This window comes from Gordionus sp. m RMFG-2023, chromosome 5 (assembly GCF_954871325.1).
Source record: "Gordionus sp. m RMFG-2023 chromosome 5, tfGorSpeb1-WG-v2, whole genome shotgun sequence".
NCBI lineage: Eukaryota > Metazoa > Nematomorpha > Gordioida > Chordodea > Parachordodidae > Gordionus > Gordionus sp. m RMFG-2023.
In genome coordinates this window covers 13,145,793-13,217,881 of record NC_088779.1, presented here as the reverse complement: position 1 = coordinate 13,217,881, position 72,089 = coordinate 13,145,793, and the positions used below count along the sequence as shown (strand labels likewise).

The 72,089-nt window shown below is 27.4% G+C and overlaps 2 protein-coding genes across 3 annotated transcripts in view; one reads left to right on the top strand and one right to left on the bottom strand.

The window, feature by feature from the left end:
• Positions 1-20,465, top strand: part of LOC135930538 (probable 26S proteasome non-ATPase regulatory subunit 3) — a 32,139-nt gene extending 11,674 nt beyond the window's left edge. The window contains exons 5-10 of the mRNA XM_065467345.1: positions 10,441-10,631; positions 13,310-13,413; positions 13,620-13,734; positions 13,898-14,385; positions 19,493-19,540; positions 20,255-20,465. Of these exons, the coding sequence (XP_065323417.1) occupies positions 10,441-10,631; positions 13,310-13,413; positions 13,620-13,734; positions 13,898-14,385; positions 19,493-19,540; positions 20,255-20,332 (1,024 nt within the window). The 3' untranslated portion in view covers positions 20,333-20,465. The remainder of the gene's footprint in view (positions 1-10,440; positions 10,632-13,309; positions 13,414-13,619; positions 13,735-13,897; positions 14,386-19,492; positions 19,541-20,254) is intronic.
• A 35,103-nt stretch (positions 20,466-55,568) lies between these two features.
• LOC135929971 (ribonucleoside-diphosphate reductase subunit M2 B-like) lies at positions 55,569-70,967 on the bottom strand. 2 transcript variants are annotated; one of them, XM_065466729.1, is made up of 10 exons: positions 70,940-70,967; positions 57,396-57,450; positions 57,303-57,353; positions 57,229-57,255; positions 56,756-57,184; positions 56,594-56,711; positions 56,325-56,483; positions 56,187-56,272; positions 55,917-56,135; positions 55,569-55,868 (listed from the first exon to the last, which is right to left on the bottom strand). In XM_065466729.1, exons 5-10 carry the CDS (start codon positions 57,113-57,115, stop codon positions 55,689-55,691), a joined length of 1,122 nt encoding a protein of 373 aa, XP_065322801.1. In that variant the 5' UTR covers positions 57,116-57,184; positions 57,229-57,255; positions 57,303-57,353; positions 57,396-57,450; positions 70,940-70,967; the 3' UTR covers positions 55,569-55,688. The 2 variants fall into 2 exon arrangements, with proteins under 2 accessions (XP_065322801.1, XP_065322800.1); XM_065466728.1 differs by lacking the exon at positions 70,940-70,967 and having other exon boundaries at positions 57,396-57,543.
• Between the last annotated feature and the right edge of the window lie 1,122 nt (positions 70,968-72,089).

Here is a 72,089-nt window from a genome sequence, read left to right as displayed (position 1 = left end):
TCACATTATAATTATAGTATTTAATAAATTTTTTGTATAATATTGTATTTGATAAGAAGTTATAAAAATTCAGTATTTTATACACACTACAATTAGTATTTTCAATAAAAAAATTTTATTCTACTTATATTGGTCTAGTTTTTATATTTAATAGAATAGCTCAAACTATGACCCAGCTGAAGGTCGGAAAAAATCTAGCCGGAGGCCAGCTAAGGGGGGTGAAGTCTCCATAAAAATCCCCCCCCTATAGGAAAATCTGGATATGCTGTTATGGTTTTTAATATAAATTTTACTCTTATTTCTTAATATAGTTTCTACACCGTTTTAATTCATATAATATATTTTACTCTTATTTTATTTTGCACTGGTTTATTTTTATGATGTTTCTCTTAATGTTTTATTTCTTTTATTTTATCGACAAGTTTTCCTTTTTTTAAAAAATTTTTTTATTTTCCAAAATTTCTTTTAATATATTTTTAATTTAAAAAAAAAAATTAATGCACGATGAAAAAAAATTTTTTTCTACAAAAATTATTGATCGATCATCATAATAATAAATAAAAATAAGATCTATTACAAAATCGATAATGCAAAATATCATAATATACAGGATATCCCCAAAAAAATGAACGATGGGAAAAATTAACATTAATCATTACCATACTATTCACCTCTAAGAAATTCATCCATTTCTGTGTCTGTCATATTCAGGCCTGTCAATAATCCACCGTCATTTTCAGGCGGGCCTGTTTCCGTCAAGGAGGCGCTCCTTGTTCTCCTTCTAACGTCGATCGAGCCTGCTCCATTGGTCTTACAACTGTTTCCAGTCTCACCGGTATGGGCCGCATGACTGTATTATTTATCCATGCAGGTCTGGCATATCCCATAGCTTGTCTTCGCGGTGCTCTGGGACATCGATCTTGGAGATGGTCCCGGGATTGAGAAAAGTACACGTACGCACCGGATTTCGCCCTCTTTTAGCTGGATGAGATTGTACTGAGGCAATTCCGACATCTGTTCATTATTCCCTTGGACATATACACTGATTCGGTTAAATTAATCCCGGCATATAAATGTATTTGTGTATAACCATTACGTATGAAATTACTTAAATTCTATAATAATAAATTTTTTTTAAAAAAAAACAATATTTTCCAAAAATTTCCAAATTTCTATGCAATTTAAAAATTTTTTAATAATTACAAAAACTTTTATTTAAATTTTAAAAAAAATTATACTTTTCACTAAATTTTCATCTCTTTTATATATACTTTAGTATTTTTCATACTCATCTTCTAAAATATTGAACAACTAATTTTTCTTTAAATAACTCGAGATAATCCTATCACCAATGAAATGATTAATTTTTTGACATAATACATTTTTAGAATAACCTTTAATCATCACTTTTTATCAAATTTTATAATTTACGATCCTGACTGCACCGTGACATCAATGTGTAATTCTTGGGTTAGTATGCTCATAGGGATAAAGAAAGTGTTTGGCCTGAGGGTACTCAACCGTGGGACAGGATCCATATAGATTTCTTTGATTTTGAAAATAAAATATATATACTTGTGGACGCTTATTCAAAGTGGGTAGAATATGAAGAAGTGAGAGTGTTAACAACCAAAGTGGTGTTAGAAACATTAAGAAATCTATGGGTCAGGTTTGGAGTTGCAAGAATAATCGTGTCCGACGGTGGACATAAGCGGAAGTTTTAAAGCCTTTTGTGTTAAAACAGGGGCGAAGCATATATTAGCTCCACCTTATCATCCGAGTTCGATGGGCAAGCAGAGAGAATGGTAGCAGTGGTAAAGAGTTGGTTACGAAAATCTAAATATGGAGGTGGTGAAATATGGATAGCAGTGGCTTATTATAATAATAGCAAAAAGTGCAATGAAAAATCCCCGGCGGAGGAATTTTTAGGACGTCGGACTCGCATGCTTTTGGATTTATTAAAACCCATGTCGAATGAAGTGAAATTGACTGAGAGCATTAATGGAAAGGTGATGAATGAAGCCTGCGAATTTGTAATAGGTCAAAATGTATGGATCATAAATATAAGGGCATAAAGAAGTGGGAGTTGGGAATAATAGTGGAAAGAATGGGGAGAAAACTATATAGGGTTAAATTTGGGGATGGAAGAGGTGGCGTAAGACATTCAGATCAAATTAGGAGGGGAATTGAATCGGGACGACTGAGATCTGGATGTGGAGCGCTGCAAAAGAAGTGAAATATGAGGATTGTAAAAAAAAAAGTAGGAGACCATGCGAAAGTTATATTATTAAATTTTAATATATAAGGACAAAAGAGGCTTATTAATATACTCAGAGTTGTAATAAATCTTATTGGTATTTAATTTGTAATTCATAAGGGCAGAAGAGCTGGAAGACAAGATCATATGTATACTCAGAGTGGTAATTCTTTAGGTAATTAAAAATTGTTATAAAATTGATTTTGATGATTAAATAATCGTTGTAAAATAAAAGAGATGGGAACAAGGTCATGGGAATTTTGTTTGTAATTGAACATTAGAGAAAAATGTAAAAATTGGGAAATTCCTGGTAAGGAAATTAAAAGAGTTGCAATAGATTTTACGAGCGTTGAAATTTTTTTAAAAAGAATGATTATGAGATGTCACGGTGTAGTCAGGATCGTAAATTATAAAATTTGATAAAAAGTGATGATTAAAGGTTATTCTAAAAATGTATTATGTCAAAAAATTAATCATTTCATTGGTGATAGGATGATCCCGAGTTATTTAAAGAAAAATTAGTTGTTCAATACTTTATGGGATGAGTATGAAAAATACTATAGAATTCCAAAATTATATATCCTTAGGGCGTATGATAATTTTGGCCCAGATACATTGGCCTTTATGGCTTTTGTACCTGGATGCTTTATTCAATAATTCGAATTTTAGGGATAAGAGTATAAGATCACAATATATAAAAATGGTGGATCAAATATATATCAGAAAATAAATCAAAAAGAAAACAACAATGAAGTAATAGTGTTAAAACGCGATATATATATAAAATAATATCGTGGGGATGATTCGTTCTAATGAATGGTTGTTTTAATGTTCGAATAGATCTTCTGAGTTGATGGAAATGTTCTCCATAATAGCGGTGGTTGTAGACGGTTCAGAGAGTCCTGAGATAAGAGATGGTGTTTGAATTGTTTCAGATCCAAATAACGAAGCTTGCTGTTCTACTTATCCCATAGCAGTATTAACGGCGTCTTCATCGATAGCAGGTCCGGTAAAGAGCTCCATATGGCCTCTTTCGCCGATCCAGACCCTGGAGGGCTCATCTGCTGGGTTTTCCTCTGTCGGAGTCCATTAAATATTTTGGGCAACTGCAGTGAAGATAGGGAGACCGAGCTTGACCAGGACTTGGGTGATAACGATTTCGATAGAGGGCGATAGATCCTCCTTTTCTATATACATAGTAAGCCACTGTAGAGTCTGTAAATATCATAGGTGGGATTCCATATCTGTCCATAGCAAACAGCGATCCTACACCTATTGCGAGTATTTCCCTAGCGTTGATATGCGTTATAGCGTGCATAGGAATACCAAAGAGAAGTGAGGCTTCTTGGAAGGTAACTGACATGTTATCGAAACCTCAAAATGATATTCCAATAAACGAATCCGAAGCGTAGACATTGACCGGGTTGCTGACGTGATATCGGAGACTCAGGGGTTTTTCTAGGGCATCGATAATTATCTGGGCCCTCTAGGCTAGGTATGTATCTACTACTGGAACGAGGGAAGAGTTATGCATAGTGGTATAATAAGGTGAGAATAATCGGGACATACCTGTGATAGTATAGGTAAAGTGGTTGACCACTCCTAGTACGCGAGCAGTTAATATCCTTCCTATCTGGAGATGTTGATAGGAGTGACGTCTAAAGATTTCTAAGCATCTGGTCTTGTATTAGTATCGGCAGAGACGGTTTTTGCTTGAAGATCGATAGGGACTTCAAGGCAGGTTATTTTGGGGGTGGGGTCGAGGACCGACTTGTTTATAGCTATAGTGAGACCCCATCCTTCTAGGGTACAAACGATCTGGTTGACTATTTAACGTCGAATTCGCTATCTCCATATATAAGAATGTCGTCAAGGGACTGTTTTGGCGCATGCGTCCAATATTATACTTTGGAGACAGAAAGGGCTAGATGCTCCCATGGGTAATACCTTGTATCTGTATTTGCGACCTTGGAATTTAACACCAAAGAATTTCCTAACTTGCACGGTCAAAGGGATGGAAAAGAAGGCGGATTTAATATCAATTTTACAAGCGAATTTGGCTTTCTCCAAGTTAATGGACATCAGTGTATATAGATTTTAGGCGGAAAGGATAATGTAGGAAATTTTTGGAGACTTGGAAAAGTCACCGATGACTGGAGAGCCATCGGATTTGTGAATTGTATACAGAGGAGAGCATATATGGTCGTGCTCTGCTGCTTGAATTACTCCGGCTGCCAAGAGTTGCTGGATAATTGGTTCGAAACTTGTCTTGTTCCCTTCTGTTGGTAGGGCGAAAGTACCTTCCTTCATTTGCCCTTATTCGTAGATGGTCTAGTCTGGGCCTGAAATCCCTTCTGGCCACAGCCTTGGTGAAGTTTGACATCAAAGGTCCTATTGTGAGCTTGGCCTCAGCAATATTCAGGGTAGTTCCTTCGTTGAAGCCGAAATCTGCTGGGAATACGCGGGTCCTAGTATTGGCGATACCGTTGAAAATATCGTTAATTGCTAGGATGTCCACGGATCCTGCTTGAGGCGCACCAAAATCTTCATTCCCTCCGGAAAGCACGCTTTCAAGAGAGCTGATTATAGATTCAGCTTCTTCCAATGCTTTAGAATGTGGAGAGATCCAAGAAGCAGTTGAAGGGTTATCAATCCTCCATTCTTGGATACCAGAATCTTCCGATAAAAGGGAGACCACATCGGAGTAGGTGCCGGAGACGGTTGACTGCTGCTTACTTCTGATGCCCCTGTATCCTGGTCGTCTGGCGAGAAAAGAAGGCGCCTCAATTCCTTCAAATATTTATTGAAATTCTTGAGCCAGTCTGGGAATTGCACTTTTCCCTTCCGTGTCGGTGGTCCGTTATCCGGGTTATGGTTGTCTCCATTTTCCATATGTGGCCCTAAAAGGGGCCGTTGGGTATTGTTTGTACGAGATAGTAACAGTGATAGGTGGAGAATGAGAAATAGTGGAAGGGACGGGATTAACTAGAGAGCTTCTATTTTCTCTTCTTACCCCTGGTGGCGGTCGCCTCCTTCTTTGGCCTGCGGAAAATCGAGGTCTTCTCGTTTTGGCCCTGTCTCGAAAGGGCTTGTCAGCAATTATCTTGATCTCCTCATCGTCCATGTAACTTTGTTGGAAGGAGAGGTCATTAGTTCTGACAGTGGCCCAGTTCCAGTATATGGCCATAGTGATAATACCTACCCTATCTATCAGTGCATCACAGATTCTCATGTCCGATAGGGGATTCATACAATCGACTATTCGTTTAAGATGTTGATTTCATGTCTATCCCTATCGTTAGCTTTACATTTAGGTTCTTTAAGGTTTGAACGTAGTCCTTTCCATAACCTAGCTAGCTTGGCCACTTTTTCCACTGGAGTAAGCGCAGGGCGAAGGACGACTGTTCTAATACGAGATACCGTGCTTCGTCTTTCATCATTATCGCTGGAAGATGACGTGTCTCTCATTTCAATCATCGTAGATCTGGTTCTTATAGATGATCTTCTTCCCGGGGTTCTTCGTGAACAAAGGTGGATAGAGCCCTCATTTCTGTGGTCAATTGTGCAATCGCTGCGGCCATGGTCTCGAGGGCATTTGCATTCACTGGTGGTTGGTTGCCACAGACATTACCAAGCGGTTCCACCGAAAAGGGTGCTTGTTTTCGTGTGGTGGATTTTCCTATTAGTATAAATTTTAGGGATAAGAGTATAAGATCACAATATATAAAAATGGTGGGTCTAATATATATCAGAAAATAAATCAAAAAGAAAACAACAAAGAAGTAATAGTGTTAAAACGCGATATATATATAAAATAATATCGTGGGGAAAGAATTTAAGTAATTTCTTAAGTAATGGTTTTATAAAAATACATTTATATGCCGGGATTAATTGTCCGAATCAGTGTATATGTCCAAGGGAATAATGAACAGATGTCGGAATTGCCTCAGCCATCAGTACAATCTCATCCAGCTAGAAAAGGGCGGAATCCGGTGCGTACGTGTTACTTCTGTCAATCCCGGGACCATCTCCAAGATGGATGTCCCAGAGCACCGCGAAGACAAGCCATGGGATATGCCAGACCTGCATGGATAAATAATACAGTGATGCGGCCCATACCGGAGAGACTGGAAACAGTTGTAAGACGAATGGAGCAGGCTCGATCGACGTTAGAAGGAGAACAAGGAGCTCCTCCTTGGCGGAAACAAGCCCGCCTGAAAATGACGGTGGATTATTGACAGACACAGAAATGGATGAATTTCTTAGAGGTGAATAGTATGGTAATAATTAATGTTAATTTTTCCATCGTTCATTTTTTTGGGGATATCCTGAATACTATGATATTTTGCATTATCGATTTTGTAATAGATCTTATTTTTATTTATTATTATGATGATCGATCAATAATTTTTATAGAAAAAAAATTTTTTTTCATCGTTCATTATTCATTTTTTTTTTAAATTAAAATAAAAATAAACCAGTGCAGAATAAAATAAGAGTAAAATATATTATATGTATTAAAACGGTGTAGAAACTATATTAAGAAATAAGAGTAAAATTTATATTAATAACCATAAGATACGCCACTGAAGTAATTTCAGAAATTATTGATTCAAAAAAAATATATTAACGTTATTTATTTTATTTTGATAACATGATATAATATTTTAAATTAGATTTTAAAGTAAATATTCTTTCTTTATCCAACCGCATCTATGATGCAAATATACATATATATATTTCATAATTAATTGAACATCTTTTAACTATATATTTTCCTAAGATATTATCCGAAACACAAATATTCTTCTGTAAGTAACTTGCCAATCTGATATATATATTAGTATTTATACCACAATTTCTTATGTTTTACCTCATAAATGATCTCTCCTTGATTATATATCTATATTTAATTTATTAAAAGAGTAGATGATAGGGTAAATGATTTCGAAAGACAAATTAATTAATCTACAAAGGCTCCTTTTTTAAATTAACAAACTTTTTCAGTTCATAACTCTATCTACAATTCAAATAAAGGGAAATGTTGTAGTAAAAACTTAGACACATATACCACTATCAAGGTACCTTGGATATCCATTGGACCTTGACACTATTGCTACATACTTTTTATCTACAACCTCAATATCCAACCACCCTTATGCCTTTGGGTAAAAATGCATCATTGATAGAAAAATTACTGCATATACATTTTTGACACATCAAATGCTAATTACCCAATAATCATCAGCTGCCACCACTGAAACGAAACAATGAAGTGCAATAAATATGCCTTTTTGAAAATATATAATAATTTTTTATAACTTTCGTTACAACCATTTAGGGGTGAAGAAACAATTCCTTTTTAACATTAATAAATGGAAAACTAATTGCATTCACCCCAAAAGAAAATTTATATCTAAGGCAAAAAGTATCATTCGAGGATTCAGATATGCAGATCAAATACACATTTCAGCTAATTTACAGCCAATTAAAAAATTATATTTAGGTCTCAATACTAGTAAGAGGCTAGATGTTTTAACTTAATTCCTCAGAAAAGGTGTATCCCTCTTGCTTAAGATTACCTTGTATAGACATATTCGCCGAATCGAGCTATCTTCAAAACTCTTTTGGTAGCTAAACTCAGCAAAACAAAAGAAATATTAACAGTTAAATGACATTAAATTCGTTCCTGTTGTTACATCAACTCTTGAAAACTTCGGCCAAATAGGCACTTACTTTTCTAAAGAAATAAAAAAATTACCTAACTTATTAGCCATCCTAAAGAGTACTTTTACTTTCTTCGGAACAGGGGTTTAGAAATTTGCTATTCAAACTTTTTTTATCTACTCAGTTTTTTGTAGCCTATTATCCTATGTTTTATCTTATCTATTTTATTTGTTCTTTATTTAGGCTACTTTTTACATTGGTTTATCGTTTATACCCTGATTTATCCTTATTTTACATGGGTTAGGTCAAGAATTAATAAAATCATTTTTATATATCATACAGAGATTATATAAATCTTAAATTTTTAATGAAAAAATGTAAATATAATGCACTTGCTAATCTCAACTCTTATATATATATATATATATGTAACTGAACTCGATATTTATTTAATCACATTCAATGCCAATCAAAGTTAACATTTTTTTAAAATTCTATATTATATATTTTTTATTATAATATTACTATATTCCAATCCAATCATAAACTATAATATAATAAAAATAAATACGCTCATTCTATATATAAACGTAATTGTGACTATAAATTCCCCCAAAACACGAATAATTATATCTTAAAATAGTAATTTGAATATTTTGTTTTAAAAAATAAAATTCCTTAGATTCGCATATAAGGGATCTTATTTTTTCTCCTATATTTTTTAAAAATATTAAAGTTCTGCTTGATAACAGGCCTCCGAATTGGATGTAACATGGTTCAACCACTTTCAATCGATAAAATGTAAAATATCGGTTGATACCTAAAAGGAGACACAGTTTTAATTATATATATACATAGATAAAGAAACATGCAAGGCAGGCAGCGATTAATTCAGTTATTAGCAGTTCTCCTGCGAGGATCCGAATACCAATGCTGGAGCCTGCTGATTTATTATCAGATGATGCCCTAAAGCTACATGGTTTAACTTCTGCATTTTGATCTTTATGTAAATCCTTAATTTAGGAGTTCATATGCGTCTTCATTTCTAAAAAATGTAAATTCGAATCCGGTCTATATAGCCGAGAAAAAAAAATCTAAATTTACACCATGCTTTTTGTACCAATCGTTATCTCTTCCCTTGGACATATGTCAAACGGAATTTCAAAGTTTTTTAATAATATAGGCTGTAAAATAAGTGCCCTTACTAAGGAATTTTATTTCTTAAAACTTAATATTCAAATTATTATTTTAAATTAAATTATTCCTGTTTTTTTGGGATACTTGTAGTCCCAATTCCGTTTTTATAGATTGAGCGTTTTTATTTTTATTATATTGTATTAATATTAAGTATAAACAGCATATAGAAAAATTTCACGTCCTTAGCCTGATGTAATTTTTGTTCTGAATTCTATTTTGAATAGCAGACTGAAGCCTGCCCACCATTTTGGGGATTTTTTTAGATGATAGATTTTTGATATCCAGTTTGGAAATCTTTAAAATACACTTTAAAATGTACTTATTCCTATTTTTTTAAATCCAAAATTACCATTTAGAACAGGTGGTAAATTCTTAAAATAAATATAATAATTTGGATGCAGCCTTAGAGCTTCTCTGAAAATAAATTTCTTGATGAGGACTATTAATTAGAGATCTGCAAATCACTCATTTGAGATCGGGCCTAGCCAAAAAAAATTTGGGTCGGGCTGCACAAATTTTTCGGGCCAAGTCGGGCTTGCTTGAAAAATAGGCCCGATGCAGATCACTACTATCAATATCTCTACAGCGCTAGAAACTGATACACGGGAAAATTATTTGCTGAAGGTGCCTTAAAGTGCTTCGGTTTTGACATCTTGTATAAATTATTCTATAAAGATTCACAGTAGATTATCAATATTTGATGCTGTTTTATCAAGTTTATAGATATCTTTCTTTATTAATAAATATATTTAAGAGACTTGCAGAGGTACCATTTGCACGTCTTAGCATAGGTTTTTTTAATGCCTGCCCCGGCCAGAATTTTTTTTTTTTAATTTTCAGGTCCAGCCAGGATTTTATAAAAAATATTGTATTTATTATTAATTGTTATAGCTAATAATGGCCATTTAAAATATACTAAAAAAAATTTTAAACCCAACCTGGGTATATTTAAAAAATTAAAATACGTCCCGGCCCGTGTACCCGGGCTTGCAGGTCTCTGATATATTTATTGGGTTCACGATCAAATTTAATTTTATATAAATATCCATCTTACTAATTTTATCTATTTTACTTGAAATTTTATTTATAATACTTAATAAAAAAATTAAGTTTCCTCAATATATCCTAATGTTATAAAACTCTTATTATTATAATCGGCATCTGATAGGCTTAATGTATATCGACACTAATCCAATATTACCATTATGAATATAGTCTAGCTTTAAAATGGATAAATTTGATTATAAAATTTTTAGAACAAATAAATACATGAATATTAGTAAATAAATGCAGAATAAATTTTAATTATTTTTATATAGATTTCTATTAGCACGATTTAGAACATGCACCCTGAGGAAAGACAATGATGGTCTGGCAGTTTTAATTAATCTGATTCTTAGGAACTACTTATTATATAAACTTTACAATCAAGCTGACATTTTTGCAGCAAAAACGAATTTTCCGGAAACTGCAAATAATAATGAATGGGCAAGATATTATTATTACATAGGTAATTAAATTTAACAAATTATTAAAAATAGACAAATTAAATTCTTCTTCTTCTTCTCCGTTTTATGGCGATTTCCAGGTTTACCCGGGTAAGCCAGTTTTCCCTCTGATTTTTCTTTTCCATTTTTGACGGTCCTGAGCATCAATACTTGTAAGATTCAAGCTTCTCATATCCGCCGCTATCACATTTGTCCACGTCATCTTGGGTCTTCCTCTAGGTCTTGATCCTCCTACTTCCATCATTGTGCATCTCTTTACCCAGTCATATCTTGTCATACGTTCCACATGCCCAAACCATCTTAGTCTATTTCGTCGCATTACCATACCAATCATTTCTATACCTAATCTTGCTCGCAATTCCTTGCTAGTTTTTCTCTCTCTCAGAGATACCCCACACATCCATCTAACCATCCTCATCTCTGTTCTTTCTAATTTGGCTTCGTGAATTGCTTTCATTGCCCATGTTTCACCGCCATAAACTAAACAACTCCTCACGCAGCTTACGTAAACTTTCCCCTTTAACTTCAGAGAAACTTTTTTATTTGTAAGAATAGATGACATCTCTCTGAACTTCTTCCAAGCTTGTCTGACCCTTGCAACAACAGCAGAATCTACACCACCATCTGCGTTTAGCATATCACCTAAATAACAAAACTTATCCACTTTTTCTAGGGTTAACCCATTGCCAATATCCAGACCACCATTTTTTAGGTTATCATTATTATGTATCCCTTTCATGCATGTTTTACAAATAAAGGTCATTCTTTCTAACATCAAATTGCCTTTTTTCCCACTACATCTTTTATGTACCCATATAGGACAAATTCAATATTTTTATCATTTCAAAATATATAACATCATGTTTAACAAAATTATTCTTATATTTTATTGATGGTAAGTTAGAATTTATTAGTATCTCTTTATTAATGCAAATTATTATATTTTAAAATTATTAAACTAAACTTAAAGTTATTGCTGATAGTGATGTCTCATTTTTACTTGTATTTCTTCTAACTATATTTGTTTTTCCAATGATCCGAACCATAACGAATATCGGTTGAGGCTTAGGTTCACACGTAAGAATTAATGATATTGGTTCGGTTGTGAACATTTAAAACCTGGTTTAAATGTTTTCACATATAACCTTATAAGAGTTATGTTAATTAAACATCTTAAAATTTTGTCCCTATTCCCAAAAAATAATATTGAGTGATATTACAATTAAAATATTTTCAATATTCCCTTATATCAAATTATATTTATAAAGAGAAGGAATAAATGTTGAGAACATTTCTATACAATAACTTGGATCGTTGGCCTGTCAAATAGCATACAAAATAGCTAAAAATACTTACTGATACTATCAATTGTAGTCCTATATTCCTCGATAAGTCGTTTTATTACTTTCATTAGTCTTTAAAAATGATTACCCACAATTTGAATATAAAAACAACTCTTTAAATTTAGTAAAAACGAAATAATAAATTCTTCTGATAAAATATATATATTCATAATAATATCATTATGTCCAATCAAAACTTTATTGACATATAATGTGTATAAATAAAATTATTCAAAATCGACACTATCAATCAAATCGATTATTTATGTACTTTAAAAGAGTTTGGATACCAAAAGGTTCAAACCGGTTCATATACATTTTTAAAGGTTCGGACAAAATTTTTACCTTTCAGTTTTGGTTTAGGCTCTGTAAATAATAAAGGTAAAACCGGTTTAAAAGTTCGGTTTTGGATCCCTGATTTTATCTGCAATGAAAATGCAATTATGTGAAGAAACATTATTTGCCTATGTTTTTAATAAAGTTGAGAATGTAAAAGAAAGTATTCTTTTTATCCTGCAATATCCATAAAAATTAGTAGCTAATCATCATTTACTTCTTCAAAGTAGATAAAATTCGCCTTCCCTGTCATATTTTTTTTACTTGTTCCTCATCCTTCATTTTTAGTATAATCTTTGCTTACTCCAACAATAAATTTTAAAAAATTGAGATATTATTAGAGCGAAAAATTGACCTGACACTGTTTCGGCAAATTTTTTAATATTGCTTTGCGAAGATATAGCTTTATTTTTAAAGAAAGGCTTATAGTTTAAAAAAACTAGCGACTCCATTGATACGAAACTATGGATGCATTAAAATGAAATTTTAAACAAAAAAATAGATATTATTTTTTCATATAATAAATTGAGGGCAATAAGAGTTACTTTTACTCGTGGTTGCGGTTACTCAGGATTGTTTGAAAAAAGGTTTATAGACTAAATAATTATTTATACGAATTATTCGAAATATTGGCATCGTATTATATCAATAAAACATATATTATTTGATTCGTTTTTTTTCAGGGTTCTGGACTCGATAAAATTTTAGCTGGGATACGGGACCAGGAAAATATTAAAATGAGATTTGTCAATACAAGCCCTAACCCCACGATCCGACAAGATTTAACAGCTGATCGATTTTTTATTTATGATTCTAAGAATTCTTGATTTTGATTAAGAAAAATTGATCTCATTAAAAGATGTTAAATCGTGTGGGACGAATTCCACTATCAATCTATCCTATATCTCAATACCCATCACTCCAATCGAGTTGTTAAAAATAAATTAGAATTTATATTCTATGTAAATATCACATTATGCTTTATATAAATTTTATTTTAGGACATATAAAAGCAATTCATTTGGAATATTCCGTAGCTCAAAAAAATTTGTTACAAGCCTCTAGAAAAGGACCACAATTATTAGCTATAGGATTTAAGCAAGCTGTACGATATTTTTTTATAACTAAATACAATTATAACCCGTTTCTAACATTTTTCTAAGACCCAGAAATTTAGAACGTTATCAAAAGCTTAAAAAATTGTGTAAATATCGACTTTTAGGATCGATATAAAAAAAATGTTGCAGGGTTTATACAATTTTTTTCTGTCTTTGAATATTTATTTTTAAGGTTTCTTTTTATTTTTACAAGATAAATAAATTAGCAATCGTGGTTCAATTGCTTCTGGGCGAAATACCCGAGAGAAATCTTTTTAAAGATCCTTCATTGAAGAAATCACTTTTACCCTACTTCCAGTTAACGCAAGGTCAAAGGATATTGAATTTTTAAAATATTATTTTAATTCTTATATTGCCTACCACCTAATCTTAATAATTAATTTAAATCCTAAATTTTTTAAAAATTTATTACCTTAGCACACATATTTTTTATACACTTCACGTCATTAATTCATTCATAACACCTTAAAGCTGTCAGGTTAGGCGACATAGAGTTTTTTTCCAACGTTCTACAAAAGTACGAATCCAAATTTCTGGCCGATTCAACCTATACCCTCATCATTAGATTGAGACGAAACGTGCTCAAGACTGGCATTAAGAAAATAAATTGCGCATATTCTCGCGTCTCTCTTCCAGATATAGCGGCAAAATTGAATTTGAAAACGGCCAAAAATAGTGTAGGGGATTGTGAATATATTCTCGCTAAGGCTATAAGAGACAAGGTCATAGAGGCCTCCGTACAGCACAACGATAACGGTAAAGAAAAAACCGGTGGAGTATACCTGGTTAACGGAAAATACGCTGCTTTGGGTGATCAAGCTGGAAAAGAAGCTATGGATAGAAAGGATTATTTTAATGACACCTACGGTACCCTGGGAGAGGGTGCAGAGGAAGAGCCTTGCAAGATTTTTCACGAGAGGATCAATTTTTGCTTGGATATTCACGAGCGATGTGTCAAGGTTTACCGCCATCATAATTTTGATAAATTTTATAGAAATAAATGTTATTATATTATTAAAGTTGGGATGCTATTTTGAGATATATTCTTTTTAGTTAGGTATAAACAAATATTTTTAAATATTGTGATTTGCAGATCCGCTATTTTAAAATGGCGGAATTATCATACAATATTAAACTCTTGAATCAAAATTCGGAAAAAAATGCATTGACATGCTAACATATATATATATTATATTTATTTATTAAAATGATTACGATGTAGTTGAAAAGCTAAGTGAGCAGAAAAATATTTGTATATTTCAGGCGATACTTTTGTTAACAGTTGATACTTTTTTGCAATAATTACAATATTGTTATAATTTGCTTTTTTCCCCAGTAAATATTCTACATTATTCTTTTTTGTTTGGTATCGGTAGAGATTGGCGCTGATGAAATAAGCGGCAGCCAACCAGATGTAAGAATAAATCAAATCGACGGCCATCGCTTTTTAGCTGTCGTCAAAGACGTCGATAATTAGCGCAATGACATTTTTTCATATAATATATACAACTAAGATATACATGCTAATACTATATTTTATTTTAAATAACTAGGGTTTCTGAATTTTTGAGATTCCAAGAATCCTAAATCTAAAATTAATGACTCAGTCAAAATAAATTTATATTTTCAAATTATTTATTTAATTTTGTTAACATATTTTTTTCATTAACATTTTTATATTTTGATTCAATAATTTAATTTTTTATTTTTTTTCCGCTTAAATAATAATATTTTTTAAAAAAATCAATGAATAATGATTCTTGAATAATTAGATCCTTTTTTGGTGCAGCATGCACCGAGAAGGTTTTTTTTCAGAATCCTGCTGTAATGGATTTTAGTCTGAAGATTTTCATACGCTTTCCAGTATTCTTAAACAAAGTAAACTCTTGTTTAAATTTGCTAAGATCACGTGTTCTCTGTGGCTCATACCTTTCATTGTTTAATTCTTCTTCCATAGTTAGTTCTCATTCTTCGTTTACTAAAATTTGGGAAACACTAATCATATTTATTAGCAATGAATTGATGATTAAATTAATCCCTATCCAGATAAAAGTATTTGACTTGCAAAAAATATTAAAAGAAAAACACAGTTGCAATTTATTAAAAAAATGTGTTTTTGACAGATATTTTTATAAAGTAAGTTTTTATCTATAAACTGGAAGACTTTTTGAATGAGTTTAAGAAATACACAATTTCTTTTTGATATTCTGGAGCTTGTATCATTAATTATGATAATTTTTACTATTATTTCATTGTTTATTTTCTATTAATTTTTTTTTTAATATTTAATTCTCTTCATTTATATTAAAAAACAGCATGATATATAAATATATTAAAATACATGGGAGGGAGGAGGGGCAAAAAATGGACACTTTTTGAGGAAACTAAGATGCCTCGAAATACAGCGATTTGAGATTATAACATTTTAAAAGCTAATCCATGATCAACATTAGTTTGAGAAATTAAATTTTTTTACCTAAAATCTTAATAAGATAGCCTAGGGGCCCATTGGTAGAAATAACTAGGATTGAAAATCAGAAAGTCATGATACTTTCTAATTTTTGATCTTTCAGCTGTAATAATCGGATCAATGTTTGGATTAGAAGAAAATTGGGAGACACAAGTGAAGTCCAAAATTATGTGTTTTCCTCGAAACCAAGGAATGCTTGTGAGCCCATCTGATCCATCCGACAATGGTAAGTGGACCTGTACAGAAATTTAGGATAGTTAGAGCCAACCCTAATTTATCCGAGATTATAGTTAATAGCCCTATGTCCACCAAACCGGCCTTTAGAACATAAACAGCTTAGACAATGTCTGTGCATAAAATCAGAGTCTCTCCTACTCCCATAGCATATATGAGGTTGACATATGTCACAGCCAAGTCTATATCTTATTTCCACCCTTAGCTCCTCGCCGGGTAGCAAAAGACCTAGATTGGCACTTGGGACAGCTTCGAGCCATTCATGGCCTGAGTTTTGTCTCAAGTATTTGAGAAGTCTCCAAGGGAGGGGTAAATTCTCACCAATTTTTTATAAGCCAGAAAGGGATTTAGAAAGTCTCTTTGCCGAGGACTGTGAAAGAGATAAAAGGCATAAATTTTTCTTCCATACTATTAAATTTTCGTTTTTTATATTATAGTTTTGAGAAATCTTCATTTAATGATGTATATTTATTTTTCTATTTGTATTGCACATAATATGAAAGTACTAAATATATTTATTTTTTAATAATATAACTAAAATATATATCTAAGTTGTATAATAATCTAGTGTAATTATCTGTTAAATTAGTCGTTCAAAGTAATAGATCGGATTCTATCTACGATATATCGTTACGTATATGGTAGAAGGCTCTTAAATCATAATTGATTAAATTAAGCAAAAGGCTGGTAATTGTCTCTATTATATGGATTCTGTTATTTGTTGGTTTGGCTTTGGTTTTTATAGATCGATATTGATTATTTAAAACGCCAAAAATATTTTCAATGGGGTTTAGTGTACGGGGAATAAGGTGGAAGATATGTTATATTTTGATAATGAGTTTTATATGGGCACGATTAATAGGCGCATTATCCATAAATAGATTAAAAGGCAAAATTGATGATAATTCATCCAGGTAAGTTCTAAATTTTATTGCTGTAAATTCCCCCGTTTATAATCTTGTTTTTTTGAGACCATTAATTCCTATGGTACACAAAACCGATCTGTTTTTCCCCTTTGAAGGAGGGATTTTGACGGGTGGCCTCTTACCCAGAGGTGCCCATCCATAGTGGGAATTGAAGCCTGTTTTATCTAAATGGAATATATTTTGAAATGGCACTTTCATCATTTTTAGTAAATATTCTTTACGAATATTGATAATATCTGGGGTTTATTGGGTTCATTTCCCAACCCTTTCCTGCTTTATCCCAGTAATTTAACGCATCTAGATATTCCCGAATCACTCATTTTGAGATAAGGTGGTAAATTTTCCAATATATTTTTTATCGTCAATCCATTATTATGTTCTAGTAGATGTATAATTTTTTATTTCAATTCGGAGTCATCCTTTTTGTTCCTCCCACTTTGATTGATTAATCGGCCAAGAGGTCATCGTATTATTCAGGGAAGATAATCCTTTTGAATCGGTATTCCAAGGCAATCGGTAAATTGAGGTCTTGCTCCATTGTTTTTTCCCTCCAGTTCATGCAGGTTCACTGAGTTATTTTTTGACTTTTGGCTTCTAGATTATTATATAATATAAATATATCTTTTCGTTAGATTATTATAATCGTACAATAAAAATGTAAAAATAAATATACATTAAATAAAGATTTTTCAGGTCATATCGATTATGATATAAAAAAAGAAAATTTAATAGAAAATAAACATTGAAAAAATAAGTTAAAAAATTATCATAATTTGAATAATTAATGGTACATTCTCCAGAATATACCTTAAATTTTACCCAAGAGAAATGTTGCAATATTTAACTCATTTGAAAAGTCTTCCTTCCAGTTTATAGATAAAAACTTATTTTATAAAAAAAAAACTCTGTCACAATACCAATTTTTTTTAATAAATTGCAAATATAAAATAATTTTTGCAAGCAAAATACTTTTATCTGGGTGGGGATTAATTTATTAATAGTCAACATTCATAAAATCATCATAATATGTAAATATTTTTTAAATAAACTAATTTAAAACGAAATCACTAAGTGTTCTAGTTGCTAGAGCACAAATAATTTTTTGGCATGCAGAATTTTGATCCACTTGCCTTTTCAAAAATTTATAACATTTTAGTGGATGACGTTATCCAATAGGAATAGGGTTCTAATTAGGAGTGTGCCGATGCACAAATTTTTCGCCAATCAGATCCGAAATTATTAAAATAACAAATCCTATATTTATATTGATTTTTATTTACCATCTATAAACAGCTCCATTTTGCCTATTTTTGACAAAATAAATATTTTTTAATCCTCGAAATTTCGCCAATAGAAGCACAAATCTTTCTGCCATATGTGGTGAGTATTTATTTTATGCAAAAATCTTGAGTTAACCGTTTTTAAAAATTTTCGAAATCGAGCCGTTTAACAATTTTAGCTGAATGTGAATCATTAGATATTTTAAATACCTTTCTTATTGCAGAGTATATAACAAAAAATAGTATAATAAATTTTTAAACATTTTAACAAATAAATTATTTTGCTTCTTTCATTTATTTTATTATTATAAAATAAAAAAAATTATATAATTTAATTATAATCTAATAACCAAAAACAATATTAAAAAATATCGGCCTTATCCGATATTTTTTGAAAACACTAAATATCGGTGCCGATCCTATATTTAATATTGGCACAGCCTTAGTTCTAATTCATTTATAGAATCATAATTTATGTTTGTCACTGAATGTTTTCTTGCTAACTTTGTTAATGTAATGATAATGATGTGTTTGTTAAGATCAGAATTTGCAACTTTGACGAAAAATGGTTTCATTTCTGCTTCCTAAAAAAAATGGGTCACGCACGACATTTTAACAAATATATATAAATTGCTTGCACTTTTATTAAAACCTTTTCTTGAAAATTTTAAAATGGGCTGGTTTCTAAAAATGTTAAAAGGGGTTCGGTTCCAATTCCGGTTTCCAACTCTGATTAGATTAGAATCGAAATATTTAAAATTATTACCTTCTATTTATTTAAATTTTATTGTTATTAATATAATATTTTGGTAATAGTTTTAAAAAATATATTAAAAAATTTTTCCGTTGGCCGTGCTCCGATATGAAAATCGGTGGCGTCCTAGCGTGATATAAATATTCGGTGATGAATTCTAGGAAGTGTAAAATGACGACCTTTCGGTGCGTCGCCCTAAGTAGGCCAATACCATGTTGGCATCGATATCGGTTAAAAAAGTGTTATCGTTGCATCGCGGGATATCTAAAGAACAAATGGTGGAAATATTATTATTCGATTAACTTTTTATATAAAATATCTAATTTGTGGCAATAATTATAGTAACTATACTATATACATTTTTTGTTAAATTTTTTTTAAAAAAATGTTATTTTATTGTAGTCATTGCGATATCCACCAAAAAATTACGATGATAATGAAACTAATGAAGTATACTTCACATTACATGTTTTTCTTGCTCTAATTTTGAATTATATTTTACTTTCGATTATAAATAATGAATATTCTAATTTCAAATTATTTTGTTCGCTAGAAATTTAATTATTCCTTTTAAAAGTGTGGCAGCTTATCTTCATTATTTTATTTTGTGTTTGACATTCGAGTTATCACGTTAGAATTTCTATCCTATCGAAAAGTTGCCACACGTTTGAATACAACTTAGCACATTTGGATTTTGTTAATATTTTTGTAGATATATTAGTAGAGCTTTTTACACGAAAATGTCAAATCTGACTGAACTCGGGTTAACTGGACACGACCAGACATTCTCTCATTTTAATCTGGGGTATTTGAACCTTGTCGAAATTTTAAATTATTTTTATTTTGCTACCCTAAATTTGTATAATATTCTTTTCAAGAATAACAAGAAAAAACTTATTTTGCTTTCTCGAACTATAATTTTTTTCGCTTTCCTTTTTTCATAATTTTTCAATAGTTAAAAACATCTTTGATATTTTTTCGGATAGGCCCTATTTCTAAGATAAAATCTGATTCTTGAAAAAATAATAATATTCGGATTGGATAGGTCGAATAAAAAAATTCCCCTAATTTGACTGGACTTGGAATATAGTTTCTGTAAAGCTCTAAGTATATACAAATAGTTTTTATCATACATTCATTTTCAAAACTGATACTTTTTATTAGGGTCGTCGAGAAAAAGAACAAATGGATATAGAAATAGCTAAACAATTAGCGGAAACAGATGACGATGATTTTTTTTGATTTTATTATTTATATTTAAAAAAAATTACAATTTATAATATTTTTTAGTTATTTTTTTTGTAATAAATAAACTAAATATAATTATCCTTGTCAATTTTGTTTTATTTTACAATATATCAGAGTTGTTATACCAAAATGTGTTATCTGTATCTGGATACACTTTTATTAAATCAGACAAATTTTATTTTAACGCAATGGATAACAACATTGTAATTTTCATATTATAATTTATTTTAATTACATCAATTTTTAGATCAATATTTATGACAATCTCCAAAAAGAAATCAAGTAATTTAATATTATTTTTGGGGGCACTACTTAGATAATAAATATTTTGACAATCATAAATTTTATATCATTTTTTTTGATGAGTTTTAGGATTTTAATATATTTAATGATAATACAGATAAACGGGGGTGCCTTAATAACAAAAATTTTGAGAATGTTTTATTATTAAAATATAACAATTATTTATAACATTTAATTCTATATTTTGTATTATAATTATTAAATTCTAACAAAAATTATTTTTATTATATATTTGTTTACAGATGTGATATTTGCTCAATGAATTTTTTTTAACTCACTTTGAATTTAACAATAGAATCCTAAATTAAAAATTGTATATGTAATCTAGAAACATTTGTAAAAATGTATATCTATATCTAGATACGATATTCAAATTTAACATTTTTTAAAAAATCGATTCTTTTGTGAAAATTTACGGAATTTAAAAATATGATTATTATGAATTTTGTGAATCTGATTACTGAAAACTGCAATCTCCTCTCCCTTTGATAAAAACTAAGTTAACACATTTTAATTCCAATCAATTTTATATTTGAGATAATTTGCTAGATTCTGATCTTTAGGGAAATCAGGATCAAAATTATCTTAAAAAAAGAATCGCGATCTTTTTACATTGTCATAATATTAAAAATTTAACAAAACAAAACAAAAATGATTTTGAAAAATTGAAGTTATTATATGCCAAATCGATCTAATTCAGCTGACTCCTGTCTATTTTTATGGAATTTTGGATGCAAATAATTTATTGTAATCTATATTTGGGCAAAATTTCACCCTCCTTACCTAGATAATTTTTGAGATATCAGGGGTGAAATGATTATTTTAGAAATTATTATCCATCTTCATAAATTATTGATCTAAAAAAATCTACACATATATATATAATAAATTTAGTATTAAATTAAATTGCATTTTTCCCCCATTAATATTTAAAACCTCTTATACAGAAAATGGACCTCTTCAATTTTAATAAAATTTAAATAAACATTATCATTATATATATTATGTTACAATGTCTTAGGTAAAATGGATAGAAATTAATAAAAAAAATTATCAATTATTTTAATACTATAGATGGTCCCTTATTCGGGTTGCCTCAGCTTTCAAGAAGAGTTTTTCATGAATTTCGAACAAAGCATAAAACTGTATCTTAAATAAAACTTTATATGATTTCAGGGACGTTCTGCAATTTAGGAATATTCCTTATGGCAAATTATTTATAAATTTATTGGAACTCATCAAGAGCTGACTGGCCAGTAAGTCTAGTGGGAATCCCACGGGGCCTCGAGATTTTCCAAATTTGGAGGCAAAGAAAAAAGATTTTTTTTTAAAAAAAATTGGCATAAAATCTAAATATGTTTTAATACAATTTTTTTAATTTAAATAATTATTAATTTAATTATCTGGAATTATAAGCACTATAAAATAATTCATTCATTTTAAAATAAAACCATTTAATGTGTTGAAATAAATAGCCGCAAGAAAATATTAAAATTATTTTATACAATATTTATAGTTTATATATTGAAATTTAAACAACACAAGCAAAACTAAACCCCATAAAAATAATTATATTAATATTAAATATATATGTTTATGTACAGGGTTGCCAGGTCAAAATTTTCAAATTGTGGGAGAAATTAGGTATTTTGTGGGAAATATATAAAAATTGTGGGAGAAATTGCTAAAAAAAATTTTTTTGCGTTTAGAATTGACTTAGTTATAGGCTTATTATTTTTTATAAATATAAAATCTAAAATAAAATAGGTAATTATTTTTCAAAATAAAATAGCCAACTATTTAAAATAAAATAGCTAACTTTTTCCAAAATAAAATAGCCAACTATTTTTCAAAATAAAATAGCCAACTATTTTTCAAAATAAAATAGCCAACTATTTTTCAAAATAAAATAGCCAACTATTTTTCAAAATAAAATAGCCAACTATTTTTCAAAATAAAATAGCCAACTATTTTTCAAAATAAAATAGCCAACTATTTTTCAAAATAAAAGAGCCAACTATTTTTCAAAATAAAATAGCCAACTATTTTTCAAAATAAAATTTCCAACTCTTTTTCAAAATAAAATAGGTAACTCTTTAAAATAAAATAGCCAACTATTTTTCAAAATAAAATAGCCAACTATTTTTCAAAATAAAATAGCCAACTATTTTTCAAAATAAAATATCCAACTCTTTTTCAAAATAAAATAGGTAACTATTTTCCAAAATAAAATACGCAACTATTTTTCAAAATAGGTAATTACTGTACGACACAAAATTTCTTAGAGTACTATCTTTATTATTAAAATAACATTGATTTATTATAATATATTAATTTTGTTTAAAAATAATAACCAACGATCTTTTTTAATTACAAAAGAATGTAAACAAGATAAAATTTTATAAAAAAATTGTAATTTTACAATGTAAAAAAATAAATGTATAAATAAGATTTTATAAAAAAACAAACAATTTTAAATTTACAATGTAAAAAATATTTATAATCAGTGCGGGGAAGTTGTTCTACAGTATTTAGTTAATACAATGGGGGAAGGGAATATGATATTTTGAGGTATCAAAAATCTTCAAAGCATAAATCAGTACAGGGCATTCTATCAACATCTATTGCAAAACAAAAATATTCTTCAAAAATTAGAATTAATATAGATGCAACTACAGTTGCGGAAATGGTAAATACCTATCATGCAGTACAACATTCAGAGAGTTGCTCAACATCTCAATGTTGGTAGAATCTTTCCCCATAATATTTAACGACTAATATAAATGAAAAGTATACTTTGTAGAACACAAAATGAGCAAGACTATCAACAATGTTTTAGGATATAAATCCAGAAGGTCAATTCTTGACGATTTGAAAGATGTGCAAACATATGCAATTCTAACAGATGCATCTAATAAGGAGATATCAAAACATTTCCCTTGATCCTCCCCTATTTCAACAAAATTAATGTCATTTCAATAAAACTATTAAAAAAATTTTCTCCAGATATGAAATATCCAAAGACATAGCTAACCATATATAATGGTAAATATGGCAGATTTGGCATTACCAATGAATTGATGTCAACTTTCTGATCTGATAATTCCTCAGTAAATTTGGCAAAAACCATAGTGTATTTACAGAATTGAGTCAGCATAATGTTGGTTGACAGGTTCCTCCTAATACGCGCCACCGTAGAATTTTAAAATTTTACAAACCTTTAAAAAATAAATAGATTATAAAAGCTGTCCTATTTGAAAAAAAATTTCAAAAATAAATGGCAGAAGTATATTTAGGAATTTTACATATAGGAAATCTACTATATGCTGTTAATATGCAGTTGCAATCAGAAGAATATAATTTAATAAAGGCTCACTAAATTATGCTGCAGAAATACCAAAGTAATCCACTTCTAAAAGTTCTATTCTTATATGAAAATGTTGAGTGGAGCACTGCAATTATAGAATCTAGAAATTTAAAATATATTTATAATAATTATACATACTATTCTAACTTCAAATTTTGAAAATGTCGAATGGATTGGATTGGATGGAGAATTTAAAATTAGCGGAAAAATAAAATAAAAGAACAAGACATATTTTTCGAATAAATATTTAAAATTTATTTTAAAAATATAAAAATAATCAAATACTGTTTCTCAAAATTATTATTTATATATTAAAAACATTAAAATGCTAAAAAAAAATTTGTGGGAGAAATTAAAAAATTGTGGGAGATTTCGAATTGTGGAAGTGAGATGTATGTGGGTAAACTAAAAAATTGTGGGAGACTCCCACTGATGGGGGGAGGCATGGCAACCCTGTTTATGTATGATTTATATAAAATAAGATGAATTTTTAAAAATGAAGTTCCTTTCATATTCATTTTATTTGTTTATCTTAAGTTAAAATAAAATTAACTATTCTAACCTAGAACTAAGTATAAGTAGATCTGAGCGCCGCCTATATTTTTATTCACGCCGGAAAAGCCGCGATTGAGATCATCGGCGCGAGCCGGCTCGCCGATTTTTATTATGGCGGCGGCGCGGCGTGTGTAATTTTTAGAAAGCATATTAATTATATTTATATATTAAATTATTTTAATTTGAATACTAACATTAATAAAATTAAAATATGAATTGTATTCTTTTGCTATTTATAATAGACTGGTGCATTTACATTCATTCATAATCATATTTCCACAAACAATTCATATTAATTATTGACTTGCACGTTTTAAACCACCCTATATACAAATATGAAATAACAACTTTCTCTACTAATCATAAATAGTGTTGTTAATCGGCTTAGCCGAGTCGGCTCGAACGCAGCTCACCCAAATTTTGGGTCGTTTTTTTCGACTCTAACTCAAAGTTTTGGTTGTTTTTTACGACTTCGACCCGAGTTCAAGCCGAAAAAAACGACTTCGACCCAAAATATGGGTCGTTTTTTTCGACTCCGACCCAAGTCCAAGCCGAAAAAAACGACCTCGACCCAAAATATGGGTCGTTTTTTACGACTCCGACTCAAAATTTGGGTTGTATTTTTCGACTCAAACTTGAAATTTGGGTCGTATTTTTCGACTCAAACTTGAAGTTTGGGTCATATTTTTCTACTCAAACTTGAAGTTTGGGTCGTATTTTTCGATTCAAACTTGAAGTTTGGGTCGTATTTTTTGACTCATACTTGAAGTTTAGATCGTATTTTTTGACTCAAACTTGAAGTTTAGATCGTATTTTTCGACTCCAACTCAAAGTTTGGGTCGTTTTTCTGACTCAGACTCAAACATCGGGTCGTTTTATTCAACCGACTCAAAATATGGATCTTTTTTTTTAAAGATGACTTAAAGTTAGGGTTGCTTTTTTTCACCCTTAACCCAATATCTAGATCATTTTTTTTGACCAAAAGTCAAATAACATTTAGTATATATTAATATTATAGGTGGGAAAGTTACTTAAAGCTTCTTTAAATTATAATGCTCTGGATTAACTATTCATCATAGTTATTTTTTAAAATTTTTAAGTGAAGATGCACCATAGAAAAGAGCCATTTGTTATGATGGTTATTTTTGAACTTTTTTAAATGAAATAGATGAAAATATATATTGTAGACATGTTAAATCAAAATTTCAGTGAAGATGTACCATATATAGGTGACAATTGTCATAATCGCCATTTTTGAACTTTTTTGAGTTTTTTTAAAGCAAATTGCTAAAAATATATATTCTAAACATGTTGAATTAAAAATTCAGTGAGGATGTATCATAGATAGGTGACAATTGTCATAATCGTTATTTTTGAACTTTTTTCAAATTTTTAAAGCAAATAGCTAAAAATATATATTCTAAACATGTTAAATTTAAAATTTGTGAGGATGTATCATAGATAGGTGACAATTGTCATATCGCTATTTTTGAACTTTTTCAAATTTTTTTAAAGGAAATAGCTAAAAATATATATTCTAAACATGTTAAATTAAAAATTCAGTGAGGATGTATCATAGACAATTGTCATAATCGTTATTTTTGAACTTTTTTCAATTTTTTTAAAGGAAATAGCTAAAAATATATATTCTAAACATGTTAAATTAAAAATTCAGTGAGGATGTATCATATATAGGTGACAATTGTCATAATCGCTATTTTTGAACTTTTTCAAATTTTTTTAAAGGAAATAGCTAAAAATATATATTCTAAACATGTTAAATTAAAAATTCAGTGAGGATGTATCATATATAGGTGACAATTGTCATAATCGCTATTTTTGAACTTTTTCAAATTTTTTTAAAGGAAATATCTAAAAATATATATTCTAAACATGTTAAATTAAAAATTCAGTGATGATGTATCATAGATAGGTGACAATTGTCATAATCGCTATTTTTGAACTTTTTCAAATTTTTTTAAAGGAAATAGCTAAAATTATATATTTTAAACATGTTAAATTAAAAATTCAGTGATGATGTATCATAGATAGGTGACAATTGTCATAATCGCTATTTTTGAATTTTTTCAAATTTTTTTAAAGGAAATAGCTAAAAATATATATTCTAAACATGTTAAATTAAAAATTCAGTGATGATGTATCATAGATAGGTGACAATTGTCATAATCGCTATTTTTGAACTTTTTCAAATTTTTTTAAAGGAAATAGCTAAAATTATATATTTTAAACATGTTAAATTAAAAATTCAGTGATGATGTATCATAGATAGGTGACAATTGTCATAATCGCTATTTTTGAATTTTTTCAAATATTTTTAAAGGAAATAGCTAAAAATATATATTCTAAACATGTTAAATTAAAAATTCAGTGAGGATATGTCATATATAGGTGACAATTGTCATAATCGCTATTTTTGAACTTTTTCAAATTTTTTTAAAGGAAATATCTAAAAATATATATTCTAAACATGTTAAATTAAAAATTCAGTGAAGATATATCATAGATAGGTGACAATTGTCATAATCGCTATTTTTGAACTTTTTTAATTTTTTTTAAAGGAAATATCTGAAAATATATATACTAAACATGTTAAATTAAAAATTCAGTGATGATGTATCATAGATAGGTGACAATTGTCATAATCGCTATTTTTGAACTTTTTCAAATTTTTTTAAAGGAAATAGCTAAAATTATATATTCTAAACATGTTAAATTAAAAATTCAGTGAGGATGTATCATAGATAGGTGACAATTGTCATAATCGTTATTTTTGAACTTTTTTCAATTTTTTTAAAGTAAATAGCTAAAAATATATATTCTAAACATATTAAATTAAAAATTCAGTGATGATGTATCATAGATAGGTGACAATTGTCATAATCCCTATTTTTGAACTTTTTCAAATTTTTTTAAAGGAAATAGCTAAAATTATATATTTTAAACATGTTAAATTAAAAATTCAGTGATGATGTATCATAGATAGGTGACAATTGTCATAATCGCTATTTTTGAATTTTTTCAAATATTTTTAAAGGAAATAGCTAAAAATATATATTCTAAACATGTTAAATTAAAAATTCAGTGAGGATGTATCATATATAGGTGACAATTGTCATAATCGCTATTTTTGAACTTTTTCAAATTTTTTTAAAGGAAATATCTAAAAATATATATTCTAAACATGTTAAATTAAAAATTCAGTGAAGATATATCATAGATAGGTGACAATTGTCATAATTGCTATTTTTGAACTTTTTCAAATTTTTTTAAAGGAAATAGCTAAAATTATATATTCTAAACATGTTAAATTAAAAATTCAGTGAGGATGTATCATAGATAGGTGACAATTGTCATAATCGTTATTTTTGAACTTTTTTCAAATTTTTTAAAGTAAATAGCTAAAAATATATATTCTAAACATATTAAATTAAAAATTCAGTGATGATGTATCATAGATAGGTGACAATTGTCATAATCGCTATTTTTGAATTTTTTCAAATTTTTTTAAAGGAAATAGCTAAAAATATATATTCTAAACATGTTAAATTAAAAATTCAGTGAGGATGTATCATATAGGTGACAATTGTCATAATCGCTATTTTTGAACTTTTTTTAAAGGAAATAGCTAAAAATATATATTCTAAACATGTTAAATTAAAAATTTAAGAGGATGTATCATAGATAGGTGACAATTGTCATAATCGTTATTTTTAAACTTTTTCCAATTTTTTTAAAGCAAATAACTAAAGATATATATCCTAAAAATGTTAAATTAAAATATCAGTGAGGATGTATCATAGATAAGGGACAAAAAATGTTATTATATATACGAGTAGTAAGGTACATAATAATTTTTGAGTGATAAAATGAGATGCTAATATATTTCTTGTAATTTTAATTTATAAAAAAATTCTTAAATATGTTATTGTCATAGACTGGGTCAGAAAATCAACTATCACATAAACTCATCTATGTTTTATTCATATTATATTTTTAAGTTTAAGGATATTAAAATATTTCCTCTTTGAAGTTTCTAGTTAGGATAAAATTTACTTGGCACATCTTACAATGATATTTATACCTTGTTTTTTTTTCGAGAATAAATTTTATGCGATATCTCATGAAGGAAATTACATATCATTGTACAGAGAAATAACTTTGTATATATTATCTGCACCAATATCTTTTATATCAATCTCTATCGATGACATTTTAAATTATATTGGAAACTAGATTGTGTAGATTTCTAAATATTAATTTAAAGGATTAAGATTTTAGAATTAATTATAAATATATCTTAATAATTTTTATATTGCATTTATTATTTAAAATCTCTCGTTTTAAGCCTATTTAGCAAGAAAAATATTGACTAATCCTGAAATTACGATAATAGATATCTATACCTTTATATAATCTATGAGAAAAATTGCTCTCATAATATTCTTCTTAATAAAATAGTGAATAATTAACGCCTGAAAAAAAGTATAGCGCTTTATAACATGGTTCAAAGTTAATCCCAGTATCAATTTTAATGTGTAATTTTTCTCAAGTGTTCAAAATTCTAAATCTTAATATCAAAAACTATTTTAGTTATCAATTTAAAGTCAAATAATATTAAAACACTAATATTCTACAGTATTCATAAAAAACAACAGCCTGAAACAAGAATACTAAGCTCAAAACATCTTAAATATTTGATACATTTATAGTTTAAATATTTTTATTTAAATTATATATATTTATTAATGTACAAAAAATTTAATTTAACAATATATATAGATATAAAAATTATGTATAAAATTTATTATTCATGATATTGATATCCCATGAATTTAAACATAAACACTGTTTAAGTGTTTCGGAGGCCATGCGATTTCTTTTCTTTGTTACGGTGTCCACCCCTCTTGAGAAGACACGCTCGCTCTCAACGGATGTACTTTGCTGCGACAAAAAATCTTTAGCCATCATGCAAAGGTACGGAAAACGCTCAGAATTACAGCTCCACCAATCCAACACTGTAGTCGTTGCTGAGACTACTGGATCAGCTAGGTATTCGGCGATCTCGTTCACCATTGGAACTAACGAGGCTTTCCTAAAAATATAAAATAAATTATTAAAATTAAATATATCAACTTTGAGAAAATTTAAAATAGTTATAGAATATTAAATATATACCTTCTCAGACTATTTAAGATAGTTATTGACATCATTTCACAATTATCGTCTTTTTCTGATATTTCTCACGATATATTACACCGGTATTTACCATATAAAGCAATCAATTTTTCATAATAACATTCTTTGTTCATCCATAAAGGTATGAATGTTTTCTTGATACGTGGATCAAGAAAACTACACACATATATTTCGAAATTGTCCATAATATTGATATATTTTTGGCATTTAGCCAACATAGATCTAGACGATTCTACTATAACATTATTATTACTGGTTTCAATACTTGTTACCAGTAATATTTGAATCGTATCTAAATATAGTGCATACATCCCTATTGTAGATGTATTCGTGCTTATCTCGCACGTTATTTTATAAAAAGGATATAAAAAATCCTCTATATCTTTTAACATTCTACTCTCATCTGTATTAATGTAAAAATTTTCATTGATACATCTTTTCCCCATTTTAACAATAGTTTCTAAATTCTATAAATCAAACAGTAAAAAAATTAAATATTAATATTAATACCTTATTAATTTTACTAAGCATGAGATACTTTGAATTCCACCTAGTTGACACATCTAATGGAATTTTGCAATTACAAATATCAACAAAATCCTGCATCAAGGAAGGACTTTTATGAATTTTTTTCACCAACATCTCAACTTTTTCTAAATCTGTTGAGATTGTTGGCAGTCCTTCTTGTACAATCAAATTAATAATGTGGGCAAGACATCTAATTGTGTTAAAATTTTGGTTATATGTCTCACGAATTAAAGGAATTATGAGCTTTCCCGCCGAAAGCATGTTCGATCCATTATCATGGGTAATGGATGATATTTTATCTATTATTTTGTACTCTGTCATTATTGATAATAATAATTCTTTAATATCTTCACCCGTGTGAGGGTGGGCAAATTCCGTAATTGATAATAAGGCATTAGTTATATTCCATTTATCATTTATATAATGGACCGTTATGGCGCAATAACTTATTAAATTATTGCTGGTCCATATGTCTGTTGTTATTGCCATCTTATTTTTATAATTATGGAAGGAATTCATAATATTTGTTTTAGCCTCGTTATATATATTGTTTAAATATTTCATAGCAGTTTGCCTGCACCAAACTTTGGAGGTTTTGTTTAAATATGTAAAGATGTCTTTAAAATTTTTACTATCATACGTTCTAAATGAAATATTTTCATTGATGATATATTTGAGTATTAATTTATTTAAATGAAAATTATCGTCTGTTGTAAGTTTTCTTGCCCTATAATAGAATCAGGCAAAGGTGGCGAATCATTGATTACTTCAGGATGTTTGGTTAAAAGATGTTTGCGCAAATTGGCTAAAATAAATTATATATATTATTAAATAAATTATATATATTATATATGTCGTATTTGGGATATGGAATCATGTGAGATTCGGAATCCCAACGTTGGGATTCAAGATCTTGAATCCCCACATTTTATTCGGGATCTTTTTGTTTAAATATTTTTATAAAAATATTTAAAAAATTTTCCGAATCCCCATGCATAAAAAATAAAATAATATAATTACCTTTTCTTCTCTTTTTTACGGCTGGCACCACATAATTAAAAGGCCAAAATAAGGGATTTAAAAAGGGAATTTAAAAAAAAGTAAATAGTATAAAATTAAGGCATATAATGAATGAAAAGGGATGAGGTTAAGACATTTTTGTTTTAGAAAATATTAAAAAATATATTTATAAAAAATCCGAATTATTGCAACAATTATTCAATGCAATATGGCATTTCATTGAACATTTAAGCAGGGATCCAAACATTTATAACGGTTCAGTATATAAAAAATTATAATGGTTTATTTTTCTGGATGTAATATTGAGTTAGCCGTTCTAAAATATCAAATATGAATAAGGAAAAATACTATGTATCTTTAGGTTGAGACAAATAAGGTCAGACTCATTTAGAGATTGTTAAAACTTAATTATTTATAACAACGAACAAATTTTAAGTTGAGATTATCAAAATGTTTTTTTTTAAAAAAAGCTAAGGACCAATATATATTTTTATTTAGTTTTTATATTTTTTTTTACATATTTTTATATAGTTTTAATATTTTAGTGTTTTATCATATTTTTTTAAATTATAACAATATCAATATTATCAAAATAAAATTTTAAAAAATAAAACAAATAACAATGGCAATATTTAGAAGTTTTGGAAGCAGGAAAATTTATTTCCTTTTTTGAGAAAATTAGAGAGTAAAATTTTGTCAGCCCAGGCAAATTCGGTTTCTAGTGAAAGGCTATTTTTCTGTAGCCAATCGCCTATTAGAGGAAAGGCGTACACAATTGAAATAAAAAAAATAGACATTCTTCTTTTTCTAAGTAAAAATTTGGATTTATAATATGTATTTATTTTTTGTTATTATGGATTATGGAATTAAAGAAATAAATAGAATAAATTCAATAAAGTGAAAAAATTATAGCATTAAAGTTTTGAAAAATTTAAAAACACCGTGAATTTTCGGGCGTGAAACAAAATATTGCCTTCGAGTATTTAATGATTTAAAGCATAAAAGTAATACAATATTAATTATCTCTAAAAAATAAAATTTTCTGGTGAAAATATAATTTAATTGTTTTTTTTTAAAAAAGATTCCGAATCCCCTTAAATATTTTTTTAAAAAAAATTTATTTTTGTTATAAATATCTGAACCAGGAGGTTCCAGCAACACAAATTTCTGTAGAAAGGGCTTTTTGTGTTATCGTCACTACGAACAAAAAGGAATCTATTTATACTTGAAAATATATAGCTTATATGTTCAAATAAATATTTAAAAATGAGTTATTTTGAATCTTATATATTTTTTTTATATATAATTCATAAATGCTTATAATAAAAATAAATTAAAAGATGGTGTTGCTTCAATAAAAAAAAATTTCTAACCGTAATGAACCTTTATAATTAGCTGAACCGAACGGAACCTTTATATAAATTCCTTCTCAAGCACCGTAACCAAAACATAACTATTATAATTTTTTATATACTGAACCGTAACCAAACTGAACCGTTATAAATAACGGTTCGGGTCCCTGCTTAAATGTTGCAATAATTCGGATTTTTTGTAAATATATTTTTTAAAACAAAAAAGCCTTAACCTCATCCCTTTTCATTCATTATATTTCTTAATTTTATACTATTTACTTTTTTTAAAAATTCTCTTATTAAATCCCTTATTTTGGTTTTTTAATTATATGGTGCCAGCCGCAAAAAAGAGATGATCCCAAATAAAACGTGGGGATTCAAGATCTTGAATCCCCACGTTGGGATTCCGAATCCCACATGATTCCCCAATACGACATATATATTATTAAATAAATCAAAAGAAACTATATTCTAAACCCTGCCTCCTTTCGATTATTCAAACATTTGAATGTTGATGCATAATGCACTAACTAATAAAAATTTTAATACTGATATATTGCCTATCATTAATGTTAAGCCCGATTTGATCGATTTTTAAAAAGACCTGAATAATATTATGTAATCATGGAGATTTTATAGATGACAGATAGGTTTTTATTTTACCAAATCTCGAGGCTTACTTATTATTTTGCTAAAATCCTAATTTGGCCATTTTTAAGAAATCGAAAGGGGTCGGCCGAAAAGTGATTGATTTGACAATGACCCTACAAAGAAGTATTAAATAATACTAAGAATTAATACCTATTTTGTTGTTAATAAGCTAAGTTACAATCAGAAATTAATAAATAAAATATATCAGAGGGCTAGATCGTATTTTAATTTTTTTATATATACCACCGGGCTGGGCCTAAAATTATTTATAAAAAAATATCCGAACAGGGCCGGCCATATATATCAAATTAAATATTTTAAATCGCTTTTATTAGCTAAAAATCTATTATAAATATAATATATTTTAAAAAAATCCGGGCCGGGCTAGCCGTATATTGTAAATTAAATATTTGTAATACCTATTATTAGCTATAAAAATCTATTATAAATAGAACTGTATTTATATTGATATAAAATTTATAAAAATATTATTTAAAAATATCCTAAATAAAAAAATATATGTATATTATTTTAAAAATAAAATAAATTAACCAATCACAAAAGAACAATAATATATCAAAAAAAAATAACATAAAAAACATTTAAAAAAATAACAAAAAAATTCAATATAAAAAGAAGTCCGAGTCAAAAAAACGACCCAAACTCTGGGTCGGGGTCGCGACGTTTGAACAACATAATAATGAGCCCCTCCAAAAAAATAGTAACCTAACTTAATATTCTAAATAATTAATATTAAGTATAAATTATTACCTTTTTTGAAAAATATAGCCAGGTTTATATATTGAATATATTTTCTATATTTTAATTAGATTTAAAATAATAAAGAATTAGAGTAAAAAATAAAAAGATAGGTAAATTTAGCACTTAAATAAGATAAAATAGGCCATTATGAAGTAATAATTAAATCTTTATAAGCAAATATCGCAAAATTGACAGAGCTGTACCGTCATAAAAATTAAAATTTTTTTAATTTAGTTTTTATTTTTTTATATATTGAAAATAAATAAGTTATTATCCACTTTTAGCTTAAAAATATTTAAAAACTGGAGGAAAACAAAACAATTCTAGACCAACATTAAAATCCTAAAAACCCCGAAATATTTTATGTTTTTTTAAATATTAAAAAACATTACTGCCATCATAAGGAATAATTTCTTTTTAAATTTGAAAATTTAATTTAATGTAACTATATAAAAACAAAAATTTATTAAACTTGTAGCGGTAGTGGAACGATATATTTTTTCGCAATGATTGCATTTTTTGTGTGATTTATTTGGACTATAATTATAATTTGATTTAATATTGAAACTATTATTAATCGCAGAAGAATTTAAATCCTGTTCTATTAGTGAATCCGAAAAAGGCTCCAACTAAAATTATAAATATATTAAAATAAAGGTTATAATTGCATAAAATCGAAATAATATCATAAAGGTTTATGGTTATTGATTTACTTGATTTTCTCTATCATCTTGAGTTGACCTTGCTGGCGTAGAACTTGAACTTTGTGACATCACACTAAGAAAAGTTTTATATAAAAATAATATTTAAGAAATGATTTAAATTGGACAAATTTTATTAATAAAATTTATGTTAATAATATTAAATTATAATTTTAAAAACAAAAAATGAATAAAATAAAAAAATTTAGATTTATACCCCTAAAAATAATAAAAAAAAATTTGGAAAGTTAAAAAAAATTTGGAAAGTTAAAAAAAATGATTATTAATCATATCCCTATCCCTAACAATGAAGAAAAGAAAAAATCTCAACAAATTTGCCGTCTAGCTGGCATCACTAAAAGTAAAATAAAATATCTTTTATAATTTTAGAATTTAAATAGTCACTTCACTTCCATATGGAATTTTCAAACTAATAAAACAATAAATTTTTTAAATAAGTATTTGCGATTCCGGATGCATTTTTTCAATTAAAATATGAATTTTTTTAAATATAATTTAATAATTTAGGCGAGCCATATTTTTCATAAATGTAGTGTTAAGTAGAGTTTTTTTAAGTCGTACTGTAATTCTGAGCGTTTTCCGTACCTTTGCATGATGGCTAAAGATTTTTTGTCGCAGCAAAGTACATCCGTTGAGAGCGAGCGTGTCTTCTCAAAAGGGGTGGACACCGTAACAAAGAAAAGAAATCGCATGGCCTCCGAAACACTTAAACAGTGTTTATGTTTAAATTCATGGGATATCAATATCATGAATAATAAATTTTATACATAATTTTTATATCTATATATATTGTTAAATTAAATTTTTTGTACATTAATAAATATATATAATTTAAATAAAAATATTTAAACTATAAATGCATCAAATATTTAAGATGTTTTGAGCTTAGTATTCTTGTTTCAGGCTGTTGTTTTCTATGAATACTGGAGAATATTAGTGTTTTAATATTATTTGACTTTAAATTGATAACTAAAATAGTTTTTGATATTAAGATTTAGAATTTTGAACACTTGAGAAAAATTACACATTAAAATTGATACTGGGATTAACTTTGAACCATGTTATAAAGCGCTATACTTTTTTTCAGGCGTTAATTATTCACTATTTTATTAAGAAGAATATTATGAGAGCAATTTTTCTCATAGATTATATAAAGATATAGATATCTATTATCGTAATTTCAGGATTAGTCAATATTTTTCTTGCTAAATAGGCTTAAAACGAGAGATTTTAAATAATAAATGCAATATAAAAATTATTAAGATATATTTATAATTAATTCTAAAATCTTAATCCTTTAAATTAATATTTAGAAATCTACACAATCTAGTTTCCAATATAATTTAAAATGTCATCGATAGAGATTGATATAAAAGATATTGGTGCAGATAATATATACAAAGTTATTTCTCTGTACAATGGTATGTATTTTCTTTCATGAGATATCGCATAAAATTTATTCTCGAAAAAAAAAACAAGGTATAAATATCATTGTATGATGTGCCAAGTAACTTTTATCCTAACTAGTAACTTCAAAGATTTAAGAATTTTATTATAAATTAAAATTACAAGAAATATATTAGCATCTCATTTTATCACTTAAAAATATTATGTACCTTACTACTCGTATATATAATAACCATTTTTTGTCCCTTATCTATGATACATCCTCACTGATGTTTTAATTTAACATGTTTAGGATATATATTTTTAGCTATTTCCTTTAAAATAATTGAAAAAAGTTCAAAAATAACGATTATGACAATTGTCACCTATCTATGATACATCCTCGCTGAATTTTTAATTTAACATGTTTAGAATATATATTTTTAGCTATTTCCTTTAAAAAAATTTGAAAAAGTTCAAAAATAACGATTATGACAATTGTCACCTATCTATGATACATCCTCACTGAATTTTTAATTTAACATGTTTAGAATATATATTTTTAGCTATTTCCTTTAAAAAAATTTGAAAAAGTTCAAAAATAGCGATTATGACAATTGTCACCTATATATGATACTTCCTCACTGAATTTTTAATTTAACATGTTTAGAATATATATTTTTAGCTATTTCCTTTAAAAAAATTTGAAAAAATTCAAAAATAGCGATTATGACAATTGTCACCTATATATGATACATCATCACTGAATTTTTAATTTAACATGTTTAGAATATATATTTTTAGCTATTTCCTTTAAAAAAATTTGAAAAAATTCAAAAATAGCGATTATGACAATTGTCACCTATCTATGATACATCCTCACTGAATTTTTAATTTAACATGTTTAGAATATATATTTTTAGATATTTCCTTTAAAAAAATTTGAAAAAGTTCAAAAATAGCGATTATGACAATTGTCACCTATATATGATACATCCTCACAAATTTTAAATTTAACATGTTTAGAATATATATTTTCATCTATTTCATTTAAAAAAGTTCAAAAATAACCATCATAACAAATGGCTCTTTTCTATGGTGCATCTTCACTTAAAAATTTTAAAAAATAACTATGATGAATAGTTAATCCAGAGCATTATAATTTAAAGAAGCTTTAAGTAACTTTCCCGCCTATAATATTAATATATACTAAATGTTATTTGACTTTTGGTCAAAAAAAATGATCTAGATATTGGGTTAAGGGTGAAAAAAAGCAACCCTAACTTTAAGTTATCTTTTAAAAAGAAAGATCCATATTTTTGGTCGGTTTGAATAAAACGACCCGATGTTTGAGTCTGAGTCAGAAAAACGACCCAAACTTTGAGTTGGAGTCGAAAAATACGATCTAAACTTCAAGTTTGAGACAAAAAATACGATCTAAACTTCAAGTTTGAGTCAAAAAATACGACCCAAACTTCAAGTTTGAGTCGAAAAATATGACCCAAACTTCAAGTTTGAGTCGAAAAATACGACCCAAATTTCAAGTTTGAGTCGAAAAATACAACCCAAATTTTGAGTCGGAGTCGTAAAAAACGACCCATATTTTGGGTCGAGGTCGTTTTTTTCGGCTTGGACTTGGGTCGGAGTCGAAAAAAACGACCCATATTTTGGGTCGAAGTCGTTTTTCGGCTTGAACTCGGGTCGAAGTCGAAAAAACGACCCAAACTTTGAGTCGGAGTCGAATAAAACGACCCGAGCTTTGGGTCGGGGTCGCGACTCGTGGCGTTTTAACAACACTAATCATAAATCAAGTTATGTCTGGATACTTTGGAAATCTTATTTTGAAAAATGAAAATAAGAAAAGCACAATAATGCCTGATTATATTTATTGTGAATCTTGCTTAAAATTGGCGAAAAAAGATGAGGAAGATTCGAATAAACATAATTCATTTTCACAGTAATTTATTTTTATTTTAGACTTATATTTATATATATTTTATATTTTAGTTATGAAATAAAATGTTTTAGTAAAAATATAAGTACAGACAATCTATCTCGGCACCTCATCAATTATCACAAACTAACAGAAAAAATGAATAATAATAAATCCATTCAAAATTTAAAAATGTTTTTAAAGCCAATACCAAGATGCAGCAACAATATAAAAGATAAAAAATGGCTCTTAGGTTAGTATTATTGTTTATTATTATTCATTAAAAATTTTTAACTGGTCTGTTAAATTAATTTTATTAAGCTTTATTTTGAAAGTTCAAAACAACTAAATTTTTACTTTATTTATTGCCAGCTCTATTTTGAAATCTTTTTAATGAATAAACTTAATATATAATTTATTAAATTAATTATGTAAAATTTTATTTTGAAAGGTACTACTAAATCAAATTCATCATTTGTTTTATTCCAACTCTAATTATTATATTTTTTAAATGTCTTTTTAATATATAAACCTAATATATAATTTATTAAATTAATTATGTAAAACTTTATTTTGAAAGTTAAAACTAAATCTAATTTATAATTTGTTTCATTCCAGCTCTAATTATTTTGATGTTTTTAAATATCTTTTTAATGTTTAAAATAAATATGAAATCTAATAGAGCGAAATTATGTTTTGATGCTTTAATGCCATTTGATTCTATAAACAATAAAGGAATGACAGATTTTCTAAAGGTTTAAAATTTATATAAAATGATTATTAAAAAATAAATTGCCCAAAAAATAGAAATATAAGATAATTGATTCCTCGTCAGAATTGCAAAATAGGACAACCATTAGTCGGGGTGCACTAGACGATGTTTATTTATCTATAAAGGCGCATGTTTTAAATTTGATTGATCCTGGACCAAAATTTTGTTCTATCACTTTTGATGGACCGATCATTTCAAGCGTCGAAATTATATCACATTTAGTCTTTATCATTTAGATAAAAATTTTGATTTAAAATATTTTACCCTAGCAACTAGAAATGTGACTCAAAAGCATACTGTTAAACAATAGTATCTGAGATTGATAGTATTGAAGAGGAGTTCCATTTAGAAGCCAAAATAATACAAATGGTAACTGATCAATGTCAAAAGAAGCGTCAGATTAGGGGATTATGAGCATCATTTATGCTTAGGGCATGGACTTCATAATTTGGTTACAGTTGATGGCATAAAAAAAGCTATCAAGATTGATATTCTCATTAAAAAATTTAGAGAAATTATTTCAGCCCTCAGATATCGAGTAGCTGATTTGGAATGTGAAATTGAGGCTGAACATCGTGAATGTCTGCAGTCAATTTATGAGGCAGATAATATCTTGGATATTGATGATTCTGATCCATACCTTGATGACCATTTTGATATGTCTAATGAATCGGATAATAGAAATGGCATTGCACCAACCAATCCAATTATGCAAAAACTTTAAAATTAAATTGCCCTACCCGCTGGCATAGCATATTAATTATGCTAGAAAGTGTTCGCAATGTAAACAAAATTCCTATAAATAATGTTCTAAATAAAATAGGAAAACAATCTTTAAAACTCTTTAATAATTAATGGGATATTATTGATGAGCTTTACGCAGTATTAAATCCATTCCGAGAGTCGATGGAATTTTTTTCTTCCTAAAAAGGATCTACAAAAACTTAGGGTTATTATTTCGCAGTGAAATAGAAGATCATATACAAATCAATAGATCTGATTGCTCAGATATTATATGCTTAAAAGAAAATATGAAAAAAAAGCTTGACCATAGGTTTCCCATTACTGAACTTCAAGTTATTTTATATTTTTATTAATAAAATTATATTTTAAACATTAAATATTAGCAACTCCACTTGATCCCAGATTTCAAAATCTCAAAGTTGTTTCAGAATATTCAAATTCTACGATATCATTACAATTTTTAATTCGACATTTAAAACTTTTAGAACATGATAGAAATGCATAGAGTGAAATTCAAGTTGAGGATAATGGTCAAACATCAAAAGAATTTTTTCCATTGCTGGATTAATACTCAATGCTAAAAGGACTTCTTTATGTCCCACAAATCTTGATAAAATACTGTTTATTCATGACAATTATAATTTTGCTAAATCTGAATTCTGACTTATTATATTTCATACTTTATATTTTGCTTGCATTCCAAATTTATTTTAATTATAATAAAAATCAATAGAATATTTCTTATATGAGTTGTTGATGTGACTCTGATCAGTAAAAATACAATTCCTTAGTCTATTTCTGAGAATGAGAAAATACATAAATTTAAATTGGAGTGAGACAGGAAATAATTTAAGATCAATTAAACTATGTTAATAATGTGTTAGAAAAGATCGCCTAAATAAATTATAAAAAATGTAATACATTAATTTATAAATTAAATTAAAAAATATATTGATTTATAAATTAAATTCATTAAAAAAAATTTTAAAATAAATATGGCGCCGCCGCGGCCGACAATTTAGTAGGTGGCGGCGAAATCGGCGCGCCGTCGAACGCCGATAAAAAAATTTAAAAAAACCGCCGCCCTTGATTGAGACATCGGCGCACGGGTCTAAGTATAAGTAGTAAAAAAATTTATAATAACCTCCCCACCCCCTTGCCCTAAAATAAACCATATTTGTTTCACAAACAAAATCCAATGTAAATATTTAAGGATTTTTTTAGGCTAGAGTGGAATCTTTACTTAAAATATATTGATTATTAATGCTCTTATCATTCAAACATAACATCGAAATTTTATTTGACATAGATCATTAAATAGATAACCTTGATAGCTATTTTATTAAATATAAATTCTAATTTCAAATTAAAATTTATATTTTTTATATTATTATGCATACAATATATAGTAAAAAAAAATACAAAAGTAGAGCAGAAAAACTTCATGATAAATCTTTTAAAGAACTTAAGATGGTGAATATCCAAAACAGCAAAAGTTGTCTTTTTCAATAAACAACTACAAACTTATCAACAAAAAAATCTTCATTCTTGAAACTTCTTCAGACTCTCCTTTATGCTCCAAAAAAGGTGACAATGTTACCTGACATTCTAATTCATATCATAAAAAGTCCACATAAATCACATCTAAAAAAAATAATTCATCTTTATGTTTATTACAAGTATCTTCACCCAATATTATATAATATGTGAGTACTAGAATTGTTAATTAGCTTATCTTTTGGAACTTTATTACAATTACTCGTGATAATATAAAAAAATATTAAAAGAATTTTTGTCAAAATTAAAAATGATCTGTTTTGATGTTGCATCAAACTAATTGTTTTAATTGGTGTAACTGATTTCTTTTAATAATTGAAGGTCATTTTCTGTTTAAAAATGAATTATAATATAATGTAAAATATAAAACAACGATTAAATTTTAATTTACCATTTATATATATATATATATTAACCCTAGCCTCGTATTCGTCTTGAGTCCTAAATTTGCGACTGGGGTGGAGGGGGGGGGCGCTTTACTCAAAAAAAAAGTAGGTTGTTTTTCTAAGACTTTAAGGCAAAATTTTTATTTCTTTTATTGATAGTTTATCAAACATTTCATATAAAATACATTATATTTATACAATATAAAATAGCTATAAATGACTTAATTTTTTAGATTGCATTTCATAATATATAAAAATAATTTTTAATATTTTTAATAATATTAACTGCACTCTTCCTTTATTGGTAATCTTTTGCAGACCTGTGACTTGCTACTTTTATTAAATGGAGAAGAGTTCAATAACTGAGTGATAGCCCGTTAACTTTTCATTAAATGAAAATGTGCTTTAACTTAAGACTTGCAAGCTAATCCCTATAGTAAAAGTCGCACTCACATTCAGCAAGCAGTACTAAGTGAAATTGTTTAATACAATTTTGAAACTATCAAATCACGGGGACATTTATTACTTCCATTATTATCATCAATATATTCCCACATCCCATTTAATGCAAGACCCACAAAGAACCTCAGTTGAAGAATTCGTTTATTTGCTTTTCCTCATAATGAGAGGATCTGCTATCCAATATCTTCTTCTAAATATTTTATGTCATATAAGACAGCTAAATAATTTATCGTAACTTTAATTACTAAAATTATCAGAATTAACATCCATTTATCTATTTTGCATATTGTCTATTAAGGTCATAAAGAATTGATTTTAGTTGATACCAGAATGCCTTCTGTTATCCCTTAGCTTCTTGTCATTTATGTCATATGTGAAATGAAAAAGAAAAGTTATTTATAATTTTAAAAATAAACAGTTAATTTGAAAATAAAATTTGTTAAGATAATTGAAATGTTTAAATTGTAAAGGTAATTAGGTTTAAATTGTAAATTTAATGTCAATTATATGAAATTATCTATGGTCTGTAAATTTTAGTAGTACAAATAGTGAGATCGAAAATGTAATAATACAAGAAAAAGAAAAGGGAAAGTTTTATAATTTTTACTTTATATTTTGATTTATATTTTTACGTTTTAGTTTTACTTATGTTATTTTAGAATGATTTAACTATATTATTTTAATAAATTAATTTGTCATCTTCCATTCTTGTTCATAATAATCACGACTTGTTTTAAATAATTTTGATATGTTCTCCTGTAGCCTGAGATTTAGATTATTATATTACTTCAGCCGTATACGCAGCGGGAGGGGAGCAGGGGAACAAATCCCCCCCCTAGCAAAGCCAAAAAATGCAGATGCCGGATTATATTTTTCAAAAATATTATTTGTTCATATTAATTTATATTTGTTAATATTTATTACTATCTCATATATATTTATATTTATTTATCACATTCATCTACTAAGTTATTTTATCAATTAATTTCGATTTCAAGTTTGCCTTGGCGTAATTTACCTATTATTTTAAAATTTTAGTGGCGTATTATTTATCTAAATTTCTAGTCAAATAATAATTATCTCTGAAACTCCTTGTCCAACAGGGAGAAAGAAATTGCAAGCTTGTCCAATGAGATCAAGTCTCCGCCATCAACCAGTAACAGCGTTTATGGAGTTAGAAGAGCTTATTATTAATGCTATAACTGAAATATCACAATAGCTTGAAAGAAATATTTCCTTAGAAGCAAGAAAATTATTGGATTCAATACTTATTTCAAATTTTTTTTCTCATTAGAATGTATTATTTAATTATACAACTATTTTAGGTAATACTTTTCAAAAACATGACATTGACTTGATTAAGAAGATGAGAATAGCGGAGAGCATTTTATTAGAACTCAAGGAAATTAGAGCTAATGTTCATGATTTCATATTTTATATGTTATTGTTGAGTCAAAAGCAGAGCTATACTTGTTTAATATTTGTCCCTCTCGACTTGCAACAAGCAAGCTCATCTTCAAAGCATTAATATAGGATCATTAGAAGAGTATTATAAATGACCTCTCTCTTAGATACATTTATAACCCAAATAAAAGAATGGTTTTTAATTCATCATGCAGCACTTATAAATCAGCAGATATTATACTTCCACAAAAGCCTTTCCAACCTTTTTTAGATGGTGATAAAAAAAATAATAAATATTTGTTAGATTTTTATCATGAAGATGTTAAAGTATCTTATGCTTTATTAGCTGAATAACTATGATTAAAAGATTAATTATGGTAGATACAATCCCAAAAAATGCTATGGATGCTTTGCATTATTTCAAACATATTTTAGATTAAATTCCCAATGTATTAAAATGGTTATATATATTAGCAACTCTTCCGATTAGTAAACTAATGAGAGAACATTCTCTTTTTTAAGAAGAATAACAGAGCCCCGTAGAGATACCATTTGCAGGGCACGGCCCGGATTTTTTTTTAAAAAAAATATTCGGCCTGTGTTATTTTTTTAAAAATTTTCGGCCCGGCTTTTTTTATTTTCAGGCCCGACCCGAATTTTTTTAAAATAATTATATTTATTTTTATAGCTAATAATGGCGATTTTTAATATTTGGTTTTAAAATATACAGTTCGGACTGGATATTTTGTTTAAAAAAATTTCCCGGCCCGAGTATGTTTAAAATAATTAAAATATGATCCACCCCGGGGGCCGGGCCTGCAAGTCTCTGAAAAACATACCTATGAAATACAACTTCTAGATTGAATGGTTTGGATCTTTTGAATATTCATAGGCATTTAACGCCAATCAATGATAGATAATTGGAAAATTAGCTCAAAAACATACAAAATACAATTATTCCTAAGAAACTTTTTGTGTATTAATTTATATTTCCAACATTTAAATTTTTTATACTTTATATATAAATTTTAAAGGCTCAAAAAATTCAAATTTCAATTACTGGTCATTTAAGTGATTCGTATCGTGGTTATATTCACTTTATATTTTATAATTCACATTTATTTTATAGTTTTTCAATGCCGGTTTATATATATAATTTTTTTTGTAATTCACATTAATTTAAAATTTTATATTAGAAAAGTTATTAGTCCTAATAAATTTATACTTAATATTTTTAAATAACAATAATATTTCTTAAAAAATTTTATTATCCCCCCCCCCAGACCAAATTTCTGCGTACGCGCCTGTATTTCTTTTGTAATTACATGAGAGTAACTTTAAAAATTAAATTACCTTATATTGGCTATAATTTAATTGATTTTATAAATATTTCGGGTTTTTTATGTAATTAGAATTGTATAATTATAAAATATTTGTATGTAAAAAATTTATTTTTACAAAAGGTGGATATGGAATAACCTAAATCTCAGGCGAAGGAATATTAAATAAACATTCATAAATTATGAAAGAAATTATAACCTTTCAATCATATCCTTCAGTAGCGTCACTAGGGGTGGGGGGCGCAGGGACTCGAACCCCCTGAAAAATTTGAAGAACTCCCTCAAAATTTTGAATTTTTTTATTACACCACTGAAAAAAGAGGTAATTTTGAAAGTAATTTTAAAATATTTTGAGCCTCCTGAGATTATAAAGACTAGTGACACCCCTGTTATCCATAAATAATTTTAAAACAGGAATCGTTCGCTTTATTATTTTTCAGTTGATCAACTAATTGTTATTGATAAAGTCTTAATGATAGATTAGATAAATCAAATAGAACATCATATAATAAGGCAAGATCTGATAAGAAATCATAACTTTCTAACCGGATGAACACTCGTTAAATTTTGCACTGGTGATGGAATTTGCTGAATTTTTGAAATGTGTATTAGGAGCCTCATAGTTAGTCCAAATAACAGTATGTAGACTACTAAACACTCATAGTACAACGAGTACCCTTCCAATATTCAGTAACTGAATAACGAATTCAGACACTATTTGACCTAACCATTTGATTTTTGTTAGACTAGCTATATAAACGGTAAATTTTGTCAAGAAAGGCTTTAAAGGATTAATCCCTGCAACACCTTTTATTGCATCGGACACCGAGAATTCCATGGTGATTTTAGACAATTTCAGATTAGGATCGTTGGATGTATTGCGCAGATCTCTTTGCTATGCCAGATTTCTTCCCAGACATGACATTAGCGTCAATACTAACATTTTTTACTAAAAAATTTACGAAAACACAGCGGATTTACGAAGTTCCAGTAAGATGTGAACTATCCCATGTGCATCTTTTGTATACCTACAAAAATACAAATCGAAGCGAATAATTCCATTATTCGTATTCGTTTAAATCGAATAATTTATTATTCGTATTCGTATGAATAATAAAATGATTATTCGATTAGTCGAATATTCGATTTGATTCGAAAATTTTATTTACCATGAATTAAAAAAGATCTATTATAAAATTTATTTTGTAAAATTTAACTAAGGATAAAGACAAACAAATTTTATTAGTGACAGAAAAGAGTCGCTCACATGGGGTTGAAGATCCCTGTATCGACAATATGTCCCTCGCCATTTTAGATAACACGGGAAAACGGTCTCCATGTAGTTTCCACCATTCTAGTGGGTTTTTATTTGACGTTATTCTCACTTCTTTCAAATATGTGTCTATTTCAGAAATTGGCATAACATTCTGTTTAAAAATGACATCCATATTTGATTGTATTAAAGGTTTACTTTTTGATACATCATATTTAATTTTATATTCATCAAACATTTTCTCAAAATTATTAATGTAGTTGTAACGTTTATATTATAAGATATAGGTAGGCACTCAAAAAATTCTAGTTTAAGTCTTGGATCTAATACTGCAGATATAATTGTTTGGAAATCTGTTAAATTACTATTTTTTGTTGCGCATTAATTGCGTTTATAAGCGTATTATCAAAGAGACTTAGGTGCTCAATTAATGATATATAAAAGGGGATGAACAGATTAAGTGTAGGATATGTTTCTCCTGATATGGCAACAGTAAAATTATAAAATGTTTTTAAGTTTAAATGTATTCTTTCTAAGGCGGTCCATTCATCCTATATTAAAAAATAAAAATTAGATTTAAATATAAATAAATACTTCACTAAGTTGTTTCTCTTGAATAATAGATATATCATAACTATTAATAACGACATGATCTATAGCTTTTCTCATTTGTATTGCTCGTTCTATCATAGAATATGAGCTGTTCCATCTGATAGGTGTATCTAATTTTAACTTCAAATATGTAATAGATGGAATTTGTGAATTACAAAATTCTTTCATCATAGTAGTTTTCTTATAAGAATTTCGAATGCTTTTTATAGTGCCTCTTAATTTTATTAATTGCTCATCAATTTGTTTTATTATTTCTTGAACAACAAGATTTAAAACATGTGCAAAACAGCGAATATGTGCAATTTTTGATCTTGGATTTTTAATTTTAAGGGTATTTATAAAGGTAGTGTTTGATGCGGCATTGTCGCATGTAATAGCCGTTGACTTTATATCTATGCTATAATTGTTAATGATTCTATAAAATGTCCTATATATGTTTTCCCCAGAATAGGAATTTGTAAAAGGAACAATGTCTAATAATATAGATTTTAGTAACCATTCATCATCAATGTAATGGCAGGTTAATCCCAAGAATGGGACATTTGTTGGACTTGACCAAATATCTATTGTAAAATTTATTTGTGTATTAGATTTGTTTATTATCAATTTAATTTTTTGGAATTCATTATCAAAAGATTCATTAATGTATTGTTTTAATGTAGGAATTGAACATATTTTTTTAATGCTAGGATTTAATGCTTTAATTCATTTGTTGCAAGAATTTTAAATGGGATATTAGATTTGATCAAAAATTTTAATAAATGGTGTTTGATATCATTATTGTTGTGCATATGATTTTTATTTATATCATTATCAAAATATGATTCAATATATTTATAGTTTTTTGATGGAATCGTTTGTAATGATTAATCAAAGCTGAAGTAGTTTTTTTTTACACTTAATTTCAACCCGACAAATCTTACATCTTGCAGTTTCTGTTGATGCTTGGTAAATATAATGTTTCCAAATATCTGCATTTTTTCGTCCTCCCAAGCCTGACTGTATAGAATTTGAGGTGGATGATGAATATTGGCTTTGTTCTCCAATGCTTTCTGATTCAGAAATATCTATTATACCAATAGGTTGAATATCTATTTAATAAATTAAATATTATTATAATATTTATAGCATAGCCAGCCAACCCAATATGGCAATCAATAAGTTAGTCAGTAATATATATATGTCAAAATCATCAGATCCTATAATCATCATATCAGAATTTTCTTATAAAATCTTTTTTACAAACTGCTCATACAATTGATAAATTATCCAAAAATGTAGATGAGATGATAGCTTATAAAAAATTTATCACAAAATTATAATATATATTTTAGTGAATTTGGGTATAAATGAAAAATAAAGTTTTAAGTTTAAAAATACTATTACATGTACTTATATTAAATTTTATATAGATTTACTTATAAAATATTTTTTACAAAAATGATTTGGATTTATAGGTTTTAATTCCAAACACTATTCATAAAATTTAATTATATTGGGAAAAGAATCAAGAATATAATTTTATAAAGCAATATAAATTTTTGTGAATTTTGATTCATAGTAGAATAATGAAAGTTTTAGATTATTTGATTTGGGCAATAAGAAATTCCTACTGAGATTCAATGATGATCTTTAATCCCAAACAATACTTTGTTGTTATTAACATAAACTAAAATAATATATAAGTCAAAGTAATATTTTTTTTAATGTGGGGAAATAATAAATTGTCAAAAAGCTATGCAACTTAAATAAGTACGAAAAACTCACATTAGCAATATTTTACAAATAAAGTGGTAAAAACTTTAGGCAAAAAGTCAAATTTATGATTTCTCCATCATCAAATGAAATAGAAATATCAGGTTTGCCCGTCATTCTTGATGTGATGGGATTAACAGTTTATTATAATTGTATGTTATGTGTTATATAAATTACCTTCTTCGTCCATCTCTATCATAAAAGAAATTTCTAAAGTAATGGTCTATTATGAGATAAATTAAAATGGAGTTTCAAAATTTGGAGCAATTTTCATTATTCCACTAGGAGATTTTATTAAATTGAAATAATTTCAAATAATTCCTAATAATAATATATGATTTATATATGATTATTTTCCAATATATATTAATACTAATTATTTTAGTCGAATAATCTCGAATAATTCGATCGAATAATAGATAAAAAATTATTCGACAAATAATATATTTTCCTTATTCGAATTCGATTCGAATTTTCGAATCGAATCGAATCGAATATCGAATAACAAATAATTCGTTTTAGGTATAATCTTTTGATTCCACTTTAATTAGGTCTAGAAATTTAAAATTCATATCTCTTACCAATGAGCCATAGTCTATCATCTGTTATTAAAAAAATTAAAGCCCTGCATTGAACCTACTTTTTTTAGATTCGACCCGATTTGAATAAAAAATTTTGTTCAACCGATTATAGATTTTTTTTTCAAAGATGGGATATTTAAATTTATAAATCTGAGCTCGGCCCTATTTATTTTACTGGACTCATGATAAAGTATATTTTAACAAAATCGGAGATAGTAATTTTATGGTTATTCTTTAAGAATTATCACATTTTAATAAACCAACAGAAATATAATTTAAAGACAACCTTCGAATTCGACTAAGTCGTTAAAACCTCTATAACTCCCACAGATCAGAGTTTGGTCTGATCATTTCATGCAGGGCTCTAATTTTTTTTATTAATAAACCTAAAATAATTTTGAATAAAACGATTTGTAAAACATTACTTATATTACACCATGTCATGTGCTTCAGATAAATATTAATTTTAAACACAATTAATTTTATTGATAATACAACAAACGATCCTTAATTTTTATATCTGCACATGGTAGCAACCATTTAATGGCCATATTTCTGAATATTTAATATGAAACCTACTGAGCAGTCGGGAAAACTTATTAAGCTATATCTTTACCCTAATTTTTCCCCAATGTCAATTAAGGCTCTTATATATCTCACATTTGGCTATCTATTTCAAGAATCGTTTTATAAATCAATTGTGTTTGATATCTTGCTTGTTTTTAATTGGATCATATCATAAATTTTTTAATTTTTTGTTAATTTACGAAAATAGTTATTAGTGCTGTAAAGATACGTCGTTACTTTTGAGGAAAAGGATTGTCATTTGTTATTTGTTTCAAAATGTAACGAGTAATGAGTTTCTTTTTTGGGAAATGAAGCAAAACGTTATTTAAAATTATCAATTATATATTTTTTAGATTTTATACATAATTTTTAAACCGAATTTTTAATTCAGATAAACCACCAAAGTTCTTCTTATTTTATTAACTACATTTTTGTTGTTATTTTAATCGAGCTTGTTAATCTAATTAATTGAATCAATCAAAATATGTTAATTTATATTATTATAAATAATATATCTCATTGATACTTATTTTTTTTAGATGAAGAATACTTAACTTTGACCCTGGCCCCATTATGAAACATTTTTTTCACTAATAAAGAAAATTAAGAACACTAAGTTTATACGTGTGTAGATTGTGCCCTAATTCAAATATTTCAACCTCGATATCAGTAGCGTCGGGGGGAGGGGTGCATAGTGGTTACATTCCCCTGAAAAATTTTCTTTATACCTAAAAAAGATAATGTTCAAAATGTTAGCGTAAAACAATGCCATTTTGAAAATTTAGAAAAATTTTTGGTGAGCTTTCTGAGATTGTAAAGGCATGTGTCGCAACTACTCGATGTCCTGCAGCTAAAATCTAAGGTAAAAATATAAATTCAGATTAAATTCTGATAAGGAATAAAAAGAAATTGATGAGGATCTTAAAGAAGATTCTTTGATCTAGAAAGTAAGGATCATTCTTATAAATTCCACCTATTAAAATTTTTATTTATTAAAAAATACAAAGAAATAAGCATATTTTAATTTATTTTAATAGAATAAATCAAAATATTAGCTTGAAATTCAAAAAATATACCAAAATCTTAATTGGTAAGGCTGACCTTTTAAAATTCTACGAAAAAACAGATATTTGTTAGATCCTGCCTAAATTTTTGTGTATAAATCAGAAGTGGCCCAAAATTCATTTATGTAAACGATCTATACAAAAGCAATAGTTTTATACTTCAAATTATCTTTAATTCGATTGAAAATAAATTTATCAACTTTAAAATAAATTTATTGATTTTGAATGTAATGCATTTTAAAAGCTGTAATGGCCAATCCTTGTCATAAGATAATTTTTGTCATAGAAAAAATTTGGTTCAATTTTGATTTCCATAAAATGGGAAAAGTAATCATTTTCATTTATAAATTTTTTTTAAAAAATTCAATTTAAAAACAAATTAGAAAGTCAGAACGCTCCCTAAATATTTATTTTTACCCTGGTCATGCCATAAAAAATGAAAATTTTAAAAATTAAAACCAAGCTAAAACAAATTATATAATCCATATCAGGTTTGAAATTTTAAATTCGAGCAAAGCTTAAAAACTAAACCTCTGTAAAATTGCAATTAAGATTTTTCGGGGAAAAAATAAATTTTTTTTTAAATACTAACAATTCTTATGTAAAATATCTACCAATTTTATTGAATTTTAATATCACAATCATCTTAAAAATAATTATACCATTGTTTAAATTGAAGTAAATTTATTGTTATGAAACCTTGAATTCATAGTAGCGCGATTGCGGACGCGATTTCGCCGTATAAGTACAAAATACAGTAAATATCATATCGGATTTATAATACTGATCGCGCGACTTGAGTCGCTAAAGCTAATCGCAGCGTTTTTTTTTTAAATACTAATCATTTTGTGTTTATCGCTTGATTTTGAAATTATGATACTGCTTTGTTGAATATAGCACAAAATATTTTACATTTAGCGGTAATTTTAAAATAAAATCCTATATTACTCAATTTTTGAAATGAATTAAATATTACCATTTTTGAAGATATCAAACCTATAAATCAAGATAAAATGATAATTTAAATTATAATATTTTTTGAGAAAATAGATAAAACAGCATTTATATATTCTGTAAGAGCAACTGACCTCATTAATAGTGCCAAAACGTTTAATGATAATGACAATACATTTGAAGATGTAATTATTCTCAGTAGTCCTGAATTAATTAAACTTGGTAAATGGTAATTTATAATATCTGAAAGAGTAAATTATTTATATAGAAGTATCTATATCCTCTGTTGAATCTCGTAGTTCTTATAAATGCCCTAAGAGAAAATGGAATGCAATTGGTAATTTAGATTTGTTATTTGCTTTATGAAAAAAAATTTAAATAGATGTGTATAAAAATCTACTAAAATTAAAGGAGAAAAAAATTAAAATAGACAGAATTAAAAATCAAAACCATGATATATATTATGTTGAAGGGAATTGGATAAATATTCAACTAAAATTTTTAATGTTATTTCAATTAGGCTCATTAATTAACTATATATAAATTAAATTATTTTGTTTATATTATTTGTAATATAATTATTTTATATTTTTTTTCTTAAATTTAGATACCTTTGCTATATTTTATATAAAATTATTTACTATATATAGACCTGTGCGCCGGCCGGCCATTTTTTGGTTACGCCGAAAACGCCGCCGTTTAAAAAAATCACGCCGGCGCGCCGCCGATTTTTATATTGGCGGCGCACGCCCGGCGCAGAAATTTCTTTCATATTTCATACCTTTTTATTCTAATAATTGGTCAACATCACTGTTGTAATTTTTTAATGTCAATCAGGATTTTGATGAATTTTTATTTTCTACTATTTTAAAATCATAATTATATTGACGTCATTATAGAATTCAATCAATCAAAAATCTAAAATTCCAAAAGTTACCATAATTTTACATATTTTTAAAATGGATGCATCTACATTTAATAATTCTATAAATAATTTTAGTATCCTAACTCTGGGTAATAAAAAATCCACAGTCTGGAAATTTTTTGCAAAATAATTAGAGAAATTATTACTGCTCTAAGATATAAAACTGCAGAGGTTGAATTTGAATTCGAGGAATCAAAAAAATGTCTAAGTACAATAGATTTAACATCAGACATGTTAGATCTTAACAGCATTGATCCATACCAGGATACCCGTTTTCAAATTGGCAATTCCAATGATAATAACAATAATTCCACGCATATGAAAACCTTAAAATTAAATGTCCCAACACGTTGGCATGGTATATTAATTATGCTAGAAAGCATATCTGGATTAAATAAGAATTTAATTAATAATGTTTTGAAAAGAATTGGGAAGCACTTTCTCAAATTATCAAATTATGAATCTGAGCTAGTAGAAGAACGATTAGCATTTCTTTCAAAATTTAAAAAAACTGTCGAATTTCTTTCGGTACAAAAAGGACCTACTTTAAACTTGGCGTTACTTTTTAGAAGTGAAAATGAAACAAATTTAATAGTAAATGATAGTGATAGTTCTGAAATCATTTCACTTAAGGAAAATATGCTAAAAAAAACTTGCGTTACGATTTTCGGTGTAATCTGCAAGTTATTATCTAGGTATTGGCTTCTCTTTTAGATCCAAGATATCAAAAATTGAGAATTGTGTCAAAGTATTTAATAGAGCAAAATTGTTCAGCATCAGAATTTGTAATAAAACATCTTAAACTATAGAGAATGATGATAATCAGGTAGTAAATATAGCTAATGAGGATCAAGATGAATTATTTAATTTAAGTTATTTGACAGAATTGGCAAATAAGCATTCAACAAATATAAATTATGATTCCAAGTTAGGTGACTTAGAACAAGAATGCCACAGTTTTCTTAAAACGATATTCACAAGATATGGACGTTCTAAATTTTTGGAGAGAAAATAGTAAAACTTCCCAATCTTCCCAGGCTCGCCAAAAAATTCTATGCATTCGGGTGACTAGCACACCTAGTGAAAGAGTTTTCTCTCCCGCTGGATTGACGTTAAATTCAAGGGGATCATTATTATCCCTAAAATTTAAATAAAATAATTTTTATATATGATAATTATAAAATTACGAAATCGATTTTGGATTTATGAGTTTTCTATTAAATAAATATTAAAAAATATGCTGAGATATCTGTAGAGTAATGTATATTCGTTTTTTTAAAAAAATAATAAGCAATTTAAAAAAAATTATGATATATTTATAACTGCGCCGATTTTGTTGACGGCGGCTAAAAATCGGCGCGCCGCTGGCCGTCGATAGGATTTTTTGAAAATTAGCGCCGGCCGCCGATAGTTTGTCGGCGCAGGTCTAACTATATAGCTTTTTTAGTGACATATTTTTACATATATACATTATGAGTTTAGACTATATTAAAAGCAGACTTCTCTTTATTAAAATATTGCTAAAAAAATATAACAATTTAAAAAATATATACCTATAAAATTCAAGTGGTAAAATTTATTATAATGATAATGAAAATATATTTTTAAAATAATATACAAAAATCTTTATAATATACATTTGTGATGTTAGTTAATTATTATTTTGAAATATTTAATAAAAATGTAACTATAAAATGTAAAAACAATTTAAAAAAATATATAAAATATAAAACAAGATCAAATTTTATTTATAGAAAATATAATATATTTTTATAATATTGGATTATTGTGTAAAGGTTTACCCACACAGTTAAGTAAATTCCACTTTTTTTCTTCTCTGCTATCTTCTCAAAGTCAGTGAGAGTAGGTGGTTGCATATGAATGTTATGTGGTTCTAAAAAATTTTGGATTGTTGAAATCCCCATTTGAAGAAATAGGCCAAACTATACAACCAGTGGCTATAATTATAAAATTTATTTAAAGTATTTTATTATTACCCAAGGAAAACCATGAGTTTTTCTTCAATAGTTAAAGGATATTTAATAAAATTTGTAGCTGTTTACATATTTAAATATGTAATAAAGTTTCCTATATAAAATAAAATTAAAGATAAAATAGAATAGAATAAATAAATATTATGGTCATTCTCATATAATTAAAATTTTTCACCTTTTTTTAATAGCTTAGGAAAGGTGGTGTAAAATTTACCCTCTTTTCTTTTACTAATATTAAAATTTTTTAATCTACTCTTCATGATAATTTTGTATAAAAATAATAATGTGTCGAATATCATTTTATGAATTAATAATATTGCTTTACATGATGAATGAAAATCGCTGCTATCTATCCAGCTGATAGGTTACTGCAATATCGCGATCGCTTCACTATGAATTCAAGGTAAGAAACAAACAATATTGCATTTTTTAACCCAAAAAAAGCGTTAATCAATTTGTGATTCTCAATTTAGTTTAAATTATATTATTTGAAATAAAATGCAAAACGCCTCATTTTGTAAGCAAAGTCCTTCATAGATAGATTTTTTAAAATTTATTTTTCAAACCAAACCTTTAAAATATTTTAGCTTTCTTAATTGCTTGATTATTTTTAAGAATACCAACAAATTTATTTATATTATCCTTTAGTACTTATAAATTTTCCGATTTCGTACTTTTTCACCACTCTAATAAAATTTTCTTAGATTGGACTTTATAAAATAGGCCTGATAATAACGTCAAAAAAATTCAATTTTTAAAAATAGCTAACCCAATCGCCAAAACTATTATACAGGCGTTAAAATTTGCTTTGTCTAATATTATTTTGGCTAAAATCTTAATTTAAACTTGACTAAATTGAGCCATTAAAAACCCACCAATAATTAGCTATAAAGCATATACAGTTGAGCATTATTTTTTTATTTCTAAATAAATTAGAATATAAATAAAAATATTATATATTACATGATACAAATTGTAAAAATATTTCTTTATATACATTAAAAAGATCATATATTATGATATACCAGTTTTAAAATAATTTTTCCTATTTATATTAATGTAAACATTTAAAAAGCACAAAACATGATAAACATTTTTTTTAAATAAAATAATGCTATCAACAACCTTTTGGCATTGAAGTAGAGAATTGTAAATTCTTATAATTTAAAAATCAGCATTTAAATTAAATAAGTGTTCATCATCACAATGTCTCATTTTTTTATTATCATTTTCAAGCAAAACCCCTAGTTTTTGGTATTCGCCAACTTTTTTCTCAAAGAAATTGGTTTTGCCTTCAAGGGATATGTGCTCCATAAAATCAAAAGGATTTTCCACATTGTATACCTTCATATAAAAAAGTCAATCAATTTTTTATATAATATAAAAATTTACTTTGGGACATTTCAATTCAATTAGCAACCTATCAGCAACAAATTGGATGTATTGCTTCATCAATTCACAATTCATTCCAATAAGAGAGCAAGGCAGGGCATCAGTTAAAAACTCTTCTTCGATTAATACAGCTTCACGGATAATATCAGAAATTATCTCTTGACTTATTTTTCTTTTTAAATGGTGAAAGAGTAAGCAGGCAAAGTCACAATGCAACCCCTTTTTAAATTATAAAATGAATATTAATAATCTTTTTATTGTCAGATATACCTCATCTCGGCTAATAAGTTCATTACTAAAGGTTAGACCAGGCATCAGACCTCTTTTTTTAAGCCAAAAGATAGCAGCAAATGAACCTTTTTTATAAAATAATTTTATTAAACTTAATAAAATAAAATGTAATAAAACCTGAAAAGAAAATTCCTTCTACAGCAGCAAATGCTACAATTCTTTTAGCAAATGATGCTTTCCTATCACAAGTCCATTTAAAAGCCCAATTTGCCTTTTTCCTAACACAGGGTAATGTTTCAATTGCATTGAATAAGAAATCTTTTTGTTTGACACATGCTAAAATAAATAATATTGTATTAATTATAAAAGAAATTTATGTTTCTGACAACCCAAAAAAAATTAATTATAAACATTTTTTAGTAATTTAATTATTATAAAAATTGTACTTATATAAGTATCTATTAAAAGACTATACATTTCAGAATGTATATTTTCAATTGCAATTTGGAAGCCATAAAAACATCTAGCTTCTGGAATTTGTATTTCTTGAGCAAATCTCTCAACCTATGAAAGAGTTAAATATATTTTTAAATGGGATACTATTTAACTAGATTTTCATTGACTATTCCATCACTTGCAGCAAAAAAGGCCAAAACATGTGATATAAAATGTTTTTCTGTAGGCTTTAGTTTTTCCCAATCATTTAAATCTTTACCAAGATCAACCTCCTCTACAGTCCAAAATGAAGCCTCAGCTTTTTTATAAAAATTCCATATATCTTTATATTGAATAGGAAAAATAACAAATCTTCTAGGATTTTCTCTTAATAATGGTTCCTCTTCTATTTCCAGCCTTCTCATTTTTGTCTCTTCATCTTCATAGTCATCCATATCATGGGCAAAATCATCAGTAAGGTCTGGTACAGATTTTGGTAATGTGATAATTTTGTATTTACTAATGACATTCATGGGAGTAGGAAAATTTGCATTAGTTGATTTGTTAACCTTGGGTGGTTTTAAATTATTATTTGAAATGGGCTAAGGAAATGCATCATTTAAACTGTTATTTATTTTTAAATTACTTTAAGGTATGGTTTTTCAGGGATATTCTAAATTTATTTAAATATATTAAAAAATCAATATTAAATATATTTACTGTTAAATGACTTTCTTCTAAGGTTCTGCGTATTCTTGAAGTTTTCTCAGCCTAATTAAAAAAATAAAATAAGATTGGATAAGTTTTAATTACTTTGATATCCAGATTTATATGTTCTTGGATCTTTGGATAAATATTTTCATTAAATCTGTGGGCCATTTTATTATATAATTACAGAAAATTTTAATAATAAAAATATTTTATTAGCTATTTAAAAATTTTTTATTGTATAAACGCGTTTAAGCGGGAATTATTAAGCGCGAACATCTAAATATAATTCTCCGAGGGATTCATACCTCCTCTTTTAAATTTATGTGATTTATGGATTATATTGCAAATATCAGAAAACCATTATAAGTAATTGGAGAATATTTGCAAAGGGATTTTTAAAATAATCATGTAAAACTTACAGAGATTAGTAAACTATGTCTTACGAATTCTTAGCAATTCATAATTAAAAGAGGTTAAGCATCAAAGGTGATTATTAAATAGAATGGTAAATTAAAAAAATTATCAAATCCAAAAAAATATAATATTTATTTTCAAAGATTTTATGAAATGAAAGAATATTACATTCGAACAACATTAATAAACAGTATCGTCACTAAGGAAGGGGGGGCAGGGGGAGCCGCTTGAAAAATTTAAAATGTCTCATTAAATTTTAAATTTTTTTAATACCAAATGTAATTTTAATAATGTTAGCTTTAAAAAAAAGTAATTTTGGATATTGTTAAATAAAAAATGAAGATAATTTTGAACATATTTTTTAAGATTTGAGCCCTCGGAGATTGTAAAGGCTATTAAGAAATAAGACCGAAAATCGAATTTAAATAATATCGTATCGGCTGTAATATTAAAATTAACTTTAATCAGAATTAAAGTGGTTGTGATTTATATTCCATGAATAGCATCTATATGAACGGGGGAGGTAGGAACAGTTCGCATCCTATTTTTTAAGGGGGGGGGGGGGTAGGGGATAGGCGGTTTTATTGGGGTAGGATAAATTTTTTGAGGGGTCATCTATTAAATTTTGAGATCAAATATGATAAAATTTTATGCTGTAAAAATTAATACTTTATTATAATACAATTCATCAGCCAAATCTAAATATTGCAAACAATCATAGACATTATTTTCAAATAAAACTTTCGGCTATCCTTTCAAATGTAATTTAAAAGGTTTAGAGATTTTCAGCAAGCTCATAATGCTATAATAATCAATTCATTTTAAATGATGGGGGTTTTAATTGAATTTATTATCTAAAATAACTTCTTTATATTCACAAAATAAAAGGTCGATAGTTCGTTTCGTAGTAGAGATAAAATAATTTAATTTATTTTTTTTAATTTTCTGAAAGAGTATCATTATAATTAAAATGGTAAAATTACAAATAGGGGCAAAATTTTTTTAGGGGGCAGGCATAGGTTTTAGAAGGAGGTTTGCATCCAGTGAAAATCCTGTCATGTACACGCTGTCCATGAAGTCATAGATAATTATAAATATTTTTGATTTTTTATTCAACCTGTATATATAATTTTGATTTATATATTGTTAAAGATAAAAAAAAAAGTTTTTCTTTAAACCCCCTCTTTTATTATGTTAAAGATAAAAAAGTTTTTTTATCCCCCTCTTTTATTATGTGTAAGATGTAAAAGTTTTTTATCCCCTTCTTTTGTTTATGTTAAAATTAATTAAAGTTTTTATCCATCTCCTTTGTGTATCATAAAATGAAAGTTAAAAAATGTTTTTCTTTTTTTTGGTAATTTTTGTTTTAAGTTAAACACAGTGAGATTAACACATATGGCTTTTGTGTTTTCTCTCACTTTACTGTATTTCTTACTTTAGGAGTCCTCAGTAAGGTGATCCGAAAATATGAGTTAGACCGTTGGGTCCGGGAGACCACCCTGCATCCCAAGGTATATTTTGAGTTTCGGGAAGTTTAGGGGGGTAGGTTTTATCCCCAATTATGTACGATAAAACTAACACAACTCGATTCCACAAAAACGTTCTTTTTTTCACTTTGCGCCAATTTAATTTTAATTTATAATTGCGCCTTTTATTTTCCCTATAAAAGGGACGAATTTTTTATAGTTTGGATATACTTATTTTTCTGTAAAATAATTTTGAAAATCTTGATTAATCTTTTTTATGTTTAAAAATAATTTTGAAATTTTTATTAATAAAATATCATGACCCGATCGCAAAGCACATCATTGGCGCCCTGGGGGCTCAGACCGCTCAACATCAACGAATATTCGGCTTCGGAACCCTTGTGTAATTATTTACACCGGTTTCGTTTGCAAACAACGAATATATCCGATGATATAGAGAAAGGTATACTATTTCTAACTTACTGCGGACCAACATTATTTGCCAAATTAAAAAATACGTTCTATCCAGAGTCAATAGAGACCCAAGGGTTTCTAAAAATTAATCAATCAATCGACAAATTCGCCGAACCACCCAATCAAGCCCGCTACCGACTAAGGAATCGAATTCAACATCTCCACGAATCAATAACCCAGTACGCGGAAGCCCTGGTCGAAATCGCCCACAATTGCGATTTAAAGGAGAGCCACGATTTATTTATGGCTACTCAATTTATGTCTGGCGTTTATTCAACAGTAATAAAACGCAAGTTACTATCGCTACCCCCTACTCAGTTCCAAGAATATGTGGAAATAGCAAAAACCGAGGAGCTTATCGAATCCTGGTCAACATCAGACGGAGGAAATTATGATATTCCCCCACCTCAGGATACTCATACACACCTAACATTCAAGTCAAACGCTCAACCTACCCATAGAGACAATTATTCAACCAAAAATTCATCGCATTGGACTCAATACAACCAACAACAACAATACCCAAATCACTCCAACAATTCATCTTATGTGCCCCCGTATCACCAAACCCCACAATACCAATATCCCACGAACAATTCCTCTCAATGGCCCCCATATAACCGGCAACAATATCAAACCCCCAAATGCTACAATTGTGGACGAATAGGTCACTTAGAGCGAAACTGTATGAGACCCGCCCTACAACCCGAAACGAAGAAAGCGATAACGAACAATGTGGTAAATGCAATAGAACAGCTTGAAAGCTATCCTTCAAATCAGCATTCGATAAATTCTTTAACTATAGAAATTATCCCTACAAAAGACCCCCCTCCAAACACCACATCCCTGCTCGTCGACAATATTATTGAAAACACCATACCCGAAGCCTATCGAGCTTCCGTAAAGATTAATAAAATTCCAATAATAATGGAGGTTGATACGGGTTCACCCATTACCATCATAGGAGAGAATTTATATAACGCCCAGTTTAAAAACCTTCATGTAACTAAACCTACCATAAAATTAAATTCGTATTCAGGACATCCGGTTCCTATAGTAGGCACAATAAATACCGAAATAATACATAACCAACAATCGGCAAACATAACAATAGTAATCACCAAAAATGATTACAACCCTATTATAGGCAGGGATGTAATAGAAATTTTTCCCTCAATTATATCAAACATATTCACAAAAAAGAACACTACAAAACTAATCTCAAAGATCCCCTATATTACCGACGATATACTAAGAGAACTTCCAATTTCTATTAACGTACGTGTAAAACCAGAAGACCAACCAAAATGTATCCAACCTAGCCAAGCAAGCCAACCACTGCAAAATACCATTAGCAATGAGTTATGTCAAAGAAAAACGAAACTTGAATTACAGAGCTTCTATGATAAGCAAATCCGAAAAAGACGATTTCCCGATAAATCGAACAATTAATTACTCTTTTTTTTCCCTCCTCCTCTTTTCATAAATTTAAACGTTTTCCCCAAATATTCAATTTATAAACTATAAATATTTTTTTTTATTTTTTTTTCCCAGTCAATATATATCATTCCTCTTTCCCCGTGGCCTATTTAGGGGGGGAGGAGGGTTAATTAGTTTTATAATGATAATTCAGTTATACTTTCTAGGGCGTTCTATTAGTCACTCTTAGTATTTCAGTTACGTATTTTTGTTTATTGTGGGAATTGGTTGTGTTTTTTTTGTTGGGACGGTTTTCGGAACTCGTAATAATTCTAAAATTTTTAAGCTAAGTCGAGACCGGGATCATCCCCCCTCCCCGTGGCCTATTTAGGGGGGGAGGAGTGTTAAAGATAAAAAAAAAAGTTTTTCTTTAAACCCCCTCTTTTATTATGTTAAAGATAAAAAAGTTTTTTTATCCCCCTCTTTTATTATGTGTAAGATGTAAAAGTTTTTTATCCCCTTCTTTTGTTTATGTTAAAATTAATTAAAGTTTTTATCCATCTCCTTTGTGTATCATAAAATGAAAGTTAAAAAATGTTTTTCTTTTTTTTGGTAATTTTTGTTTTAAGTTAAACACAGTGAGATTAACACATATGGCTTTTGTGTTTTCTCTCACTTTACTGTATTTCTTACTTTAGGAGTCCTCAGTAAGGTGATCCGAAAATATGAGTTAGACCGTTGGGTCCGGGAGACCACCCTGCATCCCAAGGTATATTTTGAGTTTCGGGAAGTTTAGGGGGGTAGGTTTTATCCCCAATTATGTACGATAAAACTAACACAACTCGATTCCACAAAAACGTTCTTTTTTTCACTTTGCGCCAATTTAATTTTAATTTATAATTGCGCCTTTTATTTTCCCTATAAAAGGGACGAATTTTTTATAGTTTGGATATACTTATTTTTCTGTAAAATAATTTTGAAAATCTTGATTAATCTTTTTTATGTTTAAAAATAATTTTGAAATTTTTATTAATAAAATATCATGACCCGATCGCAAAGCACATCATATATTCAACCCAGAATGTCGAACATTTTAATATACAGGTTTGGTTAAGGTTCCACGACGAAAGAAGTTATAAAGATGTAGGTTCATTTCAGTTTAATAATTAAACAGATTTGGTTTAGGTCTAAAAACCTTGAATGAATTTTAAAAAAGATTATGCATTTATAACCAAATTCTTTAACTACATACCGCGAGGATTAAAATATCAGTGTCGAAACTTTGCTATATAAGATCGGTTTGGTTACGGTTCCAAGGATAAAAGTTATAAAGGTTTAGACTCTGTTAAAGTTAAGGGAAAAGTTTATATAGGTTCCGGTTCGGTTAAGGTTCAATAACCATAAATGAAGGTTTGAAGAAGGTTCACTAATTTTTATTTATACAAGATAGTGTAGTTAAAAGTTTATGATATTAAAAAGATGTTCTAAGAAACCTTCGGGTATAGTAATAAATTGGTACTGCCATTAGATACCCCACAAGAAAAAAATAAATGTGAAAATCTTTTAATTTTTTTTAAGTCTAGTCAAAAGTTTTAGAAAGATGTAAAACCTTTGGGTCTAATAATAAATTGGCACTGCCATTATATTTTACTCCATGACGGAAAAAAATATGAATTTTTTTTAAAAAAAATTTTTAAGTCTAGTTAAAAAAAACTCTCAATTTAATAATAAATTGACACTGACATTAAATTTTAGTTCTTTGTGATTTTTACAAACATTGCCCCAAGATACTTTCTACTACTAATTAAATTGTAATTTAAATTTATATACCCTTGGTAAATCCAAATTTATTTGAAATATAATAAAAAATTACAAAGAACCTACTATATTTTGTCCTAAATGTTTATAAAACATTCGAAATTTTTTTTTGATTTTTATATATATTTTGTTAATTTTTTTGTTATTTAACATAAATTTGAATATTTCGCTTCATTATAAGGCTGGTCTGGTATTTGAAACCGCATTAGATTTTTGATTAACTTTGTATTAAGCACAAGCTTGAACGTTTGACACCATTATAGTTTGTATATATAAATATATAAATCGAATAATATTTATTTTAAATCGTGTTTAATCTTTTTTATCTAAAAAGCGATCCCACACAAGGGCATCGCTAGTCTCTACGATCTCAGTAGTTCAACAAGAATTACAAGTAATAAAAAAAGGTTAACTAATTCTTACATATGCCTCAATTGCTAATTGTTTTTTAAAATCCACATAATATAATATAATTCTTAACAAATTACATTGAATAAGGTCCTGAAACTTATATAACTCTCTGATCAATGTTTTATAGAATGGACTGAAAAATTTATAGGCCTAACCAAATCAACAATTCTTGAAGAAGAGATTATAAACGACCAATCCAAATCATAAAACTATATTATGGTTAGCCTATTAGATGATATTGAAGCAAGATTAATAATCGAGAAAATTACTGTGAGATATTAAATTTCTAAAAGATTATCTTCCATTTTTAATAATATAACGATTACACAGTTGACCATTATTGCTTATCTAAAATATACAATCATATGCTCCCAGCAGCTGTAGTAATAATCTTAACTTATTTTGCCACACCAGGCGCGTAACCAATGGGGGGGAAAGGGGGAAATTTTACCCCCCATAGCAAATTTGACTGTTTTTCTAATTATTATTTTAAGATAATAAAAAATTTTACCCCGATCCCCGGACCCCCTCCCCCATCAAAATTTTTCAATATCAAGCAGAGTTTATCGTTACTGCTAGTATTAATAAATTATTTTCCTATAGCTCACTACTATGTAGAAATTTACAAAAACCAAATTTCAATTTGGTTCAAGTTATTGATTTGGAGGAAAATGTGGACAGGAAGAATGAATGTAGTTGAATATTTCATAATATTTATATAGACGTTGAATTTTTAAAATATCCAATTTCATTCCATTCTTAGATACTTTTTTATCGCAAATTAAAGTACGGTTTTTAGATAAAAAACAAGTCTTTGGTAATCTTCAAATTTTATTACCTAAAGACCCTTCTTCGTTTTCTGATGCCATTATTAGTATAATTAAATATTTAGCAAAATTTTATTCCTATGATGTTGATACTGAAATCAATTTAATCAGTGAATTCGAATTGTGGTATAAATATTTACTACGTTTATTATTTTACCTGAGCATGCTATTGATGCGCTCAATCGGTATAAGGAGGCTTAATTTATTTTGAAGGTATTCTTGCATGTTTGCCTATTACAACATATACGAATGAAAGGATCTTTTTCAAATTGAGAAGGTTGAAAACTTATTTACAAAATACTACTTCTCGGCTAAATGGGTTAGCTATGTTAAATATCCACAGAGATTTATTTCCAACGACAAAGAAAATTCTTGATGAATTGGAAAAATTCCCACGAAAATTAAAAATCGCATTATAATTCTAGTATTTAATAAATTTTTTATATAATATTGTATTTAATAAGTTATAAAAACTTGTTCTTTTAAAAATTTTCTAGTCAATATTTTATACTCACTACAATTAGAATTTTCAATCAATAAAATTTTATATTTATATTATATGAGAATTTAAGCTAGGCTAGTTTTTAAAGAAAAATTTTATATAAAAAAAAAATTGACACTAAACTTTATTTTAATTTTATATTTTTTTTAAAAAATTTATCTATAATATACCTAACTTAAAATAAAAATTGGGTTATAACTTTTATTTCTTCTTATATTCATAAGCGCGAATTAGTAATCAGGAGACCCAAAAGAAAGCGACTACTTACGTCAACGCATAGGAATTCAGATTATAAAATCTAATTTTACACGCCATAGGTTCATTCCCCGAGGAGCCGATTAATTTAGATTTTCTTCTTCTTCCCTAAATTATTTAAACCCCCCCCCCCTTCTTCTTCATATAATCATTTGCATTTATTATATTTCTATTATATCTATTATTATACTTTGTATTATGAAGTCCTTGTTTGTTAAATTTCTTGAATTTTCTAGAATTATGTTTTGGACATGATTTTATTTTTATACTATCATTTTGTCAGATTTAATTTGTCTTTATTAATACAGTCAAAACCGTTTAATTGCATATCGCTTAAGTGCAAAAACTTTTAAATGCGAAAAAACCCCGCGATTTTGATAATAATTACTATGGTATAATGTTAAATTACATTTATAATTGCGAATCGGTTAATTGCGAAATATCGGATAATTGCAAAATTTTTCAGGTCCCATTTATATAACAATAACGTTAATTTAATCGGATAAGTGAAAAAATAAAAAAAATTTATCGAAAAAAATTATTCATCATTTTTTTTATTTAACCTTTTTCCATTCATTCATTCATTCATTACCACGCCAGAAATTAATATAAAAATGGTAAAAAAATCATTCCAAACATTAACCCTGAAGCATAAAAAAGAAATAATTGATAAATTAAACACTACATCAAAAACACAATTAGCATCAAATACAATTGCCACATCTCGACAATCTACCGTTTAATAGCGAATAAAGAAAATCTATGCTCACAATTTCTAAGGAATAAACCTCCTACAACTAAAAGAGTTAGAATGAGTTGTTACCCAAAGACAGAAGCAGCTTTATTGGTTTGGTTTACACAAATGCGAAGTAAAAATTGCAGTCTAAATGGGCCAGTGATGTTAGAAAAAGCTATGTTTTTTAGCCAAACATTCAATGAAGGTAATTATAAGTTTTTATAATATATATATAAATTATAGGCATTCCTACTAGCATCTGGTTGCAGAGATTTAGGAAAAGACAGAATATAAATTTTCATAATGTTTGCAATGAAAAGGGGAGTGCAGATATTATTAATGCAAATGAATGGAGCAGAAATACACTCCCATCTCTGATTAAAGATTATCAAAGGAGTAATATTTACAATTGTGATGAGACAGGACTATACTACCGAGCATTACCAAAGGGCACAATGGAATTTAGTGGAACTCAACCACTGGGCTTCAAACCAGACAAGGAAAGGGTCACAGTTCTATTTATCATAAATGGGGATGTATCTGATAAAAAGTTATATGTTGTAGGGAAATTTAAAAACCCTAGGTGCTTTAAAAATAAAAAATTACCAGTTAAATACTACAATAAAAGCAGCTGGATGACAACCTCAACTTTTGAAGATATTCTTAAAGAATGGGATTCCTCATTAAAGAAGAAAATTTTATTGTTTTGTGACAATGCATCTTGTCACAAAACAAAATTAACATTTAACAATATAAAATTAATTTTTTTACCAGCAAATACAACATCATTAATTCAACCTTTGGACATTGGTGCAATTAGATCCTTTAAATATCATTATAGAAAGGGTATCATGAGAAAAATGATAACATTGATGGAAGGAAATGACACCATTTCTTTTTATAAAAGATTTACACTTTATGATAGCCTCTATCTTGTAAAATTTGCATGGGGTGAGGTGACAAGTACCACAATCATAAAGTGTTTTATTGAAGCTAAATTTTTTGATAAGTCTATGGCATTTGATTGGAAATCGGAGGATGATATAGCATTAACTGACAACGAAGAAGATGAATTTGATCCCATATTTGAAGAATATGTGTTACACGATGATGATGCTAGCTGCCATGGAATTTTAGATGATCAGGATATTTGTAATCAGATAAGATTAGAGTTGGAAAGTTTAATTACTTAAAATTTTAATTAATCTTATTTTTTATAGAAGGTTATGAAAGCTCCGAAAATGACGAAGGGAACCTAGAGATATCTGATCATTTAATTACAAAAAATCAGGCTCTTAATGGTTATTATACTTTTCTTGAATATGCTCATGAACATCTAAGGGATCAAGATTCACTAAGAAAGCTAGAGAATATAGTGGAAAAAGAATTATTTACTCCAGAGTCTAGCCAAACTCTTATCACAAAATATTTTTATTAAATCTTATATTACTTTATAATAATTGTGATACATGTATAATAAAATTAGTTCAAATAAAATCTTATGTTATAAAGCATTAATAAACTTTCATTCCAGCATGGTCTGTTAATACATTTACATTTATAATATTAGAATTTATAAGATTTGAATAGGCATAGGATTTTAAATCAAATATCATGTGAATGAAAACAAAACACTTAATAAACTTAAATTCTTTTATATTAATCTTATTGTTTCCAGTTTTTTAGGCAAAATATTTTAAAATTTGGCTTTAATAATAAATTAGAATTTAAAAGGTGATAATATATTTGTGTAAAATTATATTTCAGTAAATTTAATGAAGGTAAAATGACAAAAGTAGTTAAAATTAATGGAAATAAATATTAGGGTATTGTAAAGGAAAAAATGTTATTATCTTTCACAAAAGCTTTTTTTTGATTTAATTCTTACATATCTTAAATAAAAAATGAGATAAAATCATGTAAACAAATTTAATTATAATTTTATTCAATAAAAAATAATTTATCAACAACTATAATGCTAATACATAAATAATTACAATCTTTTTATAATTAAGTCTTGTTTTCTTTGTTCCTTTCTGTCTATTATCATGTCTAGATCTAGAGAAAATATAAATATATATATCAAAATATATCACATTACTTTCAAGTGCTTCAGATATTTTAATATTATTTGATTGATCTAAATTAATTGAATACTTTTTATAAAATAATAACTTGATGAATTGACGATAAAAATATAGGATTATTGGTGGGAAGAAAAAAAAAGCTATGATCATATGTTTCAACAAATAAGATAAATTTTTAAAATTTAGTTTTTTTATTCGTTACATAACTTATTCAAATTAAAATATATAGTTGGTTACATTAATTAAAAATTGTATTTATTGCAAAGTTTGATGGCTTATATGATTAAAATATATATAGATGATAAATATCTTTATAAAAAACACAAACTGATTTTTAATAAATAGATTGTTGAATTTTAATCGTATAATTGCGAAAAATCGGATAATTGTGAAATTTTTAAATATTTCGGTCCCAAGCTTTCGCAATTAAACGGTTTTGACTAAATGTTAAATTTAAAAATTAAAAAAATTATTTCTTAAATAATTAATTTATAAAAGGAACCAAAATTCAAATAAAAATTAAAAATATTAATATAATTATTATTGAATTATGAATAATTTAAAAGAATAGATCAAAGATATGACCCGGCCGAAGGTGAGCAAAAAGCTGGCCAAAGGGGGTTTGGAGGCAAGGCCCCCCCAAAAAAATCCCCCCCCCTAAAGGAAAATCCTGGATACGCCACTGTGCCACACAAATAATAGATTCTGGTTAATTTGCAGTCATAGCCATGACAATCATGATGTTAACTCATATCAGAATTTATCACTAAAAATATTTAGAAGAAAGTATGTAAATATATTGATGCCTTTTACACTGCAAGGATGCCATATTAGAAATGAAACATTTTAACAGAGTGATATAATGAAAGCAATTAATATTTTATATATTATTGTCACCACTTCGAGTTGGTATATTATATCTTAAAATAATAGTAGTTTGTAATAATATCAAAAATATACTAATATTAAAAATTTAACTCGAAACTGTTTTTCAAATAAGGAAAAAATAGCTTTCCTAAAAACACGTAAAAAAGAGAAGAAAAGATATCTAATTTAATACATCCATTGTTGTGGGATGAATGATAATATGGTTAATTTTTAATAATATTTATAAATAAATAGATGGCGTTAAAGAATTGAATGCAAATTGTTATTTATATTTATTATCAAAAGCATTTTTTAGTAAAATTTATAAAAATAATAACTTTAATATATTATTTAACTGTCAAATACGCCTGTAAAAGTGTCATTTACAAATATTTTATAACCAAATATATATAATAGAGGATTATAAACTATATGTATACTTTTTAAAAATCTCCTATACTTATTTGGAACTTAAAAATATTTGTAGGAAGAGGCATGCTAATTAAATTTAAAAATGAATAATATAGTTGATTAGTAATTTTTAACTCGGCTAATTACAATATTAAATTTGTTAATTTTGAATTAATTAAATGAATATATTTATTTAATTAGGGCTATATTATAATTTAAACAATATAAGTCAATTAAGCTTAAACTGTTAATGCTAAATTAATATTTAGTGAGTGATATTGATATTCATTTTTAACACGAATTTGAATGCAAGCTCACATAGTGAAAATATAAATATGCATTAATCTATTAAAATAAAATAGTATTCATTTAATAAAAATCTAGATAGTCTTATTAATTTTTAAATAATTAAAATTGATAGTCCTATTAATTTTTAAATAATAAAATTAAAACTATATACTACGTAATAGAATTATAAAATAAATGGATCAGGGGCAATCAAAACAATTTATTTTTAGTTCAAGGGGATATTAAGGAGCCATTAAAAAAAAATTTTGCTTCAGGGGGCTATTCAAATTTTTTTAGGGGACTCGAGCCCCTGCACGCTCTTCCCTAGTGACGCCACTGATACAACAACTGCCAAAATCATAATATTTATGCTTGAGAATATTATCACAGATCAATGCCAAAACAGATGTAAAAAATCACGGTTGGCCAAGTGGTGTTTATGCTCACTCAATATAAAAAAAAACCCTTAACTCATGAAATACTGCAAAATCAAAATTAATTTACATATGCTTTGCCTAAAAATGTTAATCTATTAAAAGATCTGACAAAAATATCGAAAGAATTTTAAGTAATTAAAATAACTGGGATATGCATAGTCCCACCTGTGCAACGAAGGGTTAAAAATAATTATTATCATTTCCAAAATGAAAATAGATGGGAGATCATAAATACAAAATTTTTAATTCTTAATTGGTAGCTAGCATATTTTAAGATCTAATTGTTTTTAAAATTTGTCTGATAATGTTCTTAAGCACGAATATTATGCTTTTGACAGTTGTGGGATGTATATTAGATAAAAAATATTTTAACACTTATAAATATTAGTCAGTCAATATTTATAAAGAAGCTATGTGTCAAACGATCAATCTGAAATCTTTTAATTGGTCCCAAAAATATATAAAAATTTTTTATTTATATATTTTACGCATGTAGTTAAAAGTAATGGCATTAAAAATTTATTACTAAAACAATGAGACAGGTGTTTAAAAAAAAACAATTCAATTAAGACAAATACAATTCTAGTTCTTAAAATTAACTTTACTTTAAAAGAGAATTGTTAATATATACTAGAAACTTTCATTTATTGCACAAAAGTTCAAAATTAATAATATTTATTTGCTTAAAAAGTGTTACATTATTTTAATTTATTTATCTAAATCGTTCTTGGGGGGTATGACTAAATACTGCCTTGCTAAACTGCCTTGCTAAAAAGCAATTATTCATAATCAATCATTGATGATATAATATCTTTTAAAAAAAAATTTCAAAAACATTTTTTTTTTTACATAAATCAATTTTTAATCAAATAATTTAAAATTCTATTTTTACTTAATATTATTGGAAAAAACATATATATACTAGCTTATTACAACTTAAATTTTATTTTTCAATTACAAAATTTAAGAAATTTATATCCATAAGAGGGCTACACATTCACGTTTGAATACCTCTAAATATTCATGAAAGTTCCTCAGGGAATTGGATATGTTTTATTTATATTAACTACTAGTGAGGTGAATGATAGTGGAATTAAATGCTTATTTGTTAAAAATTAGGCAGATGTGGCATAGGGATTGTGGTAGTGGTGATAGAAATATCATTTGGAGGCAACTGGGTGAATATAAAATAAACATATAGATATAAAAAATTGGATAAAAAAATAAAATAAACCTCCAGAGGAGTTCACAGTTCCTTATTATCTTGGCCACCAGTAACTCTAGAACGGGTAAGGCGTTTGTTGAATCGCCATTTTTTTCTTTGCTTATCTTTAATTATAGATTCATCATGTTTTGTAACAATGTGAGGGATTAAGATTGGGATAGCCTAGACAAATAAAGAAATCAGCCACAAATAATAAACTATTGTTGAAATTAAACAAACATTAATATACTGTAAACCTGTAGAGGAGTCAATATTAGAAGTATATTTCTAGTAGTTGTGGGGCTATAATCAAAAAAATTTTTGGGGGATTTATCAAGCCTATCATGTTCTTCTAAAGGTTTATTTTGCATTGTTCATTATTAATGACTGATATATCAATATTTGAACAATTATAAAGAGGAAATAAGATGGGGATAGTTAACTAAAGTAAAAACAAAACAATTTTCAAGTTAATTATACCATTCGGAGAGTCCAATTGGCAAATTAAAAAAAAATAGGAAACTTGTGAATAGATATAGAGTAATTTAAATAATATAAATACAGCAGTATGTATTTTGTTTTAGAATAAATGTAAAATTCTAAAGATAGACAACCCCGTTTTGTCTTTTTTATTGAGTTATACAAAATAATTAGTAAAAATAAAAAGAAGTATTGTTAAAAAGGTAGAATCCTTAAGAATAAATATATAATTTTAATTGAATAAAAAAAATATTGTATTATATATATCGATTTTTTGGATAGATATAAAATCCTATATAAAATTATTTATAATAAAAATAATGTACTTATTTTTTGGTGAGTTATACAAAATAATAAGCATGGAGTATAGAGCAATTGTGGATCTGACAAAAGGCAAGCTTTTAAAAAAGTAAGAACCTTAAAAATTGATATATTAATTTTGTAAAATACTAAAAATCAGAGACCTGCAGAGGTACCATTTGAACGGCCCGGCCCGGCCCGATTTTAAATTTTTTAGGCCCGGCCCGGATATTTAAAAAAAAATTTTTACGGCCCGGCCCGGATTTAAAAATTTAAGGCCCGGCCCGGATATTTTTTAAAAAAATTTTTTACGGCCCGGCCCGGATTTAAAAATTTCAGGCCCGGCTCGGAATTTTTTAAAATTATATTCGACCTGGTATATACAAAAATTCACCTATGA

Bases quoted from the DNA above. Each gene is read 5' to 3' on its own strand.
- LOC135929971 (XM_065466728.1), bottom strand. From the start codon at position 57,461: ATGGCCCACAGATTTAATGAAAATATTTATCCAAAGATCCAAGAACAT. The intron at 56,273-56,324 runs GTTTTATTACAT...TTTATAAAAAAG, and splicing joins AGAAGGAATTTTCTTTTCAG to GTTCATTTGCTGCTATCTTT. The intron at 55,869-55,916 runs GTAAATTTTTAT...TTTTATATGAAG, and splicing joins TTGAATTGAAATGTCCCAAA to GTATACAATGTGGAAAATCC.